The 71106-nt window shown below is 45.2% G+C and overlaps 1 protein-coding gene, 2 long non-coding RNA genes and 1 pseudogene across 5 annotated transcripts; 2 read left to right on the forward strand and 2 right to left on the reverse strand.

Moving 5' to 3' along the window:
- Nucleotides 1-2355: 2355 nt before the first annotated feature.
- LOC140623988 (uncharacterized) lies at nucleotides 2356-7156 on the reverse strand. The gene is made up of 4 exons (XR_012023556.1): nucleotides 6688-7156; nucleotides 6436-6572; nucleotides 6060-6200; nucleotides 2356-2596 (listed from the first exon to the last, which is right to left on the reverse strand). It is a non-coding gene; the product is annotated as an uncharacterized lncRNA (long non-coding RNA).
- Nucleotides 5812-12717, forward strand: LOC140623989 (uncharacterized). Its single transcript, XR_012023557.1, has 3 exons — nucleotides 5812-6217; nucleotides 6478-10593; nucleotides 10732-12717. It is a non-coding gene; the product is annotated as an uncharacterized lncRNA (long non-coding RNA).
- Nucleotides 8226-28250, reverse strand: PITX2 (paired like homeodomain 2). Of its 3 annotated transcripts, XM_072810765.1 has the most exons (5): nucleotides 27981-28250; nucleotides 24062-24117; nucleotides 23455-23592; nucleotides 11959-12164; nucleotides 8226-9475 (listed from the first exon to the last, which is right to left on the reverse strand). In XM_072810765.1, exons 2-5 carry the CDS (start codon nucleotides 24105-24107, stop codon nucleotides 8912-8914), a joined length of 954 nt encoding a protein of 317 aa, XP_072666866.1. In that variant the 5' UTR covers nucleotides 24108-24117; nucleotides 27981-28250; the 3' UTR covers nucleotides 8226-8911. The 3 variants fall into 3 exon arrangements, with proteins under 3 accessions (XP_072666866.1, XP_072666867.1, XP_072666865.1); XM_072810766.1 differs by lacking the exon at nucleotides 23455-23592; XM_072810764.1 differs by lacking the exons at nucleotides 23455-23592; nucleotides 24062-24117; nucleotides 27981-28250 and adding an exon at nucleotides 13080-13615.
- Nucleotides 28251-39568: 11318 nt separating this feature from the next.
- On the forward strand, nucleotides 39569-52005 carry LOC140623577 (NADH dehydrogenase [ubiquinone] 1 alpha subcomplex subunit 3 pseudogene; annotated as a pseudogene).
- The last annotated feature ends 19101 nt before the right edge of the window (nucleotides 52006-71106 follow it).

Consider the following 71106-nt stretch of genomic DNA (forward strand, 5'->3'; position numbering starts at 1 on the left):
CCATGTGGCCTCATCTTCTTTCCACCTCCACGGTGGCACCTCACCCAGATTCCTTTCTTGTCAAACTTGTTTCCAATCACCCAAGCTCTCTAGTCTATGACCTCTTGGTCAAACTGTCTGTTACCCAGGACACAAATAGATTGAGAGTGTCAGATAACACAGTAATTTGGTGGGGGAGAAGACCGTTTGAGCGAGCACTGCAATACCCTTTATCTTACCCCTTTCCCTAGCTACCTGCACCTTTAAAAGTAAATGCCCTTTCCCTACCTATGTTTCTCTGGTGTCTCTAAGTCACTGCGGGGCAACTGAGTGTGACTCATATCTTTTAATTTATTTGATGTGTTCATTCCCTCTGGGGAGCTAACTGGTAGAACATTTGAGTCAATTCTATTTTTCTTGGGGACGTCGGGTAACATGAAGTTGGGTGATGACAAACGTGGGTTGTGTTGCTTTATGAGAATCACATGAATATTGTATGCTCTGAAGTTAGAGCATTGAAACTACTGCAAGTGATGAATATCCTGTAACCACATCTTACACTCAAAGTTATTTCTCCTGGAACTGATTAATAGTCAACTAATACAAATACATGGTATTCACCACACACTTGATGCCTGCTGAGGCTCTGAAACCTTGTTCCCTGAACGTCCCTGTTGCCATCCTCTACCTCCTGCCAGAAATTCTCTCAATCGCTGTACAGGCTGTAAACACACCAGAGAAGTGGTTTTTAAAGAAGCTAAGACATGACATATGCCACCACAGCCACTTTCTCACACCCCTAAGAACAAAGGTTTGAGTGAATGTTCTCAGTAAAAATTATGCTGCTTCAATAAACAAATCAGAGATATAGTTCAAGGTGGAGGTGGGGAACGGGGGTGTTATCTGTTTAAGAAATCTTTGCTAAGAGGATATTATGGGCTAGGCACTGTGTTTTGAGTAAAGCAGATATTTTGGGTAGAAATAAACCAATCTTCTTAAGAAATACGACAATTATTCTGCAGGTTGGTTGGCAACTCCTGAAAGCTTTATAGAACATTACATCTTTCTCTGGCTGGCACCTACTTTATCCCTTTTCTTGAATGGAGTAGGGGAGGGGAAGGAAGAGGTTAGACAAGAGGGAGTGAGAGATTCAGAAACCGAATCACTTTTCTATTCAGGGATCTGCTGAGCACCACGATTTGCTAATGTTTTCAGGTGAGGGCATAAGAACTCAGGAGGTGCACTATCTTGAATTCTTTCCCAGTTGTTACCTTTTCATAAGTTCTGTATATTTGACTGGCCAGTGTGGTCTAGTCAGTACTTATGTTTGAAGAAACAAGTCAGAGTGGGAAACAGGCTGGGCCCAGGCGAGGGGAGTGGAGGTGCGATCTGAGCCTCGGATTTCGGCCGGATCTCTGGCCGGGGCGTGCCCAGCGGCTCAGCCCGGAGGCCAGGCACCCCCAACCCCCGCCCCTGGCACCGCCCACCTTGCGCCTCCCCTCAGGCTCCCGCCCGGCTTGCAGGGCTCCGGCTCCACTCTCTGCACACCCAGCCCTGCCTCCCAGGGTCCATCCGGAGCGCCAGGGCTCGCGGCCGATCCCCGGAGTCCACGGATCAGCTTGGGTTCTCGAGCATGTGGGCAGCCTCTCCTCCAACAACTTCAGCTACTCTAACTTTGTTAAGATACAAAAGGCTGTTCCAGACCTCTGTGTGTACCTCGAGTGAGAAAGGAAAGGAAATGCACTTGCGTTAGAAAGCCTAAACATCAGGCTCCTCGAGGAGAACGTCTGGGTCGAAAACCTCCATCTCCCCCGCCTCCACCCAACTTCAGCCGCCAGCGGCCGAAAGGTCCCTAGGAAGTGGATGCCAGAAGGGTCTGTGCATTGGGCCGGGGACATTGCCGGGGCAGCTCTAGGCGCAGAGCTCGCTATAGGTCCTCTCTCCCAGGATCGGATAGATGATTCATTTTTATATGTAACGTTTTACCCCACTCTATAGCTCCGGCTGGTTAATGTTCAACCCCAGGGCTTCGAGAGGCAGCTCTAGGGCGGCAGGCAGGGATGACCCATTCAAGGTATATGGCCGCTCGGGAATGAAGGCGCGGAAGCCCGAGAGAGGGTGAGGACGGATGTGGCGGGGGTGGGTGCGGGCACTGGGCGCTCCTCCGGCCTGGGCCTCCCCAGGCCACCTCTGAGACCGCGGAGAAGCCAGCGGGTCCGCGGCCCGGGCCCGGCAGGCGACCCTGAGGCGCAGCCAAGAGGCAGTGCTCGGGCCGGAGCGGCGACCGCCCACGACGCCGCAGCCGCGGCCCGGGAGCGGCGCGTGCGGGGGCGACGGGAGCGCGGGGGCGGGCGCTGCGCCCCAGAACGACCCCGGGGCGGGTCTTCGACGCTAGCGAGGAGCAGCGGGGTGGGGATGCCAGAGGGAGGTGGGCGCGTGGCGGCAGCTGAGGATCAGATTCCGGGTTGGTTGTCCCAAGGGACGTGCAGACAACAGTGCGGGGACACGAAGGGGTCCCCTTTCGGAGGTGCGTAGGTTGCCGTCTGAGCCACCACTTCTCCGGGAGCCTCTGAAAATATCCTCAGGGTAACGCGAGGCTGCACCATCTTCTCCTTTGCTGCCGGGCCAAAAAAAAAAAAAAAAAAAAAGAACATTAAGATAAAGCAGCTGTTCCGGTCAGTAGAAGGCGGTAGGCACGGCGGTGGCCCAGCTACAGTGTCAGGCGTTTCAGTGAGGCCCAAGGCGAACCTGCGCCGGGGGCAAGTTCAGGTGGAGCAGCGGCACCTCGGCTCCTTCCAGGAGCTGGACTCCCGCGGAATCGATGGGTCCAGAAGGTCCTGGCCACAAGTCCAGACTGTCAGGCCCCGGAGCTGCGCAGCTGACCCGGCGGGGGTGGAGGGGGCTGCTGCACGGGAAAAGGAGGTTCCGGGCTGGGGAGGAGAGCTTCGTGCCCTGAGCAAGCAGCCTAGAATTCGCAGGCGGGATTTTTTTTTTTTTTTTTTCTGTCAAAGAAACAAACAAGACCCTGCCTCATCAGATAAGAGTGGCTCCTACGATTTCACGGATTTTTAAGCGAGGGCTGGAGGCGCTGAGATTAGTAGAATACTGTGAATGAACATTGCCCGAGGCCCCCAGAAGAAGGGTTTTATTTTACTTTCTTTTGCTTGATATTATATTATTTTCTAACAAAGCGACCTGTCGTCTGTCGCCTTGGGCTCTGGCAGGTAAAGCCCCTTCCTGGGCACCGGGGATGGCCCGCAGGGTCTCTACTTCTGTCCCCATCAGCGTCCCCCAACCCATGCCCGCACACTGCCGCGTGAAATCAGACACACTCGTTAGCCAAACGCAAGTAGCCGCGTTAAGTGACGCTGGAGAAGGCCCCGCTAGTCCGTTCCGTAGGACAGAGATAGAGACCATGGAGCTTCAACTGGGTGCAGCAATCCCACCCAGATACTCAGAGCAGCAGAGTTGAGGGGGCTGCTAACACAAGCAGAATGGGGAAAGAGCCCAAGAACTGGGTTGCCGCTAGTTCGGGAACCAAGTCACATTCGGTATGCTGCCCCGCTTGCCTTCTCAGGAGCAGCTGAGACTGTTCTAGGTCTCATCTCGCCAGAGCTACAAAGATAAGGGTTCCTGCCCAGGACTGCGTGCCAGGGGGTCCAGCGCTGCTGCAAACTGTTGTCAAAGACAGAAAAGCTTTGCTACTTCTGGACGGAGGACGCATTGGTAGAAGAGTGTCCTGGGGCTCTAAGGGCTAACTCTGCTAACTAAGCCTTAGCCCTGGTATATGAGGTCCCAGCATAAGAGGACCATTTTCTAAGTTGATAGAACATGTAAAAAAAAAAAAGAAAAAGAAAAAAAAAAAAAAAGAAAAAAGGAAAAGAAAGAAAAAGAAAAAGAAAAAAAGAACAGAAAACTTTGGAGTGGGTAAAGAAAACAGAAGAGGGAGAAGATGAGGGGCAGGGAGGAAGACAGGGCAAGGATGGGGGGAGCATCTTAAACTAGGTCTGGAAAGATCCATCAAAGTCAGAGGGTGCAGACACACACCCTGCTCAGCCAGGACCCAATGATTCTCCACTTCTTTTAGCCCTTCAGAGAGAAGGAAAAAAAAAAAAAAAAAAAAAAGCAATCCCTCACACAACCCTCCAAAAATAAACACCTTTACCGTACATTTATTAAATATTTTTAAAGGTTTTAGAAAGGAATTTATATAGTTTTTTGTCTTTTTTTTTACTGAGTTATTTAAGCTTCAACTATCTCCTGTTTTCCACAGTTGCCACTGAACTATTAATACACTGTTACAACAGAAGTAGCAATGATTTTTTCTAAAGGCAATTAAGTAGAATTAAATACATCTTCAATGGCATATTTTATGTTTTCCAAGCCTTCTCTAATCTTCAAACAAAATCTATAACATTACATTTACATAAGATGCATAAGATGCATAAAATACTCAGCAAGAAGTGAATGAAAGTTATACATCTCAAACACAACAAATGCTGAATTCTATCTTTTCAGATAGAATGTCAACAATGAGAAGGCCCCCCCCCTTCGTGGGGGGCGGGGAAGGGAGGGTTGGGAAGCAGGGTGATAAATAAACTTTTAAGATTAGAGTAAAAATCTTCCTGGTGTCATCTGCTAAAATCTGAAAGAGAAAATTAGTTATGTCTCTAAAATCAGATTTCTACGGAACCATATTCTTATTTTTAAAGACTCTCTTCTTCAATTATCACTTTCTCAAATTCAGTTAAAATGGAATTGTCAGATTAGGGACGCTGGGCCAGGAAGGGTAGTTTTTAAAAAAATTCCTTCTGAAAATCTGCTATAAGAAACTTCTCGTGTTTACTTCTCCTACCTCAATCAGCTGCGTATCTTGCTTCCCCATGTGCTTAAATTAACTGCTGCTTGCCGGGAGTGGGGGTGGGTGGGGGTGTTAATAAATCAATCAATACGGACTCTATATTCAGAAAGGCATCAGATCTGATTACACCCTCTTTTCTTTTTTTCCTCTTTCCTTCTTTTCTTTTTTTGTTTTGTTTTTGGTCCCTCTCTCTAAAAAAAAAAAAAAAAAAAAAAATGTAGCTCGGCGAGTCAGGGACTCCCAGAGTAGCCCGCGTCGACGGACAGCAGCGGGCGGGAGGCGGGGAGCCCCGGCGACGGCGGCGAAGGCGCCCGTGGATTAGGATGTGGATTGCAGGACGGACCTTTGTTTGGTCACATTCGCGACGCGGGTGGAGGGAGCTGGGGGGGGGGGGGGCGGGTGGTATCTTTCGACAACGCGCCGCCAGGTCTCTCTAGACTCGCCTTAAAAGGGTCCGCTGCTCCTCACAGGGTTAATTTGTGGGGCTTTCGAGGAATACTGGGACTTTTAAGATGCCCTTCATTTTTCTCCCATTCTTTCTGTTGTTGTTACGCTCCTAGAGGCACTCCCGGGGTTCAGCACCTCCCGGGACCCGAGGGTGGGCGGTGGAAGAAAGAGCAGGGCCGGGAGGCCAAGGGGAGGATCTGCCTCCTAATCAAACCGCCCACGCGGCTCAGGTTGCCTAACAGAGTTTTTAAAATTAAATTTCTAACCAACTTAGGGGCAGTAAAAACTCAAGATTCAGGAACTGGGAGGCAATGGAGACAAACGTGGGCCACAGGCACCTTTTCCCAGGTCCCCCCCGCCCCCCATCTGAATTCGCTGTTAGGGGAATGAGGAGTTGGAGGCCTCGGGCATTTGGAAAGTGTAAAAAGCCCAGGACGGGCGGGAGGGTGGGTTCGAGTAACAGGTGAGGGGCGGCCGCTGGGGGGGGAGCGGAAAGCCCGGCGAGGGCAGGGCGAACTGCGGTGTGGGGCCTCTGCGCTCGGCGCCGGGTCCCCAGCCTCCCGGGGCGCAGAGCAGGGCGGCGGGGGGCTGGGGCCTGCGAGCCCGGGCTCCTGGGGGCCCGACCTCCCGCTCGCCATCTTTATCCCCAGCGGAGGAGGCTGCCGTTCATGCTATAGATTACCTTAAAGGTTCCTTTAAGCACTTTAATACACAACTAGCTCAGAAATCATTAAGAGACCTGGAGAAGGAGGAAAAATACCCTCACACTCACCGGTAATAAGTGTTGACATGCAGCAAAAATCGATTGAGTGGAACCGAGGTGGTGGCAGGAGCGATGCTGGAGGGGGGCCCGCGTGGGAGCGGGAGGGGCGAGAGGAACGACTCCGCCGGCTCGGGAGCTAGGCTGGTCTCACTTGAAGGGAAAAAGAGGTGCGGGAAAGGGTCAGCGGGCCAGCGGGGATGGGTGTGAGGAGCAAGGCGGGGGGGGGGGCGGGGGTGGTTGTGGGGTGAAGAGGGCAATTCTTCCTTCTGGAAGTCCAGGGAGAGGAGCTGAGGTGGGAGACAGGGCTTCGGAGCAGTCCTGAGTCTCCGCCCCCCAGCGCGCACCACTCAAGTTGGGGATGGGGATGAGACAACCCTTCCCAAACCTCGACTTCCATTTTTGTTTTGTTTTGTTTTGTTTTCTGCAGATTGATCGATTTCCTCGAAATCGAGTCCTATTTCAGCCCGCGAACTAGGCCGAGGTCCGCCTTCAGCATCCAGCTCTCCCAAGACGCTCTGGGACCTGCTGGAGACGCAGATCCTCCCAGCAGGTCTCGTTAGCCTCGCCAGCCCCGATCCCCAAATCCCCTCTCCCCGTCCCCTCCCTCCCTGCCCCCCGCCTCCCCTCCCCCCCATACCAGGCGGAGCTCCGGGCGGCCCGGCCCGCTGGGCTGCGCGGCTCCAGAAGCCAAAGTCCGCCCGTGGGGACCGTTTTCCTCTCCACTGCTCTCAAGTGAACAACAAGGACGGAGGTGACCCTCGGCCAAAGGGCTTTTATCTGCCCCCCACTGCCGCGTGATCCCTCCGTAGGTTAGAGGCAGAGCTTAAAAAAGAAAGAAAAAAAAAGTTAATGTGCATTGCGCACTGATCTCACATCGGGGACGTTATCTGCGATCTCTTTAAGTGGCAGCAGCAGTCCCATGCAGAACAAAGACTCCGCGTCTGAGCCTCAAAAGCTCCTAGGTAAAGTTTCAGCCAGATAAAAGTAACCTAAGCGCAAAAACACAGGTTTTCTCGGCTCCAGAAAACTGCTGGCTACTTTTCGCTCCTTATTCCCCAGGGTTGTGTTTGTCCTCGCCCACTGGGGGGAGGAGGTGACCAGAATTGCAAAGGACCTCAGGATTTACCCTTCACCCCCCTCTCCCCCAGAGCCTCAGTAATGAATTCCTTCGGACTAAGTCGTATTTGCTACGATTTGTTACGAAATCAAATTTCACATTAAAAAAAAAAAAAGCTGAAAACCACCAACAAAGGAAGAGCGGGTGCTTAAAGTTCCTTTAAACACTCACACCGATCTCTTTCCCCGTTTAGATGTCAGAGGATGGGAGGGAGGGCCAGGGCTGTAATTCATCTTGATTTGCTTCATTGTCCCGCAGTTTGCAAACCATAATCCTGTATAATTTCAGGAACAAGCAGGTTTAGAATTAATGGGTCAATATTATTTAAAACAAAACACGGGGAGCATGACCTTTGCCTCAACTACATATTGCTCGACAAGACTCAGGAAACTCCACTCTAACCTCTCAACCCCTGGGCTCTTTGGGAAACTAAAAGGGCTGTAGTTATTAGAAATGGCCTTTGTTTCTTTTAATGTCTCGAAAGGATTTGGAAATAGAATGCAATATAACATGAAGAATCTCTCTACTTAAGCCTGAAAGATAAACGTGGAGGCCTAAATATTTTGAACTGGAGGTGTTTCCTTGTAAACTTATTATAGATGTATTCGTCTTGAGAGGAATGTATATAAACTGTACATGTATACATACACACATAATTCTCCAGAACAATTTACTGGATGTGGAGACCTTCCCCCCCAAAAAAAGTGTATTTGAGAGTCATTCCAAGCTGACATACTTTCTAAATTTCTTTCTCCTTTCTTCTTTTTCTCTTATATTATTTGCTAGCAACAATGGAATACTCTGGGTTTAAGCCAAAGAAAAATCAGGGAGACAAGACCAGACTTTGCAGCCCCCCCCCCTTTTTTTTCCCTGGGAGTGGCTTTTTTTTTTCTTTTTAGTTTCTGATGAATGACTATAATTTATTTCTACCAAATTTAAATAAGTCCTGCTGCCTTGTGTGTTTAACTAGGCAGGCAGAGGGTACTGGTTTGTTTAGGAAGCAGTGACTGAGAAACCCTGGCCAGGCGACAGAGGAGGGCAGAAAGAATCCAGACTGATTTGTATGTAGTATATTTTACTCCCATGAAATAAAACACATTTTTCATATTTGCTGAAAAGTAAAACAATAATATTGTACGAAATGTTATACACAGGGTAGGTTGTACATAGCAGTTTCAGAAACATCATTGCATCCACCAGAGAAACTATTCTAAAACTGATATTCACACATTTTTATAATAATAATATGTTAGAAACATACAGTGTGGCATTTAGTATATACATTCCTTTGCTCACAAGCGAAAAACCCTAATCGCTTCTGTATAACATGCTTTATTTTAAAGCCTAACCTTTAAAAACACTGTTGTGATAGTACTAACAACTGCTTTTTATAAAATTAATTTGACATTTCGATATATATACATCCTTTCAGTCATTTTAATGTTAACAATGCTAAACTTAAAAAATAACAAGCTTATAGTAATGTTAAAATGTCATATCCAGTCAAACATTTGTGTGTGTCCTTGCAACTGTTGGAAATACTTTTAGTGAAAGATGTCAGACATTGAGGAAATTCCTTTGAAATCAAAGGAGCTCTCTTTATTCAGTGGTTTCCTTTTCTCTTTATATCTTCTTTCTCTTCCTTTCCTTAGTGCCCACGACCTTCTAGCGTAATTCCCAGTCTTTCAAGGGCAGAGTTGCCCCATCCGGCACGGTCCTAGGATCCGGGTGCTGTGGGCGAGGCTCACACCGGCCGGTCCACGGCGTACTGGCAAGCACTCAGGTTGGACGCCGGGTTCTGCACGCTGGCGTAGCCAAAGCTGGAATGCTGCTTTGCTTTCAGTCTCAGGCTGGCCAGGCTCGAGTTACACGTGTCCCTGTAAACGTACGGAGGAGTCGGCGGCGCGTAAGGACAGGCAGGCGTGGGCACCGCGGAATTCAGCGACGGGCTGCTCAGGTTGTTCAAGTTATTCAGGCTGTTGAGGCTGGAGCCCGGGACGCCGGTCACAGCTGAGGGCACCATGCTGGACGACATGCTCATGGAGGAGATGGAGTTGGGTGGGGAGAACATGCTCTGCGACGATAGGGGGTTGACATTCATAGAGTTGAAGAAAGGGAAGCTCTTGGTGGACAGGGAGGCTGACGTGAGACCCTTGGCGGCCCAGTTGTTGTAGGAATAGCCGGGGTACATGTCGTCGTACGGCTGCATAAGGCCATTGAACTGCGGCCCAAAGCCATTCTTGCACAGCTCGGCCTGCTGGTTGCGCTCCCGCTTTCTCCATTTGGCCCTGCGATTCTTGAACCAAACCTGGGGGTGGAAGGCAAGGGAGCAAACAGATGCCACAGAACAGATTAGTAAAATCTTGATCCCAGAAAACACCAGAGGCCTTTGGCCACCAAGACACACATACACACGTATGTGGGGGGCAGGGGGAGACACGCACTCACTCAGGCTTCCACATTTTCCCCAACCCCCTACCGCCCCGCTGGCCGGGCTGCCTGAGTCCCGTCCAAAAGAGGGCGGCCTGGCCAGGTGAGGCCTGCGAGCCCAGGCTCTGAACTGTGCCACAAACCCCAGTCTAACACCTGGCGGCCTGTGGGCAGCTTGTTCACTAACCCAGGCCCTCCTCAAGATCCAAAAACACTTACTGTAAAATAAACGCGGTTCAGTGGGTTTTCTGCCCAACCCTTTACCAGGCCACCTTGCAAACTTGTTTCCCATAGACACAGTGATGAGAACAAGGGAGCTGAGAGGGCACCGGAGGCCGGGGCTCTCTGTCACACAGCTCCTCCCTCCCGTCTCAGACCTCCCCCGCCGCCCCCCACTCCACACTACATGCTCTGGCAACTGGCGCTGGGCTGCGACCCCCATCCTCGCCTAGCAAAGTAACGAATTAAAAAGCAAAAGCCAAAAGCCGCCTTTCCTTCAGCCTCCTAACTCCTCGAGCTTGGCTGGGAAATCTCTGGGAACCCAGGTCGCTCGGCAGCCTCCTCCTCCCTCCGCCCATTCCAGGCCAGGCCCCTCACCCTGCGCGCACCAGCCGGGCCCAGACAGTTTGCTGGGCTTTTCAAGCAGCCGCCTAACCCGGTCAGCCCCCACCCGCGTCCGGTGGCCCCGACGCAACCCTTCTCTCAATCCACATCGGCCCGCCCGCCGCCGCAGACTGCGGCTTTTGTGTATTGGAGCGAGGCCTGGCCCCAGATTTCAGAGCTGACATCGGTGATGTTTCACATTACACGTCTCAGCCGGGCCCAGCCGCCTAATCCGCTTTTTTTCCTTTTCCCTTTCATTCTTGATTTCCTTTTTATCCCCCTTCCTCTTTGCGCCGGACTGTTATAAATAAGCACGCTCCACTCCCACTTGGCTGGACATGCGGCGGGCCTGGAAGGAGGCAGCCTGAGGGAGCCACAGGACAGCCCAGCACGGTAGTAGCGGGGGGAACTTGGGAGGGCTTGCAGAAAAGCCGCAGGGCGGGAGGCAGGGGATAGGAAGAAATCTTTTCCGAAGGAGTCCAGAGAACCCACTGATTGTGTTATTTTAATTACTTGCTATTTCCACCCTAGGCCGCTGTCTAAACTTCTGCCCAGGCAAGAAGAGTACGTGCAAGTCCTGTTCCCTGATGCGCAGGATTGCTAATGAAAGACTGACCTTGCCTAAAACCACGCGGCCTGAGAGCAAGAGTTCTAACTCTGAGCAGTTAAACTAAAACCATTTTCAGCTTCATCCGGGCTGTTATCCACCGGCCTCGCCTCATATCCTACACAAATGCCACCCAGAGAGTGCCTTCATTCCCTCTGCTTTGGGAAAGCATTTTGGTCTTTATTTTTTCATCGTTATTGTTGTATATAGTATTTTCTTCTTTCTTCTCTGCTGTAACTGGGGGCTCTATTTTTCTATCCAGAGCTTTTTTTTTTTTTTTTTTTCTTTTTTAACAGCAAAGCCCCTGGATCCTGCTATGTATGTTTCTGCTTCCAGAATCCTAACGTGTTTGGAGTTTCCACTGACCAGCATAAACCAGGATGTTGCTACTGGGTAATTCATTTAAGTTCACTTTTGCCAATCCATAAAGTACCGATTTGCTACAAAGGTAAGCCACCCCTCCCCCTTAAAAAAAACTATTATTGGGAAGAAGGATATGAGTAACAATCTCCTGAGAAAAGATAAATAAACCAAACCGAAAAGCCTTTCTCTTTTTTTTTTTTCCTTTTCTTTCTAAGAGAACTAACAGGATAGTAGGTGTGTATCAAAACTGCTTCCGTAGATAACAAAACCGAGGGACAGGGTGTGGGAGAGACCGGAATGGCCGAAAAACCTCAAAGACTATGTAAGGAGGATGAGCCGGGTGGAGAGAAAAGGCCGGGCTAGGCTGGGCGCGAAAGTTTCCCAAGGAGGACCAAACCTTGCATGTCTCCGGCGGGTATTCCTTGTTAAAAGCGCACAGGTTGGAGCCTGCTCTCGCCTCCTGGCCTGGGAGGGATTTTATGAGCGCTCGTCTGGCGACTGCAAGCCCCGAACACAATACCCTGTGCAGGGGGATGCCACGCGGCCCAGTTCGGCAGGGCTCGGGGCGACGGGGCGCCCCAGCCGAGCGGGGCCTACCGCCGGTCTCGTAAGGGGGAGCTGTAACCTCGCAGCCCGGGCCGCCGAGAGAGGCCCTCCTGCCTTTGCAAAGGCACAGCACCCGCGCCCTCCGGGGGACGCCGCCTTCCTCACTCCCTCCGGGTCTACGTGGCCTGCGCGTCTGCAGCGCCCTCCTTCCCAGCCTTCCCAGGCTCCGCCAGGGGTCCTACCCGAACTCGGGCTTCCGTAAGGTTGGTCCACACGGCGATTTCCTCGCGCGTGGACATGTCCGGGTAGCGGTTCCTCTGGAAAGTGGCCTCCAGTTCCTGCAACTGCTGGCTGGTGAAGTGAGTGCGCTGCCGCCGTTGCCGCTTCTTCTTGGACGGGTCTTCGGTGCCCACGTCCTCATTCTTTCCCTGCTGGCTCTTATCTTTCTCTGAAAGCGAAACGCACAAAGGTTCCCGTCAGCACGTCCACCTGCTGCCCGCGAACTCCAGCTGGGCCCGGGCGGCGGAGGCCGGGGAGAGAGCTGGGCCGCCAGCGGGGTGGGGAGCAGGGAGGGGAGCAGGGTGTGAGCGGCCCCTCCGGGCCGCGGGGAGCGCTGCGACTGTAGGGTGTGCAGGCGTGAGTGTGGGTGTGAGCGCCCCATCTGCTCCCCTCCCCCAGCGCCGCACGTTTTATTTACATGTTTATCTCAGAGCGAAGGCACATTCATTTTTATAGCCTCTGCTTTCAAGCATATTTATACGCCTCCGCGCAGACACACCAAATCTCCCCGGACACCCGCACCGGCGCGTTTTACGGAGGCCCCTCAGGTCTCGATGCGGTTTCGGAAGGCGGCTTAAAGGTAGACTCTGGGACTCGGCCACCCACCCCGAGTTCCTCTACCCTTTTAGAAATACCGCTGCTTCTGCGGCGTAGTAGTTTCAGAAATACTTTTCTAACAAGCGCAGCTTCTCGGGATCTGAAAGCCGAGAGAACGGGGACCCGGGCGGGGGCGGGGGTGGGGGTGGGGGTGGGGGTGGGGGTGGGGGGTGGGGGATGGCCTCCGAACGTCCTCGGAAGGAGATGCTGGGGCTTTTTTGTGACCCAGGAGACGCAGGGAGGCCAGGATAGGAACCGAGAAGAGTAGGCTGGCTCGCGTCGTTCGCGCCACCTAAGGCGGTCGAGGTGGGGCGAAAGGAACGCGGGGCCAAACGACGCTGGCTCCGGAAGCTCTGCCGGGAGCAAACGAAACGACCACTCCCACCACGCCTCCCCCAGGAGGGGCCGACTTCCTTGGGGGCGAGGGGGGCCGAGCGGCCGGGGGCGGCTTGCCCCGGGGTACCTGCGGGGCCGCGCGGCGCCTTACCTGCGGCCTCGGGGCTGGAGGTGTCAGAGATGGTGTGCACCTCCAGCCTGTGCTTAGCCGAGTCCAGGGAGCGGGTCTGACCGGGAGCCAGGACTGAAGCCATGGCCAGTGGCTGGGGATGGTGACAGGAGGAAGGCGAGGCGGTGGCCAACAGCTTGGTCCCTACTGCTCGGTGCTCCAAATGCAGCGGGCCTTTCATGCAGTTCATGGACGAAGGAGCGCGCCGCCCTCCAAGTCCGGGGCTGCCTCCCGGCCGAAGCCCCGTGGCCGCCGCCGCCTGCTCCGCGGTGCGCTCTGGGCGCGGAGTTTCCCCGCCGTGGCCGCCGCGGGCAAACCCTGCTGAGTCTCTGAACCGAGCCGCCCCCGTCTCCTGCGGCAGGCTCCAGCGAAAGGGTCCAGCGGCGGAAAGTCAGCGGGCGAACGGAGACATGGGGATGTGGGCAGGAGGGCACAGCGCGGAGCGTCTTTGGGCAGCAGGCTTCCGAGCTCCAAAGCGAAACCAGAGTGGCAAAGACCCCCTTTCTTCCCTCCCTCCCTCCCCCAAGTACCCCTCCAATAAGGAAAGCTAACGGCGTCCGCGGTCTGCCCGCCCCCCGCGCGGCAGCCCTGACAGCGAAGTGTCAAGAGTGACAGGGACAGGTAGCTGATATCGGATCCCCCGCGGCGGCGGCGGCGGCGGCGGCGGCGGCTGCGGCGCGGGCCTCCGGGCGCCCCCTCCGCGGCGCGCACTCGCACACCCCCTCGGGCCGTGCAGCCCGAGCACCGCCTCGCAGCAGCTCAACTCCCCGCACGCAGGCGAGCGACGGACCAGCTCTGCGGCTCCGAGCTTCCCTGTTGGCCCAACATCTTAAAACCAGAGGCGGGCTTCCTGGTGCCCAGACGTCACTTTGCCGCGGCCCTCCCCGCCCTCCCCGCCTCCGCCCCCTCCCAGACCCTTCGCCAGCGGGAGTGACGTGGCTCCGCACCAATCAGGAGACCCCGAGCCGCGGCGGAGGGACAGCCTTGCCTGCGCCTATCAGCTGTGCGGGGCCGGGCTAATACCTCCCCGCGCCCCCCAGGTCTACACCGCCCGGCTCCCGGGACTCGTGCGCTGCCCCGGCCGAGGACCGTCCGGCCTTCAGTTCAGCTGGGAGGTAGAGAGGTGAGGCTGCGAGTAAGAGGCTCGGGAGAAAGGAGCGGAGAGGTCGAGGGCTGAAAGGTACGAGGAGCCACAAGCCTCCCCACCCCTTCCTTTTGTATCTCACTACATCCATTTCCAATCGAGAGATGTTTTTCTCTTCTTGGATGGAAAGAAGAAGACATGCTACTTAAAACCAGAAAAAAAAAAATTTAAGAAACAGCAACAAATCACCTCTCCGAGCTTAAATTTTCCAAACAGCCTGTCAAGCGAACGCTGTGCTAATCTGAAGAAGCTTTACTTTAATTGCAAAGGAGACAAAGCCCTGAGAGGGCAGGCTAATAAATTAGAAATCGAGAAGCAAATGGACCCGTCAGAAGAAAATTACCTTGACTTTAAACGAACAACTGTTTGGTGGTTCACTCTGGATTTATACAAGAATAAAAGTCGCCTCAGATCACGTTCGCTGTAATGCTTATTAGTCCCCAGACAGAAAATACACAATAGAATAGAAACCCTAACCCAGCATTTTCAAAATGCTGAAAGCTTATCCATTCTACTTAGCGTTGATTAAGACACATATCCTAGATCTTTCAAATTCCTTGTACACTGTATTAAGCTTGTCCTAACCCTAGAGAGAGCCCGCTTTAAATTCGACTCTCTTGTTTACTTTACTATCAATCAGATTCAAATCCATAAAGCCTGCAGAATCAACAACCTTGAGCTAATTATATATAAAATATGCTTTAATGAATTTCCATACAATTATGAGTGTTGCCAAATAACCAATTTCAAGGATAATTTTTAAGTCATTTTCTTTTCCTAGGAAGCTCAAGGCTGTTGAATCTTCAAAGTCCAAGCAGGCAGAGGCAGTAGGGTGGGGGCGAAGGGCAAAAGCCTAGGAGAACACTCAGCTAGGAAAAGCTAAGCCTTATTCATTTACTTTATTAAAAAGAAAGAAAAAACACCTTGGGGACATCCAAGTCTATAACACTATTTCCAAAAAAATATTAATTTTCAAATAAAGAAATACAAACATATCATTCAAAATTATTTTTGAAAGTCCTTTTGTCCTCTGCTTAGGTCATCGGGAGAGCACAAACTAATCCTCTTTGGGTTTCTGCATTGGTGATTGCTTTATTGTGGAGTTAGCGTTATCATCCCTGAATGTGTATTTGTTTGACATTACAGTCAATGATTTGTAACACCAGTATGAGGTATCTTCAGAAAACTCCCTCCTTGTCCTTGTTCACAAGATTGGGAAACTTATGTAGTCTGGGGCAGTGTTGATGAAGCAGACTACAAATATGTTTGTAACCCATGTGTCTCTCCTTTGCCTGGCTCTCCCTGCCAAACCCTATCTGCAGCTCCTCCCCCATTTTAAACATGCTTGAGAGCCATCCAAAGAACCAGATGAGAATTGTTCTTCAATCTCTCCCCCCAGAAGTATCATCACACTTTAAGAAAAATACAGCTGCAAGGAGGAAATTTCTTTATACTAAGGTTTAAATCAGCCATTTCTGGTTTTAACCTTTTATTCCAGTTCACCCCATTTCAAGCATACACACACCTGCTCAGAGCAGAATACATCCCCATGTGACAGGTTTGCATTAGCTAAGGCTCATACATCCAGCTATATTAGGTCCTGCAATCTTATCACTAAATTATACATATTACACCAGCAGCCTGTTGGTAAAGAAGGTTAAATTAATTTACATTCTGCTCATTATCTGGTGCTTAAATGACGCATTTTATCCCTGAGATTTGGCAGAGAATCTCCTCAGACCCCACAGCGTTTCACCGAAGACAATGCTCTTACATTTGTAGTGGTTTTTAATCTGATAAGACTCTAATTTGCTTAAGTCTTTTAAATAAGGGTTTTAAATGTTTCTAGCCGTTTTCTTATTGAATTTCCTCTAATTCCCCCAAGATCATAAAGTATATGTGTAAAGTAAATATTTCCTCCCATTGCACTGCCAGCTGATGACCTATAACTAAGTCAATATGAATCCGGAGTTTTTCCGCCCAATGTGTTTACTAATCATATTCCAGTTTCTTCTTCTTAAACCTCGGCATAGTCGTGATCCCCAAAATAACACACCCATAAAGCTTCATTTCATGAAGAAACTCCATCACATGAAAGAATGAAAAACTCCCCACCATAGTGAGCATACTTTCTTAGTGTTAGTTTCTTCTAGATTCAAACCCCTAAGCTGCAATTTTTGGTGGAGGCTCTGGGTGTTTCTCAAAACTCCCTACTTAGGAGAGCTGAGAAGCTCCACAGAACCATATAGATATGGAAGCCCATCTCTCACGATAGCCACAGAATTTTTATTTAAACTCCTTGACTCTGTTGATTAACAACCCTCATCATGGCAATTGCACATATGAAAGATCTAATCTCTGAATTGCTTGCAAAGTGGTTGAAACCCCCAAGGGTAAGTGACAGCTCCTCATAGTGCCAAAACTGTGGGAGACGTTGAAAGCACTGGTGATCTCCAGGAAGCCTAAAAGCCTAAAAAGATAAGGAATCTTAAATTGTATCTATCCACTGCAAAGTCAAGTGGGGAATAAAGACAATTATCTGGAGATCTCTGATTAAAGTAAAAATATAACCATATCTATCTATCTATCTATCTATCTATCTATCTATCTATCATCTATCATCCTTCTAGACACACACATACATACATAATATATAATGCCCCACCCCATCATCAACTGAGCCAGTTAGGCAATTCTTTGCATTTTTCCAACCAGAGTTTCAACCTCTCCTGATCACTTTACCCGTGGTGAGCTTGGCTGACCCCCTTCTCAGGCCCAATTGAATTCACTCCATGGATGGTAGGAGTACACCAACATGAAAAGTCTAGATGGAGAAAGGCAAGTGAGTGCTGGGCAATGAAGAAACACTTTTCAGTGAAAACAGTGGTGGTGGTGGTGGTGGTGGTGGTGGTGGTGGTGGTGGTGGTGGGCAGCTCTGGAAACAATCTACAAAAAACTTGTGGGACACAGATATTGGTAGTATAGCTAAGGAAGGAGTTGAAAGTAATCCTACGTATTTTGCAGATTGAGCACTCCTCTTGTGTTCTCCATGCTTCACACACTCTTCTTTGACTGGCTCTAGGAATTTCAGGGACTTCCTAGCCTCTGTCATAGAAATTTCCAGTCCAGAAAAAAATTAAGGTGGTCAGTTTAGGGAAACTGGAAGTGTGTAAGGCCTCCATGGAAGTAAACCCAGTGCAGGTTTGGGTTTTCGAATCCGAAGACATTCAAGAATTCTCATTTGGGTTTTCTTGTTTTTTTTTTGTTTGTTTGTTTTTCTTTTCTTTTCTTTTCTTTTCTTTTCTTTTCTTTTCTTTTCTTTCTTTCAAAGCAAGACCCTTGAGGAGGGAAATGTGTGACACCGGGTCAGGCAGGTTTTGAGCTGCTGGTATTTGCCACCGATTACCAGTCTTAAGGTCTTATTTAATTTCACACTCTTTAGTGTTAGTTGTGCAAAGCCCCTCTGGCCCCCGTGGAGAGATTGGTTGGACTGCGCAGCCAAACTCTCGGGTGCGGTGGCCCAAGTATGAACTGCTATCCAACCAAGTGATCCACAACTTTTGGGGAAAAAAATCTGTCCTCAAAGCTCATCTGAAAGATGGCTCAATTAGATGTCTCCCTGCACTGTCAACATCACAGAGGGGAGAGAAGCTGCTCTGGTCCCAGCTCAAGGCCACGGCCGCCCAGACTCAGCTCAGAACCCCGTGACGGGCGTGAGTGTGTGTGTCTGTGCGTATGGTGTAAAGCGCAGAGGTCAGCTGGAGACCTTGCACCCTGCCCAAGGAGTGGCCTTTCCTCCCCTTCTTCTGCCTGCCCTTTCTTCACACACGCAGCTAGCTGTAAAGGCCCCTTTCGTTGTTCCTCCGTATCCCTGCCGCTCCAGTCATGAATTGAAAGCACCCAGAAATTAAAAACTTTATTGCGGCTGATACTCCTCTGATCCCCATTCTCTAAATGGATTTAAAAAGTGCTAGTTTGTAAAAAGGGGCAGATTCTTCTCTGAATCGAAAATCTGTGCATATACTGAGCAACACTCACATTCTCTGGGTCCCTGCAAATGGCATCCAGATTTTAGTCCCACACACTCAACCACCTGAGGTTTGTAGTAACTGGCCGGGGGTGCTGGGGTGGTAGGAGGAAGTACCCCCACACTGGCGCCTGAAGAGAAAATCAGGGATTAGAGGAGGCAGGAGGGTTGAAGGGGGGATGTCAATGAAACCCACGTGCTATATGCTTTTTCACAGTAGTTTGTTAACACTACAGGTTTATTAGGCCATAGTTGAATCTTGGAAAACAATGAGCTGTGGAAAAGTCATATAAAGAGAATGGTATAAATTTGTGTCAGCCAAAGGGGAGAGATAGAGATAGATGGGGGGCAGAGAGAGACAGAGAGAGAAAGAGATAAAAGAGAATGAGATTCATTAATATCCGGGTCCAGAGAGGAGAACTGGCAAGAGACTGACTAAAGTCACATTTAAAAATTGGATTAAAATGCGCCTCTTTTTCTCTTTTCTGTATTTCTCCCCTCTAGCTCTTGTCCGTTTCCCTTTACTATTTCTCTTGCTCTCCCTTCTTTCTGTCTTCACTCTCCCAGACATGCTGGTAGCTAACATTCAGCATTAGTTGTCATGGTGACCATAAATCACATAAATCCAAAAATACCCACCTATAATCTGAGATGAAGCTTTTATTTCCCTAGCGAAATAATATTTTAAAAGCTGTCAGCTGACAAAAAAAAAGAAAGAAAGAAAAAAAAAGGAACCCACCTCATCGTAGTAACCCAAGTAATATATTACTTCTAAAGGTTTAAATTAAAATGTCAGCCTGTTAAAAACACGCTGGGAGAATTTGGGCACTCCCCATGTCAGATCCTTACAATGAAGTTGACTCCATCGCTCCCGATCACTCTTTAACACATATACACAATTTTGCTGCTCATTCTCCTGATATTAATTTCTTTCCTCCCCTCCCAACCATCTTAGTCCGCTCAGACACTGCCTTATGTTGTAAAAGAAAGGATTCTCCAGCTGGATCAGAAAGGGGGTTCCATCCTTGCCTGAGGTTTTTGAGGATCTTGTGTGTTGGTCCTCTGTTATCAATCACTTCCCTGAAGGAAAGATGGGAGCTTAGGGGGGAAGACAAGGTTCTGGTCAGGATCCAAATGGGGGTGACGCTCTAGAGGAACGGAGAAGAAAGAAATGCAGAGACAAGGACTCGGGGGTGGCGTGGGCACACGGAGCAGTGAACTGACCTGAGCCACCAGTTTCTGCCATTAAGTCTAGCCTAGGAAAGGTAGGAAAGGTACCTATAGTCTCCCACTCCTGTTTGCTTTTTTTTTTTTTCCCCTGGGGGGAAACTTTCCTCTTTGGAGACCCTGGTGGGGGAGGGGGGTGCCGGCCACAGTTGGGCCTTTTGTCTTTTACCTTGGGCTTGTTGTCTTTTGCCTATCTTTGGATTACAGGGTATTCGCCTAGATGAAGAGCCATTAATTACCCATTCAGTCAATATTAGGAAGACGACAAAGCTTTTTACATAGGATTAAGAAGACATCAGATTGTTCCATTAGTATATTCCTGCTCACGAATAAGCTTTCGTTATACATTTCCTTTTCCCTCCCGAGTCGCTCTAACAACTGCTGCATATATTAACAGCGGGCGGTGCGGAATAACAGCCCAACCAGCCAGACGAAAAACTTGGAGCGCGCTTTGGTGTCAGTAGCGAGGAACACGACGACCTGTAAAGACCATCTCTGCGGGCGGGGATCCGCAGGGACTGGCTACTTATTGCACAACTGGTACGACTTCCCCCGACGGGGGAAAAAGCCCCCACACATCTCAGAGGCAGCTTCTGCCAATAAGCTACAGAGTTGGCGGGGCGGGGCGGGGGTGGGGTGCAGTAGAAAAGAAAATTGCCATCTCCTCTCGGTAATCCCGGTTGCTTCTCCCTCCAACTTCATGCCCCTTCTGCTTGCCCCTGTCCCTTGTCCCGGGCCTCACCACTAAGAGTCCTCTACCCTCTAAACACCCACCCACCCCCCTTCTTGCTGAAAACGCCCAGGCCCCAAGCCCTGGCCGCACGTACCCCCACTCCGCATTTGGCTGGAGATGGCCTGGACTGCTCTCGCTGGTGTCCCTGTTAGCATTAAGGCTGCTTCACGACGGCGAAGGGAAACCGGCTTATTTGCTTTCAGGGGGTACATTAGGAATCCACGTAGTATGTGCTCGGCAAACATTTGCTGATTGAATGAATGAAGGGTTTGCTGCTGCCGAGGCGGCGGGGGTTGCCCGGGTCCTCGAACTAGATGGGGGCGAGCGACTGCTTGGGGCGGTGTGTGTCGCGGCTGGGGGCGCCACCAGGGCCCTGGGGTCCCCGTCCCAAGGGAGGGAAGTCAGAGCGCACCGGAGACCGGGGTGAGACTCTTTCAGCTCATCCACTCGCCGACGCTATTTAAAAATTAATGGCGTGTCTGGGGAAGGCCGCGAAGGTACCTGCCCAAGCACGGTCGGTCGCGGAAGCTGGGCGCCCCGACCTGGGCCGTGGGGCGGCAGCTCGGTCTGACTGCAACCCGCAAACCAGAGCCACCGCCCCGAAACTTTAAGGGTTACTGACAGGGGAGGATCAGTCCCTCCCCTTCCTGAAAGTCAGGAGCACTTTTTGATTTGGGCAAAGAGGCTACTTTTGGGAAACCTAAAGGGAGAAGTCAAGGACCTCTGGTCTAGGGGGCCGTTCTCAGCAGACCACTGCCCCTTCTTTCTGGGGGGTACAGTTGAACTTGCCAACTCTTCCTCCCTCCACTTGGATACCTAGCCATTCCTCTTTCAATCCTCTCTCAAACCCCTGGCCTTAAGAGTCTCCAGTCGACCTCTAGGCCCCTCAAGTTTCAGGGTTCCAGACAGGCTGTGGGGTTGGCCCAATGGATATCAAAGGGATGAGGGTTCCTTTGGAAGGAATGCAGAGTTGGAGGTTTCCAGAAGTTAACCTTGTCTACTTAGAGACCAGTTTCGATCTTCAACAGAGGACACAGTGTTGGGGGGGGGGGGCGTTGCTGAGGAGACGGTAGTGCCAATAATAAAGCATCATGATCTCTTCTGAAAACTGCATGTCATTGTAAACATTTTTTCTTTTTGAAAGTAAAAAAAAAGGTCATAAAAAAAGAGGAGAAAAATCTCTTTTAAAAGCAGGGTATGCCAGGAGTTTGCATAGCACATAAGTTAAATTTACTTATATTCATCAGAGGGGGCTCTGGCAACCTCCCTTCCCAGGCACTGTAGTTTTGCCTACTGGTGTGTGGCTTTTTTTTTTTTCCTTAATCTACCGCATCCCTAGAAGCCAATAAAATCAAGATTTTCAGCATTTCTCCCTATCACATGCCTCTTCTTAATTAATGGCATCAAACATGTTTAGGCAGCAATTTTCTTCTTCCCTCCAAAAGGTAGAAAACAGATTGTTGCCAGAATAGAGGAAGAGCCTTTCACACGCACTAAAATAATCCTGGCTTGAAAGTAATGGTTAAGAAAACAATCATTCGTTATTTCTAGTTCTTCATTTACCTGCTAATTACCAAAACTGGATGCCCGGTGGCCCGAGTGGGGACTGTGACAGGAGCAGAAAAGGCCCTGCTCTCCCGAACTGGGATGGAGACCACCTGTCCTCAGAAAGGTCTAGGTGCTCTGGGTTGGGGTGGTGGGGACAGAAGACATTCTGTAGGGCTCCTGCTCCCGGGCAGCGGGAACCCTCTGCGCCTCAGCTCCCAGGCTCCAGCCCAACCCGTGGGAAGTGAGACTGGGGAGCTCCCCTCGACTGGCCAGGGCCACCGCTGAACCCGCACAAAATATTTCCCGGGGAGTCATCGCTGTTCTTGATTTTTAACCATATCCCAAACATTCTCCGGTCTAATAATTTATTTTTACGACCGATTATCAAACAGAGGAAGAATTTAACACAATCTTAATGACAGAAATCATCCAACGTTATCTCTGCATGGCCCCATTTAACCCCATGGGGTTAATCCCGGACAAGTGAGCGTTTAACTGGCCCAGCAGGAGGATTCGCGATATTGTGGTGTCGAGACTGCTCCGCTCCAGACCACTTTAGAAGTTTTATTTAGACAAATGATAATTTTCTCAGATTCGCTAGGAAGCTCGAATGCAGAGCCTTTGTTTTCTTCTTAGTAATATGGTTTGTTTACTTGGTGGGGGTCCCAATTCGCCCCCCTCTGGCACACATTACATTTGTGTCCTTACACTTTAATCCGGAAAGAGGGGGTTAGGGGCTGAGGGCGGTGGGGGGCTTTATCTCCTCACACTATCAAAGGTCAACAACTTCCTAAGGCTAAGCACTTATTATTATAGCAACCTGGAAAACCCGGAGAATATTAAAACAATTAAGTTTGAGTTTTGCATGTATTCCAAGGGAAAGCTTGTCCCTTCATCCCTACACACACACACACACGCACACACAAACCCAAAGGGTAATTTTCAGTTCAGCAAAGCCCTGTGCAGTGGGTTGGAGACATTTCACTTTTACACAAGTCTGCAGACTTTGAGCAGCAGTGTCCCTGGACTCTTCCACAATGAAACCAGCTAATTAAGCAACGACACCTCCAAGACCCGAGGCCTTGCAACCTGCACAACAGGTAGGTTCGCGTCGACAGGGGCACATACACTTCATTACACCCTCGGCTGCGGCGCACCGTCGCTGCCCTCAGGCTCTGCGGGGCTCTAGTCAGCTCTTTCCCCTCCCGGCCAGGCGAATCTCTGCCAACACCAGCGTCCCCTGCTCGCCTTCCGCGGTAAACCCCGCGCCCACAAGCCTGGGCGGGGCGCGGCTGAGAGCTGCAGGGGCGGGGTGGACCCTTGGCGGAGCTGCGCGCAGTGGGACGTGGCGGGCGACAGAGGTCGCTGTTGGACTACTTTTCCGCGCCAGCTAGAGGCACAGAGGTAGGTTGGGGTGTGCGTAGGGGATCAGGCCACACGGAGAGAGCGAGAAAGAGCTAGAGGGAGAGGTGTCGGGTCTCAGGAGTGCAGTATAATTTGGAGAAAGGAATTAAGGTCCCTGGGACGGCGGCTTCCCGTCCCACCCAGAGGCCAAGTGTCTAAGTCAAGGAGCAGGCACGTCGCCCCTGGCGGCCTGGCCTGCCCGCGCCTTACCCGAAGGCCAGAGGCCCGGAGGCGGGTGCCCTGCGCGCGGCCTGCACTTCGCTCCCGGCCTTACCAGTGGCGCCGGGATGCTGCCGCGGGAAGAGCTTGCTGCTGGCCGCCTCTTTCCGGCTCTCGGGAGAGTCTGTGAACTCGACCTTTTTGATTTCGGAGTCTTTGGAGAAGAGGCATTCAACGGCCGCCGGCTGCACGCCTGGGCCACGCGCGCCCGCCCCACCAGCGGGGAGAGAGACGCCCGGGACCGCGGCGGAAAGAAGCGGGGGTGTTGGGGAGGCGGGGGCAGGAGGCAAGACGGGAGGAGAAAGAGGGACAAAGAGCAAAGACCCAGTTAGAGGAAAGGGCGGAGGGCACTCCAGTCCCCCGGACCCTCTGGCAACCCGGCGAGGGGCGGCTGTCAGCGGCCCCCCCCACCCCCGGGGGGAGGAGGAGGAGGCCGGGGCGTCGGGACGCGGCGAGCCGCTCGCTCCGCATCCAGAGCCCCCGCCCCCACCTCCCCCCGGGGGAGGCCACCAGCGTCCTGGCTCCGATTCCCTTTCCGTCCCGGCCGGCCCCTCCTGGAGGAGCCCCTCGCCGCCGCCCCGCCGAGGGGCCGGTGCCCTCCTGCCGCCCTCGCGTGGTGCGGGCTCCCGTCGGGTGACCCGGGCTGGAGAAGCGAGTCTTACCTAATTGCACACACGCCGACACTAGTTTGCGGCAGTTGGTCTCCATTCCCCGTAACCTGCAAAATAAAAGACAAGGAGGGCTGTGAGTGGCGGCGGTCCCGAGCGTGCGCAGGGCTCGACCGAGGCCACCAGTGGGGCGGACAGCTTCAAAGTCGCTATTAAGCGCCTACTCTGTGCTGGGTTTCGGGCCCGTTTCTCTGCCCTGACCGCCTCGGGCTGCCCAGCCTCGTCCGCAGCCAAGCCCCTGGTCCAGCACGTCTGGATGGGCCCGAGGGGGACCTCTCCTCTGGGGTGGCGGTGAATGGGCCCTGGCGCTCTCTACGGATAAAAGCATCGTGGTGGGGTGGGGGTGGGGGTGGGGGCGGATTTAGGGCTGTGGAGTCTACTCACAAGATGCTTGTGTCAAGGGTTAAGAGGCCGTCGGAACACGAGGCCAAACTTAAGCAGATGCAACATTTTGGGGGTGAATGAGGAGGGCTTTTCCCCCCTGTTTAGGGGGTTGTGTGGAAGGCCACCGTCAAGCACGGTGCTTTCCTTTAGTAGGAGCTCAGTAAACCTTTATAGAATATCAGAGTCAACTTGTAACTGTCCTAGACAGCAGTTGCCCTAGATTTTCGGTAATTCTGAAATGAACGGGACTCTAAGGGTCTTGGCCTAGGGTGCCCCGGGAGCGAGCTGGCTTCGGGCCTCTCATCCATCAGGAGCCGCTTATCCATATTTAGCCACACTTTCCCTGGACGTACTCACCCGGCCATTTATTTACCCTAAGGTGAAGATTTAAGATCGCAGAGGAGGTAAACGGGGTGACTTGGGTGAGACGAGGGAGGACGGGGGCAAACGTCCGGAGGGTTTTCTTCCCACCAAGGACGTAGAAAGAACTCTCCGAGGACGGCTCCCCCGATTCTCCCCGGCAAACCAAATCTTTTTCAAATTTCCAACCACAGCGCAGCGAGCCAAGCGTTTAACGCGCGCCCCCTTTTCCGCCACAGGCAAACCGGGAGAGGTGGGTGGCGAGAGACCTTGTCGGGGTGGGTTAGAAGAGCCGCGGCTGCTTTAAAGACGGAAGAAAAGAAAGGCGGTCTCGGGCTCCCCAGGCCCTTGGATCGCGGCGCCTGGCACTCTCCACGCTAACCCGGGTACGCCGGCGGCGGGAGGGCCCGCGTCGCTGGGGTCCAGGGCTAAGGGTGGGAGCGGGCGTTGCCCCTTTGGCCCAAGAGCAGAGGCGGGGCAGGGAGCTGCGAGTCTGGCTCTAGTCTGGGTCCTATTTCCCGGCTCCTCGGCCTCTCCCAGAACGAGCTGCGCCTCGGGGGCCTCTGGCCAAGGTCGCTGCTTAGCGGAGGGGCTGCCCCGCGCGGCGGCGGGGGGACCCAGGGGTTCCCCTCACGGGCTAGCTGGGACGTGGGCGGGGGCTCTGCGGATCCTTGCAGGCCCGGGGGCCCAGTAGTAGCAGTTTGGCGGCTCCAGATTTAGTGATTCTGCAGTAAAATCACAGGATTAGTCCCTGATTGAGATGTCTGTTCGTGAGATATTACAAAATTCATTATCACAGCTTTCTACTAACTCGATATGAAGTAACACAGATGGGATTTTATTAGTCCAGACTTCAAATGTTTACTTATGATAATTTCGGGGGAAATTTGCATGTCATCATCAACTCGATAATCTTTTTTTTTTTTCCTTTTTTTTTTTTTTTTTTTAAACATCTGAACCGGCTGCATTATTAGCGGGTAGCCGAAGCATTGCAGATGGTAACTGCAAATAGTTTTTATTTATTTATTTATTTTTTATTTATTTTTTGAGGAATGAAATATACAGAAGAAAAAGATGGGGTCGCTGAGTGTAAAGTCAGTCAATTATTACACATTCTCTCCCTACTCCCAAGCTTCAGTGCTGAAGACCAAACAAAGCAATACAAAACAAATCTTCAAGAACTCTGTTCTGAGGACTGAAAAGAAGGTCAAGGCGTGTTCCTTAGCTCACTTCTAAGTGTCCTTGTGACTTGGGGATTTATTTTGCAGTCAGAATGTGCCCTGAGACCTGCATTACTTATTTATTTTTTGCTTGATATAATTACTAGGCCTACTAGATGAAATGAATCTAAGTAACTAGGGAAGACAGTTTTTAAAAATAACCTCCAATTCCTGCCTGCTGATCCTTAAACTTGCCCTGTCAAGGGAGACAAGTCTTACTAGACAAATTTCGCTGTAGGATTTAGGGACTAGCTTCTCCCGCTAATCTCACAAATTAAGATGCACAACTTTTCTTGATGGGAAGTTGTTCTCACCCCAAAAGTTCAAGTCCCGGTTTGAATGTATATGCCAGGCAATCTTGTTTTGGCCAGCTTGAGTTTCCTATTGTGAATATGCTAAAAAGCACCACATAGTTAATGAAGCACACTGAACCACACTGGCCAAGGCAGGCAGTAAAGCAGTAAGAAAATAAAACAATTTTCTTAAAAATAATTTCTGATGATTGCCACATGAGGAAATTGCAGGATAAAATAGAGTTCTAATAATTCCAGCTCCTTTCTCATTTCTCCCCTTTCCATTTATTTTGTTACCCCATAACAAAATCTTTAATGGAAAGTTTAAAAATAAACAGCACAAGAACATATGTTTTAAATGAACTAAATTGGTGAGATTAGCCAGTAAATTAATTTGCAGTGGGTAATCATTTAAGGAAATTAAAATACTGCTTAACACAGTTCTGCATTTTACCAGTTTAAGCCTTCTTTTAAACCAATTAATATTGATGCTTTATGAACACTTGAAGACAAACATGCTCAACTTGAGGAACAAAGCACCTGAATAATTTAAGTGTAGTTTTGCTGAGGTAAAGTAAAACATTCGCAAATGAAGTAGCTGTTTAATTTTTAGAGAATGTTTGATTGTTGAAACCTTGTATGCTTATTTTATGTTACAACAATAAACATCCTCAATCTATTTTACTTACGTGCTTTGTTTCCTTGACATAATTGGTATTTGAATTTTAGATAAATTTCCTCCAAAATTATTTTAAATCCATGTTTAATTCTTATTGATGGCTCAGAAAATGCAAAGGAATCTCTTTAAATCAGATTTTTTTTCATACAAATACTTAAGAATGTATGCATGCCTGTATTATTTTAATTCATAATAGTAAGGTTTTTTTCATTTAGCTTTACTTTAGTTTTACTATATCTTTATAGTACTCACACAAAAAAAGAGTAAAAATCATACCACTCTATGATTTCTAATTACTTGGGAAAGTAAAGTCATTGAATTGGAATGAAAGGAGACCGGTAAGTCCCAGATTTAGAATCCTAATTTTTTCTTACTCGACACTTGGAAAACAGTCCTCTCTTCTTTACCATTTAAAAACGTATCTCTTCAAGTGCAAGATTGGAGTTGACTGGTGATCAATTTAAAGGATTTATAATCCAAAGTAATTGTGTGAGCCTGGCATCCAGGCCTGGCTCCCAGGTAATTCGCTTGGGCCTGAGAGGTCACTAACTGCCAGTTAAGATGGAATCTTTTTTTTTTTTTTTTTTTTCCAATTGGTAACAATGGGAAGGGGGCTAATCTTCCAGTAGCTGAAACTTTGTACCCGGCCCTTTATCTTGAGAATGCTAATCCTCAGCCTGAGGATTTGTCCCTGCAGTGTTGGCACCGAGATTTAAGGGAAGATACCTCGTTTTAAATGCCAGCCGTGGTCTCCCTTCCCACTCGACTTCAGCAAACCCATAGATTGTTAGTGTCAGCGACTGGGGACTAGAGGAACAGGGCTTTGCAAGGTCTGTTTGCCAACTGAGTTTACCTCGGTGAGGGGAGAGGCAGCCCCAAGAACCACAAATCACCCTCGGTGAAGAGTCTCCAAAGTGGAACAAATTTCCAAACTCGCATGATCTCACATCCCTGCGGAAGAGACGGCCTCCACTTACCGGCTACCGGGAGCGAGCTGCGGTCTCCGCGTCCCACCGCTTCCCGGGGAGGTTTCCAGAGAGCCGAGGCGCAGGCTGCACCGCGAGCGCCCGAACGCCGAGCCCGAGAGCACCGCGGGGCTCCCGAGGGTGCCAAGTTCCGAGGGGGTCCAGGGGTGCGCGGCGGCCGCGGGAACCTAGCCGTCGCTGGCAGTTTCTCTCTGCTCCGCTCCAGCTTTCTCGCTCCGTCTCGCACTCTCTCTCCCCTCCCTCGCTCTCATCCCTCTCTCTTCCCTCGGCTCGGTCTCCGAGTGGGGAGTGACGTGACGTCAGCAGAGATTCCACCAAACTCCGCTGCACAGTGGCGGGCGGGCGGGCGGGCGGGCGGCCGAGCCCGGCTGCGCGGCGGGCGTTCAGGGAGCGAGCGGGGCGTTCGGGCGGGCGCGGGGGGGAGCGGCCGGGGGCGACGCGGAGCGGGGCAGGGCCGGGCCGGGCCGGGCCGGGCAGGGCAGGGCAGGGCGCGCCGGCCGGCGGGCGGGAGACTTGGGCGCGGGACGGAGAGCGAGCCCGGCGAGCGACGAGGGGCAGGGAGCCGGGCCGGGAGCAGGAGCCGGAGCCGGAGCCGGAGCCGACGCGCAGCGGGCGCAAAGGAGGACAGGAGGGGAGGCGGGGATGGAGGAGAAGGAAAAGGAATCGGTGCCGAACCGGGAGCGCTAGTAAATCAGAGGGGTGGGGTGGGGGGACCCGCGCGTCCGGGAGGCAGGAACGTACTCCCGGGGAGCAAGCCAGGACGGAGGAGGAGGAAGGGACGGGGCAAGTGGCCCAAGGAATGGAACAAAGGACAGAGTGCCTGGGCTGGTTTGGGGCGAGGCAGTGGCGTGTGAGTCTGAGAGAGCCTGTACGTGACCTTTCAGGCCTGCGGGGTTGTAGGAAGAGGTCGCAGAGGCGAGGGATTGCGGAGTGGGGGTGGTGGGCAAGTGAGGGGCGCGCGGGAGGCTGGGGTGAAAGTAGGTGGAGTGGGGGTGAGAGGATGACTAAAGGGAAATCTAGAAAAGTGGGGCGAGCGGGGGTGGGTGGTGGTGGTGGTGGTGGGAGGGTGGGGAAGAGAACTGGGAGGGCGACAGCCCCGAGCGAGCGAGACTAGTCGGCCGGGGAAGGCCCAGATGCGGGGCCCGTCGCTGCCGGCGGGGACCCGGCTCCCGAGGTCAAGGCGGGTGCCCCGGGCAGGCCGCGCGCGGTGTCCGTGCGCAGGTGGGCACGGTCGCGCACTGACCAGTGTACGCGAAACCACTGCGCTGGGCAAGGCTCGGGCGTTCATAGAGTCTAGAATTTCCTCTGCTGTACCTACACTCAACAAGTTCACCCCGGGTCACGGATATCTCATTTTTTAAAATGACGAGGTTAAGGTTCCTGGCGAGCATGGTATTGAATTGCAAGGGATGGCGGTGGGGGTGGGAAGGGAAGCCACCCTCAAATCCACATTTGCTCCTGAAAATCGAAAAACACGTGAAGTTATAGGAGTCATTTTCACTCGAAAAGTGTGCCTTACTTCTAAACCCTGATTTTCCGATTTCTTGACTGGAAGCAAGGGCGTGTTGTATTTGGGTAGCAAACAGGATATTTTTGCTCTGTCCTGCCTTGGGCGTAAGAACTATAAATACGATTCGTCTGCAAGACCAGGTGTGAAGGCTTCTGCCGGGCACACTAGACAAAGTTTTTTTGAATTTCAAGGGCATCCTGTTAATGTTTTTGGAAAGCCTAGGAAAGCAATCATATCCCCCCCCCACCACCACCACCACCGTTTGGTTTTCCCATCAGTATTAATTCCTGCATAGGAACAACACTTTCCCAGGCCCTCCATTAAAGAGCCCTCCCCCTTGGTCCTCAATAGAGAATAAAGTTCCATCTAAAAGTTGTATTGCTCTTCCTAAATCAGTATACCAATTCTCTCAATTTTAGGAAATTATAATAACTTGTTGGGAGAACATGTGTGAAATGTATACATTACAAAAAGCCTGGCGTTTAAAATAACCCAGGTCACCACATAGGTGCTGGGCTTTCCCTACATTTGGGGACTGTCTGGAACATGTTATGTGTTTTCTTGAATTACTCCGTGTTTTGAATTCATTTGAGTTAGCAGTAAAAACAGGCAAACAAACTTGCTCAATTTGTTTTGAGTGCTAAATCCCTTCACTTTGAAATAGCTAACAGTCGACAGATGGACTCATTTTATGGAAAGGGTTAGCCTCTTCAGCCACGAAGAAAACTGACTGAGAGATCTACATTTTTGAAGCCATTTCTAACCTCCACCTAACATCCATGAAAACTCAAACTTTTTCTCTTTACCCATTGGAAATTCAAGGCAGTGTTATTTAAGGGGGGAGAAATGAGAGAGAAATGCCCAAGCGCTGTTTTTATTTTTATTTCCCCTCCGTTTCTGAGAATTTTTATTTCTGGTTTTTGAAATCCTGCTGAATCAAGGAAATAAAATTTCTTCAACAAGTCCCACAACTGCAATCCAAAGTCGCAGCAAACCAGGGAGTGCGGTCAGAGAAGGACCTTTTCATCTCTATCCATCAACGATTTTTGCTTCTCCCCATCCCCTGAGTAATGGGTTAGTGTCCTCCCCCCCCCCCTTTTTTTCTTTTCATTTTACAGAGATTAAGAGACGCTCCTAGCAGAACGACCTCCTTTCGTCTGGTGGCGAGGATGAGGAATCTCTTGGAAAAGTGGGAAAAGAGTGAAAAAATCAGAGACAGGAAGATTCAGAGACTTGCGGAGAGACGAGGGAAAGAGAAAAGGGGCAGGCGCTGGAGAGACGCGCAGATAAGGGCGTGCAACCCCCTCCCCCTTTCAAGATTCGGAGGTTTGCAAACCCGGGCTGGGATGAGGGGGCTCCTGGAAGCTCATGTTCCCCTCACCCCACCTTCTGTCTGGAGTCTCGTCCGCCAGGGGCTGGTTAACCCCAGTCCGGGCCGCCTCAGACCTCGCGCTGAGCTTTTGGGTCTTCGCCTCGCCCAGCGCCAGTGCAGCTGAAGTGAGCAGCTGGTGGGAAATGCTAATGGCTCCTGGAGAAATAGAAGATACAGAATGATTCTCATTCCCTCCTCGAGTGTGTGGAAGGAGCTGGACATACGTTTCACGCTCCTAATCCTTCTTTTACATTTTTAGTCATACTCCTATTAAACAACTAATTAATGCCCAGAACCACTAGGGAATACATTAGGCATGCAGCGGAGAGGCAGGGTGCTGGGGGGGGGGGGGGGGAGCCTACGAACCACCGAGCTGACTTAAGACATGGATTTCAGGTTTTTCCCTCGTCAGAGCAGAAATGGAAGAGTGGGGCCGTGGCGATTGTATTTAGATTCCGATTACTTCAAATTAGAAGGGGGTAGAGGGAGCGTCCAAGCAAAGCAAGCAATTCCCTGCCCTGCAGATGTAAACAAGATTGTAGCATCAAAGGTACCAGCTCCTTAAGGGCCAGATCGCCTGGGCTGGGAGCCGGGGGGTGGGGAGACACTGACCTTATGTATCTGTGAATTTCAAGGATGTTACACTTATACGTAAACAACTCCGGTGGATCTTCTAGTAATCCCCAGTGAGACTCACTGTTCTAGAATATCTCAAATTTTTGTTTTCCCCGGAAGACTACATTCTTTTTCCTTTTCCAAAATTCTAAGCTATGTCTAAAGATAATAACCTCCGATAAGCCAAGGCACTGGATCATTTCCCACAGCCGTTTCTTCTGTCTTTTTAGTTATCTAATGTAATAATGTGGGAGGACACACGGAATTAGACAGACCCCCCTCCTCCCCATCAGAATAAGAAGAGGGGTGCTGGCTAAATGGGTCCAGATAATTTTTAGTGAGATTCTGAGTTATACCCCCACCCCCAATATTTTGAAGCAGGTGACAACTGTTAGAACAAGGATCAAGTTGTGAAGCTGGGGGAGGACATACAATTTTGTGATCAGAGGGGGGCAAAACCGAGAACAAATGTGCGCTGACCTCCACCAACCCACTCTCACCCAAGAGTCAGCATTTGGGAAAGGTACAGTATTATTTTAGAGCCCGCCGCGGCGGGGTGCGTGCTATCATTTACTTTCTTCACTCTGGATTATGATCTCAACCCTGGCAAGCAATTTCCCCAGCTCCTTATCTGACAACAAGCGAGTATGTAAATACCAATGGCTAGAGATGTTTAACTGCCTCAAACATTATTGATTTGTTGGCTGTTCTAAAATTTCTCCCTAGTCCAGGTCCGGTTTCCGAATTGTCCACTCGGGCGCTTTGATCCGTACCCCCATGCTACAATACAATAATTAAAAAAAAAAAAAAAAAAACAAAAAGGCATTAAGATGAACCAATTGATTTGCATATAAATTAAAATTATTATGCGTTGCCTATTCCGGTGTTTTATAATCATTTCGAAATTAGTACTTAACCACTCGAGCTAAAAGAATATATAAATGTCCGTATTGACTCACTAATGAATTACCTAATTAAAACGTCCCGGGGATGTTGGGTCTGGAAAGATTGTTAGATCGAGACATATTAGGGGAGGGATGAATATTGGAAGGGTAACGGAGCAGAGTATGGAACTCAGGACGGAGTTCCCGGTGATGCCGAGCGGTAATTTTGGAGCACTGGTTCTTGCCTATTCTTAATGATTTTTGTGCTTGCTTGTAAATAAGTGAAGTTCAAGGGGCGCTCTGGTGGCCGCGGTGGCTCCGGCCCTCTGCTCTGCCAGGCAGGGACCGTTGGGCTGTAACCCAGCAGTGCTAAAGCGTGGGAGACGCCGGGCCAGCCCCGGGGGGCTGCGGCCCCCCTGACGGCCTGGCCAGTCCGCCCCCCTCCTGCAGCCCGGCCGGCCGGCGGGCGAGCTGCGGCCGCGCTCTCGGCGCGCTCGCAGAGCTGGAACTAGAACCGACATTTAATAGATATGCTAACTGAGCACTTACCTTCGTCCTGAGAATAGGAATAAAAGGTAGCTCTTCTTAAGAGAGGCGGTGCAAAGGCACGCTAGGAGTTCAGAAAAGGCTGGCGGCGGGAAATCTGTAGCCTGGGGGCTCGCCAACAACCCCTTTCATTTCAAGCACTTATTGATTTGCTGTTGTCATCTTTGGCGACGCAGAAGGACACTTGAAAGAATTTCTGATGGGGCTCTGATCTGAGGAAGGAGGTGACCTGCCCAGGCTCTCACCAAATTCTTAATTACCACATCAACTACTTTTTTTTTTTTTTTAATTTTTATCCCCCACCCCACCTCCTTCCCCCATGGCAACTGAGTTTGCTTATTCTTAACTTTTTAATTATTCAGAAACTTCCTTACCTCTCATTGGGTTCCCTTTTGTAGCGGTTTTCTATTCCTTTCCTCCACCCCCCCCCCCCCCAAGTAAGGCCTGTATATTGATCCTTCTGACCTTTGGCACATCTGGGCCTTCCGAAATCGCTCAATCTTTTTAGATTTGAAGATGGAAGACTCCACCCTCTCCACAATGTGCACAGACTCAAGAGATATGAAGACTTACACAGACTGTCCTCCAACCCAGGGGATCTAACAGATGTTCCCTTCTCAGTTATCTCTTGAAATCTGAAATGCCGGCCTGATTTTAACCTTGGATACTCACTCTCTTGCCCATTCCTTTTTCTAAGCAGTTTGAACATGTGTGCAAGTGTGCCCACACCATCTCCACCTGCATTCTTTACCAAACTGTGAATAAAGAGAAACTAGTGTAGTAGACTGGGAATATAGATTGCATCAGGAATCAGAATCCTCAATTTCAGGATTCTTCAATCAGCTCTCTGGCCGTCATCTGCACTGAGTCATGGCAAGTGGGAGGCCCAAAGGAACCTGTTCTGTGGAACAACAAGTAATGCCACAGGAAAAAGCAGAATAATTTCAGGATTATTTCATTCAAATGCAAATTATGTCTCAGGGTTTTATTTGTAACCACCTAGTTTCAGTACATGCAGAATTAGACAGGAAAGGATATGTCAACACGGTTATTGGCATTAGGGAGGATAATACCCCCGGATCATCAGTGAAAGGAAGACCCCCAAAGTCTACAGTGGTTTAACTTCGTTTATAATAGTGGGAATTAAGACACAAACTGCTCTATTTCATGTACTTTGACTAATCTGAGTTTCCATTAAATGTTGCTATACAGAATTTAATTTCTGATGGCAACCTCGGAAAATAAATCCGCAGAGGCACCCTGAACTGGGTAAACCCCTTAAGTTGACTGTTCCTGTGAGTTCAGGAGTATAGTATTGTTTCTGGTTTTGTGTCAGGTAAGCTGTGAGGGCTTGTGCACCTTTACCAGACTTGGTTATTGTCTGAGTCTATATTTGTTATTAGGAAAGTTCAACTTCTGGTCTGATTTTAAGCTGGCCTTTCTGCCAGCATAACCTTGGTTTTCAAATAACATAAAAAATTAGTTTAATCTACGCAGCTCCCAGTTTTCACCTCAGAACTTCCTTTTTGATTGTTACAAGTAATAATTTGTAGTATTCTATGTCTTCTCTTTACCTTTGGGGGAAGTGGGTTGGGTTTCATCATCATCACCACCACAAACAACAAAATCGAAAAGCTAAATTCTTTCTTGTCTAATAATTGGCACTTGAAATGCTGTACTTCACATCATCCTGTAAAAGGATCTAGTAAACTTTCTTGGAATTTCTCACAAAAGTTGGCAGCAACAGGAACAAGCTCTCTCACAGAATATACTCTCTTTGACAGGCTCTCATGTCTGGAGGAATGGCCTTCAGAGTGAGGGAGGAGGAAGGACACATTGGAAATTGTAGCTGAAAATACCCAGAGTCAGTGAAGTGACTGATGCAGTGGTCAGATCTCCCATCCAGCATTTCTCTTGAATTGGAGCCCACCTCCCCCAACTGTGGGATCCTGAAGCTCTTGATGTGCATGTCCATTCTCCCCTTGTGGTCTTCACTGTGTGGTTTTATGGAAAGTCTCTAGTTCAATGATGTTTTGTAGCTGCAGCTCTCTTATTATCATAATCTGTGTTTAGGTTTTGGTGTATTTAGGTGAAAGCTGCCCTGTTCATGAGCTGTAGCACACGGAAGAGGTGGAACAAGTGAGGACTCATCAAAACTCAAATTCAGATATGCTTAAATGGCTCTGACTATGTAAAAAGTCTGGGTGTGCTTGCAACTCCCCCAGCTTACTACTCCAAACTTCATGTGGACTGTTGAGGGAAATTCTCATGGCTAATGAGGTATGATGAAGCCTAGGTTTAAGAAATAATAGCATTTGTTTTGAGAACAAAGTGAAGACAGGAAACCCAGTATACATAGTATGGGTCTACATTAGTAATAATGGCAATAAGTAATATCTCTAGAGTGCTTCGTTTGTTTAGCAATCATGTTGAGCAGTTTTGTGTTGATCATCACATTTACTCCTTTCACCAACATTGTAAGGTAGGCACTGTCATTTTGTAAATAGTGGCAGTGAGGTTTGGAGTGATCATGTCATTGGCCCACGGTCACCTAGCTTTTAGCCACTGGTGTGCAGAGTCAGTGGGAGATTACCTTGGATCACATGGGTGTTAAGTGGCACAGTGGGAATTTGAGTCTGGATTTTCTAGCTCAAAAGTCCCAAATCTTTAGTAGTACAGCGAACTGATGGTGACCATAACAGGAGGGTTAGAATCCTCTGGAGGAGAGAAATATAGGCCTTCCATGTGGAACATCTGAAAAAACAGAAGGAAAACGCAGAGATAAGAAAAGCAAATATATTACCTGGGGGACAGAGAAAGTTAGAAATGTTTTACGTGCTGGAGAGGAGGAAAAGAGACATGATTAAATTAGAGAGGACAGAAAAACCAATGTCTACTATTTGTCCTGGGCAGGTCATTCTAGGAAAGAGAAAGATAATATTCTTTCAGGGATATTTCTAGGATATTTCTGAACGGTAGGAAAATTAGTGCTCAGATTGTCAGGTTTGGCCTAAGCCTGGTATAAGATCTCAGGAATCTAGTTTACAAGAACTCTTTCCTAGATATTCTGAGGGAGAATAAGATGTCAAAATTGAAATTTGAGTAGTTTTATCCTAAAACCAGAGAGAAATATAAACAAGGACTGAGTAATAGGGACATCCACATTGCAAGAACATACAAATGGAGTGGGACAATGAAATGTAGAAAAACCTGTTAGGAATCTGGTTATTGGTGCTACACTATGCCAAACTCAAAGGAGAAATGAGATTTTACTTATCATTACCTACCTGTCTAGTTTGTAGTCTAATGCCTTTATTACTGTAGTAAAGTCATTTGAGATTTTAAGGAAATTGACTTCCTGTACTGAAAAAGAAACCTTGAGTGGATGGGTGTTAAGAGACAAATAAAGGGGAAAGGTAATGATCCCACAGTCGTCTGTGGGTACCAATGCAGGACCATATACTGGTTGTTGGTGGTGGAATGTGAGCCAGGAGAGAATGCCAGTGAGTCATCTACAAGGTCCTTTTCATCATAGCAGACCACATGCTGGTCCAAAAGGTTGCTCCCAGTTCAAGTTTGTCCCATTGTCAAAAATGATTTAAAATGGACTCACTTTGACCTTTTCCAGAAGGGATAGATAAATATAAGTGCATGTGTGGCTTCCAATTTTAAGAAGCACAGGAGAAGAAGAAATGGAAGAAGAATATGGTTTCCTGTTTCCTGGCAAAAACGCTCTTATTCCTTTGTGCTGTGTGTAGAGAAAGGTACATGAGGAGTGGGTCATATAATGAAAACGGGTAGTTGAATTTATTTTAAAGGGGATCACCACCTATACTGTAATACAGACTATCTCTTGTGAAATTCTATGGTATTTTTGAAAGTAAAGTGTGAGGGCAAGCACAGTCTTATTTTCCATCTCTATATTGTGGGTCTCTTGTTAACATTTTTTTTTTTTTAATGGGCAGGAGAAATTAGGATCCATAGACGTCAGAATTGGAAAGGATCTAGAGGGCAACCCTTTCCCTTGGTTTATGTCGAAATTACTGCTAGAAAGATAGCCAGTCCCCTTTTCAGCAAAGAACCCCCTAAGGTCCCCTCATAGTGCATTCAGATGCTTCATCATTTCATATATACACTGCATTTCTGTCTATTGGCTGAACTCCAGTTACTAAAGAAAATAATGTCATGTCAAATAGCTCCAATTAGGGACGCCCGGGTGGCTCAGCGGTTGAGCACCTGCCTTTGGCCCAGGGCGTGATCCTGGAGCCCCGGGATTGAGTCCCGCATCGGGCTCCCTGTATGGAGTCTGCTTCTCCCTCTGCCTGTGTCTCTGCCTCTCTCTCGCTCTGTCTCTCTCATGAATAAATAAATAAAATCTTAAAAAAAAATAGCTCCAATTAATAGAGGGCATTTCTTCCAGAGTCTTTCTTTCTTTTTTTTTATTTTTTTATTTTTTTCCAGAGTCTTTCAAATATTTCATAAGTCTTTTACCCTCAAAAAACTATATGAAAATATCATTAGCCTCACTTAACAGATGGAAAACAGTGTCCTAGAGACTTTTAAGCATTATCCTCAGTTATGCAGTATGACACTGCGAGAACTAAATTAAAAACAAAGAAAATTCTATGTTCAAGGCTTTCCTAGCAGACCCGTCACTTCTTGGGGCTAGTTATTATCTTTTTGAGTAAAGTACATGTTTGATTGTAACTCTATCTGTCCTTCTGTTTGTCTGCCTGTGAGTAGCTTATCTTTTAATCCATCAATTTATCTCCTTGCTATTTTTCTAACACACCATAAGTTAACCAATGTTGATAAAATTTCACCCTTACCATGAGAGCTACTTGAGCAGATTGAGATGGTTGTCATATTTTTCAAATATTACATGTAACTAACACTGCTGCTACTGTTTAAGTGCCATGATTTCATTCTTATCTGGAAATTGTACACATACCACACCTTCTGTCATGAGGGCTCCGCCTCCACTTATTAGCACTTTGGATATTTACACTGTCTCTTGGGAGGGTATTGATCATTTTTGTCTGTGTCACTCTTGAGGTTATAAAAACTGCCTTTCTGTTCAGAAGCTTGTTTTCTCACAGGTGTGTTTAGTATGTTTCCCAAGTCTGACTTCAAGAAACTGAAATCACTGATTCACTGAAAGATATTTAAATGTCCTGAAGGAAAATGTTGGAGTAATCGTGGAACAAATATGATTTTTTTCATCATTATCTTTATCTGCATGTAAATGCTCTTTCTTCTTTCAAATCCACATATTCCAACATTTTTTGCTGGACTATGTGAAAAAGTTCTCTTTCCTGAATGTAATGTACAAATCAAAAGCAATAGGATTCTTACTTGTTTTCTTTTTTGAAGTTTGCTCTCTTCATTCTCCCCTGAAGTATGTTTTTTTTAATAGATTTTTAAAAGATTTTTATTTTTATTTATTCATCAGAGAGAGAGAGAGAGAGAGAGAGAGAGAGAGAGGCAGAGACACAGGCAGAGGGAGAAGCAGGCTCCACGCAGGGAACCTGACGTGGGACTCGATCCCAGGTCTCCAGGATCACGCCCTGGGCTGAAGGCAGCGCTGAACTGCTGAGCCATCCAGGATGCCCTCTCCCTGAAATATCTATTCTCTCAGGGATGTATTTATGGAGAATATTTAGTATTAGTTTCCTCTCCTATAAGAGAGCAGCTGAGAATTGCAGAAGTTAAAGCCATATCCTTATAGTTCTTTATTCTTTTTGCCACAGTTATCTTTTGGACAACTCATCCCTCTTTTCCCAAAGCATTAATATCATTCTATTGCTTCCTGATTTACAAAAATCAAGTAGGTTCTACAAATGTAGGTAAAAATGAAAATAATGCCTTTCATCTTGAAATATTTATTGTCTTCTTATGTCTTAAAAGGGTACACACAAATCATGTATGTTTTCCTCATTCTCCACTTTGCTAACTGCGCAAGAATGTGTTGAGTAGGGAGACAAAAATCAAGAAAGGAAAAGGAATGACAGAATAAAAATGAGGAAAAAAAGCAGAGTCACCATTTAGGATTGTGGTTCAGCCAGATGATACATTCAATTTAGTAGATTTAATTTGTGGTAATTTGTGAGGCTGAGTTCTGGATGATGGAAACAATATTTCTAGATTTTCAATGGGCATGAACTGAGTTTTAAAAAAAAGACTAACCAAATCTTTTAATTATATGCAAATGATCACAAAAAAAGGAAAGAAAAGAGGAATGGTTAGGTTGGTGTGGTAGGGTGCAGGGCTGGGGAAGATGAGAGAGTAGAGAGTAGGATGGTTTGCAAAATGACTTTAGGAGACTGTTTTTTTGAGGCTTTTGTTTCCCAGGTTGGATTTAAACAGTATTACATTTTTAGATGGAAAATTTACTTTATCCACAGGTGAAGTTAATTTCTCATGTCTGCAATCATTTTGTTATAATAATTTGTATCATAAGAGATGCTGTGATTTAGTTTAAATGTTGCTATCTTAGTTTTTACTTTTAAATATATCTTTTGGAGGTTTGGAAACACTGGGCAAGTACATTATTTCCAGATCCCTCTAAGGATTATTTCATTGGAAATCTGTAAGCCAATCAGTAAGCTTATTCTGACTATAGATGGCTCCCAGGATTTGAAGGAATGCAAAGATGAGGATTTCCATCAGGTTCAAGGCTGCTATCATTTTGCTTTGCCATCAAACCAGCAAACTCCTACAGGTAATGATATCTGTGACAGTTCCTCAAAAGAGTCTATACCCCAGAAGTTCCAGGTTTGGTGGTCATACAGCCCATGCAGAATGAGGAGTCTGCCAGGACAGAGGTATTTGAGCCATAATGCTGGGGTAGAAGCAATGGAGCCCTTGAATTATCCCTCTGTTACCATGTGCAAGAGTCCTGGCTGCCCCCTAGGATCCTACTTCTGTATTCTCTTTTTAAAAAATATTTTATTTATTTATTCATGAGAGACACACAGAAAAAGAGAGGCAGAAACAGGCAGAGGGAGGAGAAGCAGGCTCCATGCAAGGAGCCCGATGAGGGACTCGACCCTGGGAATCCGGGATCACGCCCTGAGCCAAAGGCAGACGCTCAACCATTGAGCTACGCAGGTGTCCCCTATGTCTGTATTCTATTTATTACTGGGTCATTGGCCCCTGCCAACCTGCTATGACCTATATAGATAGTGAAAGACAAAGATATGATATGTGGAGTTGAGGAATAGGGAGAAAACAACAAAAATCAACATTTTTTTTGTGAAATGAGAAAAACTTAATTCTCTCTAAAATACAGTGAATTGCTGATCTGGATAAAGTTTATTGATTTTAATTGATTTATTATGTCTGATTTCCTGCCAGACATCTGAAAACTATGAAATTGATGTGAATCTAGATCTTCAAAACAGCTAATAACCAAGCCGACTCTGATGTAATAGTCACTTTTTTTTTTAAATAACTATTAGGTGTTAGTTGATAAGTATTACTGTTGGGACACTGAGTGGCTCAGCAGTTGAGCTTCTGCCTTCGGCTCAGGGCATGATCCTGGAGTCCTGGAGTCCCAGGATCAAGTTCTGCATTGGGCTCTCTGCATGGAGCCTGCTTCTCTCTCTGCCTCTGTCTGTGTTTCTCAAGAATAAACAGATAAAATGTTTAAAAAAAAAAGGTAAATATTACTGCTGAGCTGAAAAATATCTCATTATTTTGTAAGTCATTGATTGTGGTTGTCATTATTATTTTGAACAATGGTTTTCTTTTTTTTTCTTTTTTTTTTTTTTAGGTTTTTGTTCTGGCCAGATTTTCATTCTTTATACTTGAATTCCAACTTATTTAAAAAAAAAAAAAAGCTTATACAAATAAGTCATCATAAGCTAAATCAGAGCTATCTAGTTAGAAGTAACATTAAACTTTATGATAGTGTTTTGTTTAATTTTTCACCCTTTTTAATTAAGAAACATGGTTTAAAAGAGTCACATAAATGTGAATATATTCTCTGTCAATATTCTGTTGTCCATATATAGAAAAATTAATATATATTTAAATATTCCCAATAGGAGGTCCATGTAAAGCATTATGATTTCAGATAGGTCATCCTTTATAAATGTGTGATAAACATTTATACACATATATACATATACAATATATCAACATTTCCTATAATTTCTATCTGCTTATAATTTTGACAACAAAAACAAATAAAGAATAGGATAAATAATAACTAGAATGGGAAAACTCTCCGACTCATATAGAGAACTGAAATATCAATCCTTTAAGTACTTCTAATTTATTTACCAAAGGTGTTTTCTCATTCCCTAGTGAACTCATGAAGTCCTTAAGCTCTAGCACAAAGTTTAACTGCACACTACATTCTATATAGGATAATACTTAAAATGTAAAAGTAATGCTTTATGTTTTTACGAAAGCATTCTCTGAGTGTTGATGAATTGTAAAGAACAAACAATTCAGTTCAGACTCTCCCTGCCTCTCCTACCCCTAATCTCCTCATTCATAGAGGTGATTTTCCCATAATAGTAATAGCTAGTTAGAATATATATATATATATATATATATATTTTTTAGTTAGAATATATTTAATAAAGGATTGACTCTTAATTTAAATAAGAGCAAAGTCCCCATGGTAAGATTCTTAGTAAGGGTTGTGAGGGAGCTTTTTATTTTTTTCTCCCCAAGAATATCTTGGCACAGTTACACATAATTAAAAAGTATATGGCTTTATCTGAAGCTAACTCTTCTTTGGAATAATGTTGGTAAGAGTTAATGAAAACCTCCTTGTCTCAGACCAATTAAAAAAAAAGTGACATGGTCTTATATAGCAGAAAATGACGAATTGGAATATTTTTAGATGACGTATCCTGTGCCAATTCTAATCAGTAGAATGTTTTGGCACTGGGAAGGTAAAAATAATCCCTTTTCATTCATCTTAATACTTGATGTCGAAAGGCCTGGCCAATTATGCTACTGTATTGAAACTACAACAAATTCAGAATTTATGAAGAATTTTTTTCTCCTTATAAACACAGTGTTCCATATAAACATTAACTGGCCTGGATTATATTCAGTATCTTTTGCCACTTGGTTTTTAAATGTATTTATATGAAAAGAAACAAGAAATCTAATTTGTTGTACTCTTGGATAAGAGCTGTGGGGAAGGATTGGCATTGAAAAACTTATCAAATATCCACACGACATAAATTTCTTTCAGAAAACATTCATCATACATCTTGATATCTTGGGGAAGGAGAAGTGTTCCCATTAAGTAAATTTGGGGAAGGCAAATGTGACAATGGGATAGGCTTCTTATTCTTATGAATATGTACTGTCATTATTTAAATCACAGCAGATTAGAATGAGTTTCTAGCTTTCAGCTTGACTTTGTAAGAAAGAGAGGAATCAACATGCTGTTGCATTCAGTCCTTGCATGCAATTCTAAAATACCTAATGAGAATCTTCCTTTGGGTCTGCCGAGGGGCTAGTTTCATTTCAGAGGACTTTAAAATCAGCTTCTCTGCTCCCACACCCTGATCTTCTGTCACCTGCTTGCTCACATTTAAATATTCTGTGACATACATTCCACAGTGAGAGACAAAATAATCAGAAGTCTGCTTCGGGTAACATTTTGGTATGAGTAATTTCCGTTTTTTAAATAAACATCTATAAATGACAAATTCCTTGCCTGGAAGGGTTACCATTAAGAGGGAAAAGACAAGTAGGGGAAAGCAGGTGAAAAGTGAACTTCAAACACTTTACAGCTTTGTCTAAGGTCAGATCTATTTACTCTCTCCTGGGCAGGGCAAACAGAAGGAAACAGCACATGCCAGGCAGCTGCCACTGAATGACTTCCATACCTTCTCCACTTGCGTTCTCACTATTTCCCCATGGCATTCTTGTGGTTTTCCCATTTTCCACAAAAGCAGAGAGATTTGGGAAGGTTAAATGACTTTTTCAAGATCTCATAGATTGGGATCAATTTCAGATCGAACTGAATCTCCAGAATGCATACTCTTTCTTTTGCAGCACAGTATCTCCCTAGCACAGAATAAAATCAGGTATGTTTAGTGGCAACCAGGCCACTTTGCTTCAGATTCGTTATGCCAGGTTTTTCTTCTTACCCTTTTCCCCCCCTTTTGGGTAGGGTAGACTTGTTTAAAACAGTTTAATTTTGTTGGGGAGGGGGGCTTGTTGATTTTAGCATCACTGAGAGATTCTGCTGATTGCTTGAGTTAGTGCGATAGCTTATGTATTGATGTGCAGAACCCTCTTCATTTTCCTGGCAAAAAGAAGGCATTCAGCAATGTTTGCTGGATAATAACATTACTTTTGTCTGTTTTCTAACAGTGTGCATACTGGGCTCTACAATATATGTGGAAATTTCTGTGGGATCATAAGATGTTGAGATTGGAAGATACTCAAGGAACATCCAAACAACCCTCTTTTACAGATTAGAAAACTGAGGCCCTGAAAGCCTTAAATGAATCATCTAAGATCACATGCCTGGTTGTCAAAATTGTTGGGACAGTTACTCAGTGCTCTTTTCTGGTACACTTTTTCAGGGCATTGCCATACAATCTCTCATTTTAGTATTTAACTTGATGAAGTGGCATGAGGTGAGGCTCTATTACTCCATTTATTTTCTCATTTTTTTTCGCTTGTTCTTCTGATGGAATATAGTAGGTTGAATGGTAGTGCCCCGAAATATATGGCTCCATTTTAGTCCCTAGAACTTGTGAATGCCAATTTATTTGGTAAAATTGCCTTTGCAAATATAATTAAGTTAAAAATCTTGAGATGATGAGGTTGTGCCTGGGTGGCTCAGTTGATTAAGCACTTGCCTTAGGCTCAGGTCATGATCCCAGGGTCCTGGGATCAAGCCCCATGTTGGGCTCCCTGCTCAGTGGTGAGTCTGCTTCTCCCCCTCCTCCTGTTCTTTCTCTTTCTCTCAAATAAATAAATAAAATACTTTAAAAAAATCTTGAGATGATGAAATCCTCCTGGATTATCTGGATAGATCTTTAATAAAGTGATTTTGACAGAAAGACAGAAAAAAATTTGAGACTGAATGACGAGGAGAAGATGTTGCAAAGAATTTGCTACATATTGAATTTGCTCATATATTGAAGACAATATGAGCATGGAGACAGAGATCAGAGTGGTGTGGCCAGAAGTCAAGGAAGCAAAGGAGTGTGGACAGCCACGGGAAGATGGAGGAGGAAAGGAAGATTTCTCCCCTAGAGCCTCTGGAGGGAATACAGTCCTGCCAACACTTTGATTTTTGACTTTTGGCTTCCAAAACTGTGAGAGAATAAATTTCTGTTGAAGCCACCCAGTTTGTGATAATTTGTTATAGGAGCCACAGGAAACTAATATATTGAAGGGGAGAACTGATATTATAGAACTGATGTTTCATATGTAAAGTATATATATAGCCTATATATAGCCTGTATATATAAATATACTGATATGTAAATATATAGTTATATATAAAATTATATACAGATTATATAAAAACATATATTTATGTATAACCTATATTTATTTTATTTTTATTTTATTTTTAAAAAGATTTTATTTATTTACTCATGACAGACACAGAGAGAGAGGCAGAGACACACACAGGCAGAGGGAGAAGCAGGCTCCATGCAGGGAGCCCAATGTGGGACTTGATCCCGGGTCTCCAGGATCAGGCCCTGAGCTTAAGGCAGACCACTGAGCGACCCAGGTATCCTTATAATCTATATTTATATATCACATCCTGGAACTGATGTCTTTTGTATCATTGCTGACTTTACAGACTCTCAGGGCATGTATTGGTGGCAATGGATAGTTGAAGAGATTCAGGGACAGAAGAGTGTTCTTGTTCTAATATAGACAGGCAATAATGACCTTTTGGCAAATGAGAGGGATTTTATAAGAAAACTTCTCTCTTGGGATGCCTCAGTGGCTCAGCGGTTAAGTGTCTGCCTTTGGCCCAGGGCGTGATCCTGGAGACCTCGGATCAAGTCCCACATCAGGCTCCCTGCATGGAGCCTGCTTCTCCCTCTGCCTACATCTCTGCCTCTCTCTGTGTGTCTCTCATGAATAAATAAATAATTTTTTTTTTTTAAAGAAAACTTCCCCCTCAAAGGGCTTGGGAACATCAAGTCGAATAAAGTGAAGGCATGAGAGAGGGGCAGACTATCCCCTGTTCTGTATTTACACTTTTAGTCGTGGGGCCCTCACATTGCTTCCTGGACATCTGTGAGCCCTTCTCACCAAGCTCTCCAGCTTGAGAATGCTCTTTCCTTCTTCTCACCTTTCTTCAATCGGTCTCATTTCCTTAGGGCTCTTTTCCTGGAGCTAACCCCCACCTTTACATTCACATGTTGCAAGGAGATAAATCCTGTTTATAATCATCGTTTTTTTAAATAAAGATTTTATTTATTTATTCATGAGAGACACAAAGGGAAGCCCAGAGACATAGGCAGAAAGAGAAGCAGGCTCCCTGCGGGGAGACCAATGTGGGACTCCATCCCAGGACCCCGGGATCTGAGCCAAAGGTAGACGCTCAACGGCTGAGCCACCCAGGCGTCCCTGTTTATAACTCATCTTTACCCCATTTTAATCACACTTATGTTTTACAGCTGATTTTGGTTGCAATAATGCCAGCAGAGAAGTCAGTGGGGACTTCCTGCAGGTTCCACCCCAGCCAAAGGGGGAGATATTTTGAAGAGAGAACATTCCTCCTGTCCTTCCTGTCATACCCATCAAGGCCAGCCCAGTTCGTGAGCAGCACTGTGTGTTGGGATTTTCTTACAGCCTTGGCTGTATTGGGAAGAGAAACCCTAAATATAGAAGAAAAGAAACTCTTCCATCTGGGCTGGACTTTCCAGGAATTCCTATAAGTGATACAATGTTGCTTTGCCTTCTGGTGAGTCTTCTGCTTGGACATGATTTTCTTTTCTCTCCTGTTACTTAACTTTTCTGTGCCTCAGTTTCCTCATCGGTAGAATGGAGATAACAATGGATAACAATGGTACTTTATGGGAAAAGCTTCTTATGAGGATCAAATGAGTTAATCTAGGTAAAGCTTCTAGAGCAGTATCTAGCACATAGTGAGAACTCAATAAGTGTTAGCTATTAGTATTTATTAGAGAGAAATCTCTCCCTTGAGTCCTGGTTTCTGTGAGGAGTGATGGTCTCTATGTACTCCCAACCTTTGGACCAATTCCTTCTTCCTCTTGGTGACGTGTTTGTCTAGTGATAGCCATTACTCAAATTTCCTTGCTTGTGGGGAACTATTCTATTAAAAGTCCTGTGTGTGAGGGGAGTTGGTGTGCTTCTTTCCACTCTCTGCTTAGAGAAGTGGAGGCAGTGACCTGGGTAAGAGTGTGTGCCTCATGGTCTCACACTTTTCTTTAGGTAGGCTGTTCTGACAATGAGAGTAAATATTGGGAATGAACAAACTCATTTCAGTTCTCATGATAAGCTAAGTCTTCTAACCCAGTCTGCATCAGGAGTAAAGTTGGTATTTTTGTTCAGTAGGTGACTCTTTTTGTCTTACTCTTTGGTTCAGTTGAGGTTCCTCAAAAAGCTACTGTGATTATTATTGTCAGAAAAATTGGAGGCCAGGGTGGATGGAGTCTGGTGTGAAGGAAAAACATCCTTGTCTCAGTATGTGTTTCAAAGGCTTCCCGGGGTTGGAAGGCAGAGTGCATGGCTGAGGATCCCTGCTCCCCTCTTCCACCAAATCATCCACTGAACTAACTTGTTCTCTTGTCTAAGATTTGCTAAGTTAATCAGCAATGAGAGAACAACTGAAGTCACTCCTTGTTTAAGCCTGTGTGGTCCCCTGAATGAAGCCTTTAAAGACACACCAACAATTCCATGCTGCGGAATGAGAAAACTGTGCAGTGGAGGGATCACAAACAGAAGATTTTTATTCCTGAGCAAGCAAAATGAAAATTCAGCAAACAAATCAAAGAATCAAGATAAAGACCTAAAAGATGAAATGGGAACACGAACTATATAACAATGAACATAAAACAAAATCCTCTCAACACTCTGGCAATTACACTGGTCCTGTGGTGAGTCAAAGTGAGCAAAATACTGAGCAAAATACTCCTAGAGGGAAGTGTTCATTCTTGTAGAAATACGAACATCTTGCATCTATATATTTCATTGTACTGCACCAAATGCCCTCACATCTGTTTCCTTATATTATTTTTATGTGAACTCTGTAGTGTTTGTAGGGGATTTGCTCCCCTTATTATAGATGTGAAAGAAAAAAAAGAACATTCGGGAAGGAAAAAATCATCTGAGCTACAGCTGGTCAGATGATGGGTGTCTGATCCAACAATAGACGAAAGTTCTTTTTAATCACACAACCATTTCACCACTTTTGGTAATGGTTGGTATGTTACTTAAGCTACTTCTTCTTTTTTAATATTTTGGGGACTATGAAATCTGTGCTCCAAATTATGAGAGTGAAAGAAATCTTTCGTTCTCTACCATTTTGGATACACATGAATTCTTCTGCCAGGGCCTGAATTCAGAGGATTTCCCTTCATAGGTTTATAAATGGGAGATATGGACTTGCCCCTTTTAATAGTGATTCAGAATAAGAGGATTTGTCTCCCTAATTAGACTTAAGGGAATAATAAAACATGGATTTATTGATAAGTGTAGAAGTTGTATGCCTAGGAACAGAAAAACTGAAGACCTGAAATTAGTTGGCTGTTGGTTTTATTACAAAAACAATCTTATTTTTAGGATTAACACTAGAGCCCACAGAAATGGGGGTCAATGAAGAAATGGACTTGGTACTTTAAGTACAAAAGTACATGTATTTGAGAAAGTAGTAGTCAATTTTTACCTCGCTGGACTTGTCCTCACAATTAGTAAATGGGATATCACTAGCAGGTTGTGGTGGAACTTCCACCTATCAAGGTATCAAGACATGTTTTCCTCACTCACTACTTGGCAAATATCCTCTGCTTGCTTGTTCCTTGGGGCACAGTTCCAGAGGATACTGTATTCTGTGGTTGTGGTTAGCAATATCTGACAAGTATTTTCTGAATCTATCTTCGGTAGAGGCTTCTGACAGTTTTTCTCCCCACTTCCCAGCACTTTTTTCATTTCTGGATTTCTTTGTCTTTGCTTTTTTGTCTCTAGTAGGGAATAAGGGTGACCCACTACCCTGGCTGGCCTACTGGGGCTTGTTTCCTGATCTCATTCCAATGAATTCTATTTCATAGAGCAGATTTTCCTCCTCCATCTCCTTTCTGCTACACTAAGCTAACTCCCCCAGTTAATGCCATGGTCTGTAATTGACTCTGAATGTTACCATTATGGGAGCTCCTGAGGCATGTCTTTCTTCCATCAGCTCAGATGAGATGCCCGGTTACTACTCAGCCTTAAGTTTCTTTTTTTTTTTTTTTTTTTAAATTTTTATTTATTTATGATAGTCACAGAGAGAGAGAGAGAGAGGCAGAGACACAGGCAGAGGGAGAAGCAGGCTCCATGCACCGGGAGCCTGATGTGGGATTCGATCCCGGGTCTCCAGGATCGCGCCCTGGGCCAAAGGCAGGCGCCAAACCGCTGCGCCACCCAGGGATCCCCCAGCCTTAAGTTTCAATTGTCAAACAGTTGTTCTTCAGTCACATTTGGAGGTAAAACGAACTGCTCATTTCCTGCTGGGACGGAAGCTGCTGCTGCTTCTGTTATCTCCCAAGTCCACTTAGTTCCTTCCTTCTTTAGGATGCAATCCCCCTGTTACTTGAATCATGCTCCTTTGCTTTCCATTCATGTCCTTACCCCAATGAGATACAGGGGGATAGTACCTCAAGAAAGGATTAGCAGTCAAGGGAATTGGAATGACTGTTATACTGGCCAATAAATGTAATAGTTTTTTAACTGGTACATTTGGTGGAGACATCACAGTATTCTATGGAGATCAAACAAGCAAATTAGGTAATAATTAGGGAAAAGAAATCCAAAGGGAAACAAGTGTAAAAATATGCTCACTTCAGAGATTAGAGTAAATTCAGGCCTGTGCAGGCATTGTTTTTTTTTTTTTTTTTAATAGAACATAGCAACTCAGGATGTTTAGTTCTTCAAGAACAATCCTGGGCGGTTATTTCGCCATTGGAGCAGAGATGTTTTTGTGTTCTTCAATACCACTTTCCGATTCTTCTTCAGTAATGGAATCCTTAAATTTTAGGGGGGCAAATGCCCACCCAGAATAGAAACTAGAATTCCTAGCTTCCCTTGCAGCTAGGTTTGCCATATGACTAAATTCTGGCAATGAGATGTAAATGGTAGTGATATGAACAGTTTTCAATAAGTTTTGTTAAAAGAAAAAGCTATATTCTTCTGTTTATCTTTTTACTTTCCAGGTATTTGGGATGCAGAAATGGTGGTTGGAGATAGAGTAGTTATTTTGCTTCATGAGGCAAATTTAAGAATAGAGGCCATTCTCTTATATAAACAAGATAGAAAGAGTTTGAGTCCTTGATACCCTGGCCTATATATGAGCTATATTGACATTGTCCTCCTACTTGAGCTTTATCTTGAGAGAAAAATAAATTATTCTTGGTTACGCTGCTATTATTTTGAGAGCTTTTTCATTTATAGCCAATCATAATATTAACTACTTAGCTTATGAGAGTATAGTGCATTGAATTTTGTGCTCTAGAGAGATATATTCAAGTCCTACCCCCAGTACTCATGAATGTGACCTTTTTTGAAAACAATCTTTCTAGATGCAATTAAGGATATTGAGATGAGATCATTTTAGATTTTGGATGGGCTCTACATCCAGTGATGTGTCCTTGTAAGATGGAGACTGGAGACAGAGAGAGACTCAGGGAAGAAGACCATGTAAAGACAGAGACTGGAGTTATGTCGCTGCAAGCCAGAGTGTCAGAAGCTAGAAGAGGCAAGGAAGGATTTTCCTCTAAAGTGGAAAATTTGGCAATTTTGGACTTTGGCCTCCAGAACCATGAGAAAATATATTCCTGTTGCTGTAAGCCACCAAGTTTGTAGAATTTGTTATGACAGTCCTCATAAATTAATATAAAGGATCACACTTATTTGTTTAAACGAACACATAGATGATTCATTTAAGTCATTAAATTATAATTTAAACACACTACTGGTGATTTGTTTTGGGGCACCATATTTGCCGAAGGAAGGCTTGGAAGAAGTCATTAAAACCAATGAATCTGTCATTTAGCAAAAAAGCCATTTGTTCCCAGAGTATATTTATCTTCCTGGGATTCTTCATAGGACCGATCTTATTAGCGTATCAGAAATCCATCATACTTGTATGTAGGTATAAGTTTCTCTTTGAAGATTTATCAACTGGCTAAAGATCATCAATGAAAATCAAAGCAACATTTTCCTTAAAATAATACTGCCTTTCCTGGGCAAATGGATGAGTGTTTCATCCTCTTCAGAAGGAACTCAGGTTCTACAATAACAAAGACAGCAATTAGGTTTGGCAATAAAAGAGAATGATTACAAACACTGCTTGTAATTTTGCAGAACAGCCAGCACTGTATTAAAAAATTAGTTATTAAAAGGAACAGTACAGCTGAGTATTTTTTTTTTTTTTGAGGGAGAGAGTGAGAGAGAATGTGTGTGGAGGGGGAGGAGCAGAGGGAGAGAGAGAATATAAGTAGGTTCCATGCATGGAGGGGAGCCCCAGATAGAGCTGAATCTCACAACTCTGAGATAATGGCCTGGGTCCAAATCAAGAGTCAGATGCTGAACCAACTGAGCCACCCAGGCACTCCAGTACCACTATTGACATGAACTGTTCTACTAGTTAGTATGAATAAACTTTAGGTGACAACGGGGTGTGTGTGTGTGTGTGTGTGTGTGTGTGTGTGTTTGTGATTTATAAATATATGCTTTATTTTCATAAACACTTTATTAAATGATTCCACTAATCATTTCATAGTTTCCGAGCATTTGACTCTTGAAATGTCTCCTGGTAGTTTAAGGAGGAGCACTCATTCCCTTTAATTGAGGTAAATTGGATTTTGTCACTCTCCCTCACCTCCTCTCCCCATTTCTAAATATCTGAAAGCTTCTTATTGTACTTAGAGCATACTATATAGTTCTTAACACAACCGGACCCCCTAACCATGTGGGCCCCTCAGCCTAGCCCCTTCTCCCACCTCACATTGTCCCAACCACAGCTCCTTTTTTTCAGTTCCCTGAACAAGCCTAACCCTTTGTCTCAGCATGTTTGCACGTGCTGTTCCTCTGTCTGGAAAACTCTTTCTCCAGCTCCTTGTCTAGTAAATTCCCATTTATCCCCCAAATCTCAGCTTATATGTAATGTCCTCAGGCAGGCTTTTACTTCATGCCACTTATAATTTATAATATTTTGGTTTACTTTTTAAATAGCCTTTGTTTACTTGTTAAATGTTTGCTTTTTGTTCCATAATCTCCCTAAAGAAAGGGACTATGGCTCCTGCTCAGTACTCTTTACCTCCCCTCTATATGTAGTAGCATGGGGGATGTAGCAGGCACTCAGCAAATATTTGTTGAATAAGTGAATTAAAACATTTTTACTGAGGATACTGGATATACCTTAACATCTCAAATAGCAACTTTATGCTAAGGAAAGAAATCAAGTTAAAATGGGGAAAATCTAGGTTTATGGTATAGAAGAACAGTGTTTCTCAGTCCTGGCTTGTCATTATAATCACCTAAGAAGCTTTTTAAAAATGATGATATCCAGGCCGCCGCCGCAGAGACCAAGGTGGCCGGGAGACTCGCTGCCTTCCTCAAGGACGCCTGGGCCAAAGAGCCGGTGCTGGTTGCGTCCTTCACCATGCGGGGCCTCGCTGTGATTCTGCCCATCTTCAGTCCCTTCACCAAATATGCCACCATGATCAACCAGGCCACACCCCACAACTATCCAGTGCCCCTCCGAGATGATGGGAACATGCCCGACGTGCCCAGACACCCCCAGGACCCCCAGGGCCCCAGCCTGGAGTGGCTGAAGAAATTGTGAGCACCTCTGGTGACATGGAGGTGGCCTCTTCCCTGTAGTCAATAAAATGCATAGAGTGACCCCAGAAAAAAAAAAAAGAGGATATCCAGACGACATCCAGAAATTCTGATTTATTTGCTCTATGTGGCCTGAACATTTTTTAAAAATGGATTCTAATTCTGATATGTAGCCAGGATAGAAAACCACTGGTACAAATTCTGGGTGGTAACTAATAATAGGACAAAGCCTTCTTTCCTCTGATACCTTCTTTCATTTCATTGCTATTAATAATTTCATTCTAAGTCTTTTGAATGAAGATGGTAATGATTGGAAGGAAGAAAGATAAAAATATAAATCATAATATTTTGCCAGTTAGCGTGACATAAACATATGCAGCATATTTTGTGTTGTGAGATGCAAAATGCCTTGCCATAAATTGAAATTATATTGAATAAACAGTATTGTACTTTGGGATTAAAAAAGTAATTTTTGGGACCCTTGGGTGGCTCAACATTGAGCATCTGCCTTTGACTCAGGTTGTGATCTCAGGGTCCTGGGATTGAGAACTGCATTGGGTGAGCCTGCTTCTCCCTCTGCCTATGTTTCTGCCTCTCTCTCTCTGTGTCTCTGGTGAATAAATAAATAAAATCTAAAAAAAAAAAAAAAAAAAAAAAGGAACTTTTGTGACTCTTAGCAGGAACAGGTATGTAAGCCTAAGTTCTGGGAAAACAATAAAATGTGTCCGGAAGATCTACCGTTTCTTTGATTACTTATGCAAGAAATTGATCTCATTTGGGGAAGGAATGTCTACATTTCTATCTTTCCATAAATAAAGCCTAGGGCATTCCTATGGAGTAAGATGTTACAGTGCTGGAATTTCTTAGCTTTATCTGTACAAATGTTCTTGAGATGGGTAGGAAACATGCTGTGTTGTGAAATGAGCAGCTTGCTGTGTGGAGAAATGTGAAAAATGAGGACATTCAGATTGTCGTGGGAGTTCTGGCTTAGATGCCCTGTCTCCCACGCTTGCCCACAGCTCCATTATAGCAATCACCTGATTATATCGTACTTATATGTCAGTATGTCTTTCCACTAGTCTTCAAGCTCTTGGAGGTCAGAATGATACTTTGGCATCCCCAATACTTTACACACTTCCTGGTGCAGAGTGGGCACTCACTTGCAATTTCTGAATAAATGGACTTTTGAGTCTGATGGACTTGACTTGTGTTAGGATCCTGGCTCAGTCAAACCAATTAACTTTGAGTAAGTTCCTTTGTTTCTTAGGATGGTTATTTCTTCATCTGTAAACTATAGATATCTTTTAAATTGTTACAAGACTGCTTGTCTTAGCCAGATCTGATAGATTGCATCATTGGCTCGGTTTCTTGACCTGTTGCCTATACCCAGGCCCTTTACCACATAACCCTGCAGTTTCTCACTAGGTGTGCCTCTTCCCCTCTTGGATTCAGTCATATGGCTTGCTTTGGTCTGCGAGATATTAGTTGACGTGACTCAAGCAGGGGCTGTGGTGCTTTTTACACTTATGCCAGCCCTGTAAGAAGAACTTCCCTCACTGATCCTACAGTCCGAGTTCCATGGTTACTACACAGTACACGTGGGGTTGACTTGAGCCCAGCCTGCAGCAAGGAGCTATGGCCAGTCGGACCCCCAGCTAGCAGCAGAGCCATCTCAGCAGTCACAGCTTGAAGCACAGCTGCCCAGCCCACTGGCAAAGAATGAAATGCTGTTTGTCACATGCCACTGAGGTGTGGTAGTTGTGTTATGCAGGAATAGTTAACCAGTGTACCGGTTTCCCAGCAAGCAGACAGACCAAAGCAGAGCCACGTGTCACTCCTCTTACCTAGAGCTGTGATAAGGGAGTGCAACCCTCGGGAAACAGGAGTGATGAGGGAGGTGGGGCAAATACGAGGGGATGCTACTAAGCCTGGGTCTACTTGGTGTACAGACACTCTTGTGACACTGCCTTCTGAAAGGACACGTGAACTGTTGTATCATGGGGATGGCAAAGGGAAAACAAAATTGTTTTTGTTTCGTACCCTCCATTTATCAAATGTTTACTTCATGGGTATTAATTCCTTTTCACTTCCAGTTGCTCCTGTGAGGGTGGTGAACAAGTCCTGGGCACCTGGTGCCCCGGGATGAGGGGTGAGGGTTAATGATCCTGAGGTTAGCAAGTCCTCTTGTGAAAATATCATAGTGATGCAGATGAAACCAGGCTCCTGTGCTCCCAGGCCCAGCAAGCAGGTCTGGGGGCTCTGCTCAGGCTGGGTTTCCAGGAACTTAGGCTGCGTGTGTAGTAGCAACTGTCCCAAGGTTGCAGAACATGAAGGTGTGGGACACAAGGGTCAAGGGTAGAACAGGAAGTAAAGGAACTGGTAAAGCCTCCAGACTGTGAGAGGTGAGGAGCTGTGAGTGATGCTGAGGCACAGGATACCCAGGTGTCTGGGAGGAGCCCTAGCGGACGTGGAGGGAACAGGCAGCTGAAGCCCAACAGGTGCTTTAGGATCCCAGAGACAGCTGACGCTCAGAGGCTCAGAGGTGACATACAAGAGGTGGCTGACACTGTGCTTTCATTCATGGTAGCTATTATGATTAATACACTTTGGCGGAACTGATTGAAATCAATTTCAGTTTTAAAGATAATCCGTGAAAAGCAGGTCTTTATGTTTTGCCGTTTTCAGAAGTGAAGTTTTGGTTGGAAACCAAGCAAGCACTGGCTGTTTCTTCTCTCCTTTTGTTTTTAGTACTCTAGTTATTTGCCTTGTAACATCTCTAACGTGTTATCTTATTTTGTAAATATATTTCTACATAAGGTCCTTGGAGGTTCTCCAAACGTTTCATATATGAACTAAACCCTTGAGGTTTTTTTTTTTAATATTATAACTCCAAGTGAAATACTCAACAAATAAAGAAAATAAGAATTTTGGGTGACATTGGAAATCGAATGCTTTACTAATACTTTTAGTAGAGGTGAGATTTAGGACAGTGGTTGCAGATAATGATTTTATAGGAAATTTCTTGAAAGCACTAATTTTGATGAATTTATAGCCAGATTTGTTCACAGAGTTCTAACAACAGGGAATGTGATAATAAAGTTTAGGAAGAAGCACAAAGAAAATATTCATGGTAAATACGTTGATAAGCAAGGTTTTTTTAAAAATTTTTTAAAAGATTTTATTTATTTATTCATGAGAGACAAACAGAGAGAGAGGCAGAGACATAGGCAGAGGGAGAAGCAGGCTCCACGCAGGCAGCCCGAGTGGGACTCGATCCCCGGACTCCAGGATCACTTCCTGAGCCAAAGGTAGCTGCTCAACCACTGAGCCACCCATAAGCAATGTTTTTTTAGACCCAATGTTCCTGCTGGTCAGGTGGAATTAATTTAGTGTTTCTCACTAGCAGGGATTTAGAAAGAGAAGGTACGTGAAATACTAAAATCTAGAGGACAAAGATGCCTACTTCTGAGAAACATGGATGATATCACTATGGGGCTGATTACTTAAATCTAAAACTTATATAAGCCTGGAGTAAATGGGAGACAATAAAAGAATTTAAGTGCCAGATGCATCTTAAACCTATTTTGCTGGTTCCACATCAATTTCTTAAAAAGCCCCACCCCACACCAAACTTGCCAACTGTTATTGGAAAACAAGTGTGGTATGGGAGTGTTACATTTTATATACTGAAGGAGAAAGATAATACTTATTTACCGACATTTATGGATAATATAATCCTAAGAGCACTTAAATTAAATGTTAAAGTTAATCCTCTTTACATAGTAAATCTCATCAGAATTTGGATGAGAGGACTTAAGGCTAAAGTAAAGTCTTGGGCACTAAATTAATATCATTTCCTAGAATTCCTCATAAATGAGTAACCGAAAAAAGAGAAAAAGAACTTTCCATAGGATACATGCCTTTGGGGGCAGCCCCGGTGGCGCAGTGGTTTGGCGCCGCCTGCAGCCTGGGGTGTGATCCTGGAGACCTGGGATCAAGTCCCACGTCGGGCTCCCTGCATGGAGCCTGCTTCTCCCTCTGCCTGTGTCTCTGCCTCTCTCTCTCTCTGAATAAATAAATAAATCTTTGTAAAAAAAAAAGGATACATGCCTTTGGGGCTTGTTTTAACTGGAAATTCTTCATTAGTAGCTATGTAAGGAAGAGGTATGTAATGTGGACTTTTTCCCTGCTGAAAACTATGGATATTTACATTTATTTAAATAGGTTTTTTTTTTTTTTTCCCCCTGCGTAGATCTTAAAATATCTCTTTTCTTTTATGTTTATTCTCACTCCCCACTACTGCCATGAATGATTCAGTCCCTGGTAAGGCACAGATTCCGTAGCTCTGAGAAGGTAACTTGTAAAGAGTTGGTGCTTAGAGGTGGTTAGCTGACTAGATGGCACTACAATGTAGAGGAGAGTGAATGATCCTGAGGTTAGCAAGTCCTCTTGTGAAAATATCATAGTGATGCAGATGAAACCAGGCTCCTGTGCTCCCAGGCCCAGCAAGCAGGTCTGGGGGCTCTGCTCAGGCTGGGTTTCCAGGAACTTAGGCTGCGTGTGTAGTAGCAACTGTCCCAAGGTTGCAGAACATGAAGGCGTGGGACACAAGGGTCAAGGTAGAACAGGAAGTAAAGGAACTGGTAAAGCCTCCAGCTAAGGGAGCTGGCAAAGAATGAAAACGGAGAGCTGGAGAGAATTGTTGGGTGTGGATCAGACAACAGGCAAAACTGAATGAGCAGGTTTGGGAGGTGGGGGCTTGAAAAAGTTTTTGAGGCTGCATGGCTGTGTCTGAGCCTGCTTCAGACAGTTAGGTCCTGTCAAGCAGGAGTTCATACACTGTGCTGGATGGCATAGTATCATGTGCTTTCTCGCACCTTCCCTTTTCTCTTGATTAGCCAAAAAGTATTGAAAGAGAAGGGTGGGGATGGTCTCTCAGGAGGGTCTGGGTTTATGACTGTGCAACACAGCTCATCCACAGCCCATTGGGACACTTCCATTGGGAGACCCTTTCTGAAAACACAGCAGAAATAAATGTCTTGAAATGAAAGGGGGAAAAACGTTTTCACGTTCAAACTCTAAAGGAGGAGATTTTTATGCATTTTTCCATTTCCCAAGCCATTATGTGCTCCTTTACATGCTTGATCTGATGGGAGAACTGCCTTCCTCTGAATTTGGTGACCCATGGTGCTCTCCGTTTAGAGGAAGTTGCAATGAGAGAAGCAACACAGGTGGAATGTCAGTACAACTGTGATCATGACTGTCACCACAATGACCACCATGAACACTGCTGAGGCCAATGGTACCATTAGGAATAAGGCCTCAAGTGCCAGAAACTACCCCCACTTTAAAAAATGTATATATGCTTAAGGGCATTTCATTCAAGTACAACAATACACGGTGTGAAGTTAAGTATATTAGTGACTTGTTAAATCACCCAAAACTCTTTTCATTCCTTTCCGAGAGTCATTTTTAGGCTTAGATGGGCACCGGGTGATATTCAAAACTTTCAACAGACTACATGGTGTGGGCACCGGCTATCGGAAGAGATCAGCTGCAGGGCTTCAGCAGGGGAACGCCCTGGTCTGTCTGGCCTTGCCTCTGCAGCTGCAGGATTGGAGTGGGGAGGGCAAGAGTGCCGGGGTAGGAGAGGGAGCATCAGGGGTGGCCATCGCAGTGAGAGGACACTGTGGGAGCTCAGAGCATCAATTCTTTACCTATCCATATGGAAGTATTTGCATCCTGTACCAACAGAGCTGGCCCTGCAAGCTGGGTAGCCTTAGCCCTGCCTCTGGAAATGGCTTGCTTGTTCTCATCCTATGTCACTTTAATGACATTCCTGGGCTCTTCAGAATTCCGCTTAACTGGACTATTTATGTCCTCATTTCCACAGCAGGGGCTGTTTTTGTTGGCTTCTGAATGAGAAGTTAACCACCCCCCCACTTTCCCCCAAAAGCATTCATATGGAGATGTTCATTCAAAGTGTGGCCTGAAGACTGTGAAATTTCTTACTTCACTCTCTGGTTTTGGATCAGTCATATTAATTCTTTGTATTTACAGAGATTTGAAAATCGGACATATCCAAAATGCTTTGAGATCTTCAGATGGTTGTTAGGAACCGAATATATATATAAAAAAGGACTTTTAAAATTCTCCTAACAAAGTCTAGCTCCCCACAGAATGGCTTGTGTGAGGAGCTGAGAGAGCGCTAACTGCCAACATGTGTTTTTGTTGAAATGTATTTGCTAATGTAAACAACTCATGCCTGCCTGTGGCACCCAACACTGTCACGTGAGGCTTGCATGATACTCAGAGAATGCTGCTTTCACAAAGATTAATACACATAAATCTGTAACTCATATTTCTGTGCTCACATGTGTCTCATGCAATTAAAGAGAGAGGGAACTCATTTACATTAGGCCAGCACTCTGAAAGCTTTAGCATTTGATCACTAGAAACAGAAGGAAAATAAAATCAATGAAAAATATAAGAAAAACTCAGAAAAAAAGAAATTTAATAAGTTTCCCCCACCCTACATCATTTAGCTTAAATTTATTTGCTATGGCCATCATTTTTTTTCAAATGCAAAATATGTTTTTTAAGTAGTTCCATGTTCATTGCTTCTAAGGTTTGGGAGGTGTTTTGGATGTTCACCTAGATTGATCATAGTTCGTAGACTAACAAAATATTTTAAGGCATTGATTCTCAAACTTGAGCTTTTGCCAGAATCACCTGGAAGCTTCTTAAACAGCAAGCCTGACCTCACCCTCAGAGTTTTGGCTTTTGGATCTAGGGTGGGGCCTGACAATTTGCATCTCTAACAGGACTCAGGTACTGCTGCTACTCCTGCTGCTCCTGCTCACCTCCAGGACCACACTTTGAGAACCACTGAAAGGTTACCAACTTTGCCTGTATAGTAGAATCATGTGGAAAGCTTTGACACGAAACTCATGCTGGGGCTCCAACCCCAAGACTTCCAGTTTGATTAGTCTGTAGAAGGTCCTAGGGATTTGGTAATGTTTAAAAACTTTCCATCCTAATGTTCAGCCTAAAGATGAATCACTACTACGGGATTTGTTATTGCATAGTTTCTGCCTGAATATTAAATTATTTTGAGTCTAGGAGTAACTTCTACATTCTGCATATAACCAGCTAAATGCTTTTTTGAGCAACTGTAAAATTTGGTGGAAGCCAAACTTATTTAAAAAATAAATGTGAACACATTAATATCACAATTGGTAGCTACTTTAGGAAAATCACAATTTTCCATTAATCCAGGCATGGAGCTGAGAGAAGGGTGGAGACTGGAGTGTTACCCCTCCTTTCTTTACATCACCTCCCCCCCCCCCCCATCTCTAGTTTCTGAGCCTTCTTCCGATCGTCCAGTCTTTTGTTCAAAGGTCAATTGGCTGACTGCTGGAGCTGTCCTCCAGACAAAAGGTGATATGAACAGAAAAAAGCTGAAGAATAGCCACAAGAGGGCTCGAGGGCACCCCCTGGAGGTGGAGTGATTTATTGTACAGGGCGTGGGTCTGGGAGTCAAATGACCAGTGTTTAGATTCTTACTACTTTCTCAGTCTGATGGCTCTGTGATCTTAGGAAAATCACTTAATCCTGTTAAATTTCGCTTTTCTTAACCATAAAATAGGGATAATGTCTACCTCTTGTGAGTTTGTTTCAAGGATTAAATAAGACAGCCGGGATAGGACTTTGATTTCCTTGTTGGCCACTGACACCAGAATGCCTAGAATAATGCCAGCACACAGAAGACACCTGATGGGTTTTGGCGAAATTGAAACAAACTTTGTGAACGGTAAAGTGTTATCTAAAGAGAAGAGGTCCCCTAAGTGAACCTGCTTTCTAACCTCCAGCTCTCTCTGTACTCTCCATGGCCTTAGGTCTATATTCAGCTCTCCAGGCAGTGTTTACCATCAGATGATGAAGGCAAAAGTTGCTATTAGTCCATTCTTCCTTGTAGGAGTGAGCATCTGATTGTTATCACATTTCATTTCTAAAATACTCTTTCAGTAAAGAATGCAAAATATAGGTCTTGCTGATATTCTCCCCATGATTCCTTTTCTAGAACTTTAGAGATAGTTCTCCCAGTTGAGAACATTGTTAGCTGAAGTCAAGGATTGAAGTCCTGGGTTCTATTTATTCCTAACAGTACTGTGCTACCTCATGCTTTATAAATAACCTTTATTGACTTAACTTTGGCACGCCTCAGGTTACTGATTATAATTATGCCAAAATAACATCTTTCTCTCTTCTGATGATAATTTCTCTGGTTCTTTATAAACCTGCACTGCTTTGGTAGAATAAGTCTGATGGAGTGGATTGGGGTGGGAGTAGGGATATCTCAGGTGTCAAATTACATGATTGTAGGAGTGGAAGTCAACCAGATTTGGCTCTAAAAGCAATAGCCTTCACATGCTTGGCAAAGGATCTTCATTAATTATTTTGGCTGAACCAGTGTTACCATGGCATGTAAAGTTTCTTGGTTAATGAATGCTTGTACAATGTTATCAGAACCAAGAGGATGGACATAGGCATCCTCTTGTGAAAAAGAGGGAAAATCTTACTTACAATCTTACTTAGAAACTATTTTATGAGGCAGGTTATGTGTTGATAACTTTGTGCAAAGTTGGCATGTTGATCCTACCTCTTTATTTTACTGTATAGTAGATATCCATGAGAAATAATTGCATTATCATTACTTAATTTTTTTACACATAGTATTTATTTTTGAAAAGAGTATTTCAATTATTACTTTGTAGATATTGCTATGACATGATATCTTCCTGTGTCATTACAAACAAAATTCTCCAAAAACATAACTTTGAAGGGAAATTCAAGATTTACGAAATAAGTAGAAAGTTCTAGCTTTCCCAAAGCAGGGAATCTCAGAGAAAACTCCTTCCCCTACCCTCACCCTCTGGCCTGAATTTCACAGGCAGCAGCTTTTTTCTAGTTGTAAAGTTAGTCTTCAAATATAAACCATGCTCCTGGGCTCCATTACTGTTGCTAGCCAGAAAACTAGAGTCAGTGTTATCTCTAAGTTTGTGAAATTCAGAAAAAAGAGCTCTGTGGTGGCAGGGCTAGAATTTTATAGCCTGGGTAAGGAATGCCATTGAAGTTGTCAGACTCATAAACTTAAAATGTTTAGATCTTCTGGAGGGAGGGAGCATGGTGTGATGGTGGAAATAAAGAACTCCATGTCTTCAGGACAGTGTTTTATTCCAAAGACTCTTGTGCATTTTTGCAACTGTATTTTGGTGTCCCCCGTGCCTCAGTTTCTCTACCCACATAATAGAATACTGATGTGAATTAACATACCTTTGCTTAAGGCTCAGCTTGGATGCCATTTTGTTGGGGAAGCTTTCTTTGAAACTCTGCTTTTTTAGTTTGATGTCTAATTATTTAGCCTCCCTGCCTTCCCTGCTTGAAACCCTACGCTTTATCACATGGCCTTATATTTGCTTATTTACTTCTCTTCGTGCTCCATCTTCTGTGTCCCTCATCCCTCCAGTTTATAAACTCTGGTCTAAAACGACTTTCCCTGTTATAATCATAATGCCTAGACCTGTGTCTAGGTAATGGACATTCAGTAAATGTTTATGGACAGAATAAGGGAGAGATAGAACAGATATTATTCTTCTTGCCCAAGGACAAATCTATATGACATAATTGTTGCAAGATTAAATTTTATTTTGGATGTGTATGTACGTGTGGGTGGTAAGTGATATATCCTTATTAGCATGGCTCAAGAAGAAAAGAGAAGGTCATGTTGGTGAATGATTCTTAACAGCCAAAATGATTCATGGAGGTATGTACGCTTGGCCCACATTCGCTGCTGGAGTGATGGGCAGGGCACAGCTGCTGTGGAAGCTTTCTCTCTGCTGGACTGACGACAGCCTATACCCACAAAAGGAGGGAAGCACTGTCTATTCTATGTTCAGATGGGGACACACCATGTGACTGTGAGGTAACTGGACAACCCAGATTACTTTAAGTTAGCTGTGTGAGCCAGTCAATAACACTAAACATATTGAATTTAAGTAAATTAAAAAAAAAAAAAAAGCCTGTCAGTTCATCCAAAATGAGACACTGGAAACCAAAAAAAAAAAAAAAAAAAAAAAAAAGCTAATATGTATCGAGCACTTATTATGCCGAGAAACCTTTCTACGTCCTTACATGATGAATCCAGTTAATCCTCAGAATAGAGACTCTTATGATTCCTATCTTAGAGCTTTTCAAGGCACAAAGAAGTGAGATAAATGACCTAAGTTCACCTAAACAGAAAATGGAGGAAGGTCTTAAAGCCAGGGAGTCAGGCTTTGGCAACAGGTAAGCCTCCCACAGTCCCGCATCTCCAGAGCAGGACTGTCTGCACTGGAAGCTGAGCAGCTAGAGGGGCCAGCTTCTGCATCAATTAGTCAACCAAACGATCAGTCAAAATCTTGGACTACAGCTGGGTGCTGCAGGAGTCATCAAGACAGTGGACGTCAAGGCCCTATCCTGAAAGACTTGCAGTCATGCAAGTCAGGCACGTTCTTAGAAAACATTTCAGGGCAGGGTATAATTATGGGCTTATTGACATGGTGTAGTGAGTACCATTCATGCCCGGGTACTGGGAATTATTCTTGTCTTCCTGGGGGTGAGTGCTGAGGAAAAAAGCAGTCTGTAATCTGTGTGTATTGCTCATCTGAAATGACTCAAATTACTGACCACCCTAGGCATCACTTCTGTTGCCTTGAGGAAAAAGATTTCAGGCGGGGCTGGCTTGATCACTGCTGAAGCAGAGGAGGATTGTGTGTGTGTGTGTGTGTGTGTGTGTGTCACTGAGAAAAGGATCAAAATGCCAATAATGCTATAATCCTAATAACAACTACTATGAAAGAATATTTAAGCGCCATGCACTGTTCTAATATGTATCTACTCATTTACTCTCTATACACATTACTCATTTCCTCTTCAAAACAACACTTCCAGGTCAGTACTGGTATTGTTCCTATTTGGGGAATGACAAGACTATGGCAGAGAAAAATAAAACAACTTTGGTAGTAAGAGGCAATGTCTGGGGTTTTACTGATTTTGCCTTAATTGTCACATGGTTCTTACTCTGTGTCAGAGACTGTTTCAAAAGCTTTACACATATTAACACATTTAATCCTCATAACGCACCCATTTCACATGTGGAGAAACTGAGGCAGAGCAAAATTGAGTAGTTTGTTGAGAGCACACCACCGGTGGTACTAACCAGTTGTCTGTGTGATGTGGAAAGCCTGATCTTGTGAACATTTTGTTCTATAGCCTCTGCTCGACTTTCTCTCATGACTTAGTCAACACTGCCTGGGTTTTGTTATCTTTCAAATTACTTCAAAAACAATAATGCCTCTTTACGGGGTTAAATGTGATGGTTTATGTGAATCATTAGCACAGGGCCCAGCACATTGTTAAGTATCAATGTATGTCCATTTTAGAATATTACCAGAGTTTATCAATTTTTATTTACTTAGGAATTAGAAACATTTATTTTTCACTCAGTAGCTGGGTTGGTTGCTTGGGCAACATCCTTAGCTTTTCTCTATCTCAGTGTCCTTCCTGTGAAATGGAGGAAATAATAGTATCTATCTCAGAGGATTGTTGTGACGATAAATGAGACAATCTATTTAAAGAGAAGAGCTCTGTGGCAAGTGCTCAATTAATGTTCGCATCTATTATTAGGAGAAGTAAGGGAATGGAGTCTGGAGGGACACAAAGAATGTTTACTATGGAGACTTCATGGTGTAATTAAATATGAGTGACTCAAATGGCATGCCTAGGAGTGGGGTCAGGGGAGCAGTTTGCCAGGACCACCTGACCTCCTGCAGTCATCTCTCCGCACAGTGCTGAAGAGCCAGTGCTCAGGAGCTGGGCAGCCCTGGGTTCTAGTCAACCCTCTGCATAGCTCAAGCAAATTATTTAATCGCCATAAGCCTCTGATTCCGCATCTATGCAATGGGGATAATATCAATGCCTTCATGAGATTGTCAGGAGGATTAAGTGAGATACTGTATGTAATTCACCTGGCACAGTGCCTGGCAAATAATAAACTCCCAGTAAAAAGTAACTATCTGTGTTACTAAAAGTTGTCATGGAGGGTGGACAACACAGCCTCATGACTTACACAATTGTGTAACCATCTCTGACTAATACATGGGCTACTCCCATGTTCCTAAGGATTTTTATTGTGGGGTGATGCCATTTGCCATCCCTGTGCAAGCTTGGCTTGTCATCTCAGGGTTGGGCGATCTTTAGAACTGGGAAAATAATTGGTAAAGTAGAGCAAGATGATAGAGATTGTTTAATCAGGGATCTGAGTTCTGGTAAGTAAAAACCAGAACCCATGTCTTCTGGTTCCCATACCTAAAACTCTCCACTGAAGTTAACAAGCAGATTTCAAAGTAATTTTCGAAGTCATTTTAATTTTATATTGTGGTGAGGGGTGCTAAATGCAGCCCTAATGACTTAAAAGGCTGAACACACTGACTGAGGCATTGAGGAAAATCTGATTGAATGTTTTATGAGGGGCTCATGATTCCCTCAAGTGCAAGTTTTATGTGTACATGTGCTTTTTTTTTTTGCAAAATATGAATAAATATATGTACCTCACTCTGATATTGTAAAAGCATAAAAGTGAATCTTAGTTTTTACATCAATATTATTAATATTTAGGCCACAGAGAAATCACATGGTGTATTGCAAAGTAAAAGGACAAGTAATATTAAGGAAGATAAGAAAAAGTTCCACTTAAAATGCTAACTCAAAATTGCAGCCATAATCTCCAATGTCTCATTAGAGTAATCCTTTATAGTTTTAAATTCCCATAATTGTTTAAGTGACCAATAAGTATTTTGTACTCATAAACCAAATGTTCCTATGTTGAAAGGTAAAATTTGATAATTTGTACCATTTAGGATTATGTTTGGCTGTAAAGAAGGGAGAAAACCTTTCAAAATAAAAGTAGCTTAACAACATAAACACTGATTTTTCTTTCAAGTAAAAGAAATGTCAATGTTGTCAGTATAGAGTTCAGTCCTATGGTGTCATCAGGGCCCAGACTCCTATCATTCCACCTTACTTTCTGTCTGGAGACTGATATCTGTTTATAAAAAATAATTTTTTCTCTTTTCCCATAGTAACAGAATTATAGCGGAGATATAACTCTCCAGTTAGGCTCACTGAATTTCCCAGTCTCCCTCCTAGCTGGATTTGGGCATGTGGTAAAGTTCTTGCCAATGGGATGTGAGGAGAGATTATGTAAGCAGCTTCCTCCTCATTTGCCTAAGAGGAGACCTCTGATCCGGGCTTTCCACTCTTTCCCCAGTTGACTTTGGCTGGATGGTAATAGCTAAAGTGGCCTTGGAAGCCACACAACAAAGATGGCAAAGTTACCATGAGCCTAAGTCCTTGAATGACTGGACCAAGTCTGCTCATTGCTGAGAACCCTCACTTTATATAAGAGAAAAATGATCTGTCTTCCAAGTCACCAAGTCTGGATTTTCTTTGTTACAGCAGCTTAGCCTACTTTATTTAAGATATCATCCTAGGTGTGGTTGACATTCTCAGACTCACCTCATGGTTCAAGATGCCACCTGAGCCATCTGGGTATGACAGTTCCAATTACCATATCCACGTTGCAAATCAGAAGAAGGGTAAGTAGAAGGACAAATAGCTCTCCCATCTGAGTCAGGCCCTTTCAACAGGCTTGTCAGAAATCATCCACAGAACATCACATTGGGCAGAATTTTGATCCATGGTCCATGGTCACACCTAGCTGAAAAGAGCCCAGGAAACATAGTCTTTTATTTGGGGGGATAATAAGCCCAAGTAAAATCAGAGTTCTCTTCCCAAGAAGGACATCAAGGTTAAGCAGCTGCCAGGCTCAGTCACAGATGCCTTGTTCTTTTTCCAGTAGAAAGCCAAATGGTGAAGAGTCTAAACACCCCAGTGATCAGATCACCTTAATTATTTGACTCCAAAAAGCATTAATGAGTAATATAATTGTCTTATTACAAATTATGCTTTCAAAAAAACAAAAATCTGCTCTTCATAGTGACTGTGTATGTGTGTGTTTGTGTGTATGTGTGTGTCAGTGTATGTATTTGGGGGAAGGGAGATGGTGGGGTTTGGCAGTCGTAATAAAGCTGACAGGGCCCACCCCTAGGATGATGCTTTTTGTTCTAAGGGGAAAACACAGTTCCTCCAGGATTCCGAGAACGTCATCTTTCTCCCAGAGTTGGAGATGTTACAGATGTTGCAGCTTACCCTGGGAGATGGCCTGCCAAGGGGATCTTACTCAGTTGATGAAATATGTTTCTGCATGGCTGTTTGTAGTGTTATATTATAGGGAAGTTTCTCTAGGAGATTCTCTCTTCTTCTGCAATTTATATTGTTAAGCTCTCAAATAAACTCGGTTTAGGGATTTTCTTACTGGCTTCCAGACCCATATTTAATGTTGCTATACAAGATGTTTGACAGCACCCTTACAATGTAACATAACTACTGGATGGTATGTATGCATGCTCTGGACACTGGTGAGAACCTCAAATTTCCTGTCACACAGTATTTTTGGTATCTTTGCTGTGAGTAATATTAATCCAAATAAATTCCATACATACATTCGATGCAATTTTGACTGGAACTGAGCATGATTCATTTTAACCTCAGTTTTGGTGTTCTCTCCCTTTTTTGATGTAGTGACCTATTGAGATAGTTAAATGGACAGAGAATTGAAGAAATGTGTTTTGACCATCACTTTAAAGCTATCATTGAAATAGATGCTAACACTTCCATCAATTTTTTCATATCTCAAGTATTAAAGTGATATAATATTCTTAACATGCCCCAAAGTACATGATTTCTTTAATAGGGAGCAGAGACCATTTGTCTCTCATAGACTGATATTCCTATTAAGCATTTTTTTTTTTTTAAGGCAGACTGCCACGTGCAATGCCTCATTTGGAAGTGTCTGCAGTCTTGGAAGCTTGACTATCCTACATTTTCCTACAAATGGACGTTGAGGGCTTGTTTGGAGGTTCTTGCAGGAGAGCACAGCTGCGCATATACCCTTCATGGAAGAATGATCCTCCTCTATCGGGGAAGGTCATCCTCTTCCACCAAGTGTGCAGCTTGGTGTGGAGGGACACACCTGGAGTGGTGAGGGAGGAAGTGGACACCTGCCTAGCCAGCCAGGTCTGCAGAATCAACTCTGGCAGTCAATGGGGTGACAGACGTCACAACCAGATGGCTCTCACATCCAAGCAGATAATATTTCTTTTGGTTAAAAATTAATTCTTAGCCTGCAAGGCTAAGAGCTAGCAGTAAAAAATATCAGTAATATATTTGTGAGGCTAATTAATCACTTTGGAGCAGAGGCCTTGTGAGCAACTTTTAAGCTTGTGGCTCCCACTCAAGGAGCCCCCAGTGACTTAATACCTCAGACAGGGGGTCACAGTTCAGATGGAACAGGAGCCTCATCATGACAGCAAAGTGCTAGAAAATAGTTGCTGTTGAACTGAAGGAAAAGAGGAAGCCTGGTTGGGAACGATTCTTCAGGTTTGTGTTTGTGGCAGAAACGACTGCCTCTCACATCTGCTCTCCCATGTTTTTAGAGTCACAAGAGTTTTTAGCCAGGCCTCCCATGCAACCAGATATGCACAAGGGATGGCATTTTAGCCAATGAGATAGTAACAAGAGCTCTGTGTGCAACTTGTAGACTGCATCCTCGTGCCCTTCCTCTCCACTGCCTACAGTGTGGTGCGCTGGGAGGACTGGAGCTGGAGCGGGCACAGGATTGAGCAACCAGTTGAAGGAGCTTGGTTCCTGGCACCAGGGAACCACCACACCCGCTGGATGGCTTGGACTGACACTTGGGAAAGAAACTTCCATCTTGTTTAAGACACTGTCATTTTAGGTCTGCCGATTACCAGAGCCAAACCAACATGTGGAATCAGGAGATCATGTGTGTATGTGTGTGTGTGGAATCCTTCCTTTGATGCAGTCCCCAAGCTTCGTATGGTCCAGTCCTGGATTCGACAACCTTCACCATGGCTGAGCTTACTCACTTCCGCATCATCAGCACTACAGACCTTCCCTGGGAAGGCATCTCTCCCCCAGTCAGCCATGGGTCAAGCTGAATCCTGGTCTACACCAAATTTTTCTCCTGCTAATCAGGGAAAAACCCTCCCCGGTGTTTTGAAAGAGTGAGTAGACTTACAAGGTCAAAATCCTTGGTACTGAGTGGATTTCACAGTCACTTCCTAGGTTGACTTTTTCCTCCCTGTGATCCCCTGAGCTTCCTTTAGTCCACAGAAGAAAATACTGATCTCCAAAATCTCCAAGGTCTTTAAAGAAGATGCCCTGCTCCCACTCCTGCTCTTCTAAGTTTATTCTTTCTCAGCATGAGATCTAGCATGGGGATGAACCTACTCCAGCTATTTAGTGGAGAACCGGGGGTCATTAGGAATCAGATTTATTTGCAACGTATCTATGTGATACAATCATATCTATTTTGCTGACCTGACCGAAAGCTTGATTTTGTATTTAGATTTTAATCTCCCTGCTCTTTTTCTTCATACAATGAAGTGTAAAGTTGTCGTATTGGTAGAGGAGCACTGGGCAGGACTCAGAAGAACAGAGAGCTCATCCTGGATATGCTATTTGCAAGCATGGCTCTCTGATCCTCAATTCTCCCAGTCAGATTGGGAATTTATTACTTTCCCTGAGTGCCTCAGTATATATACCCTTAGGTGCATGGAGATAATGAGGATGAAAGTGCTTTAAAACCCATTAAGTCCTATATCACTGTAAGTTAGGACTAGTCTCCATGAATTTGCTCTGGCAGGCCTCTGGTAAAGGCATTTTGTTAATTCTCAACCACATATGTGAACTTGGATCACATTTCCACAGGCACTCTAAGCAAATCTCTCAATAATTTATACATGTTGACACTCTTCCCTAGGTAATCCCCTCCCTCCTGTCCCCCTCCAAACAGGTATCTAGATGATTTCTCTAAGTTACATCTTAGTTTTTTCTATAGAAGATGATCTTACAGACCTAGGTCTTAAGAAGTGTAAATGCTAATCCAATGGCACATGAGAATATTCTGATAATTTCTGGAGTGAAATGTTAAAAGTTTGCCTTTGAAGGCAAACTTCTTTTTTGGAAAAAGGAATTAATGTTGATTGCTGCTTCCTCTCTGCATCCTTACTTTCTGTTTTCCTTTTGTTACCCAGTATTGTCACTGTGGTTCACACTGAGGAATAGCCCTTGTTAACCTTTGCCCATCAGTACTTAGCACTGTGCCAGGTATATACTAGTTTCTCATGATGGATATGTGGAATGAATGAATGAACGAACAAATGAATGAAGGTATATGGCTTACTTGGGGTGATCAGTGATAAAATACAGATGAGCATTTGGATTGACTGGTGATTAAACAACATGGGGTCAGTGTCACCAACATCACTGAAATGGAGACCTCAGAGATTAGTGTCATAGGATAGGCATATGGGTCAGAGAAAGAAGTAAATGAAATAAGGTACTGACCTTGGAGCAGGAAATATAGCAGGAGAACAGAGGCAAATGGCTGTGGAAAAGTAGTTTGCGAGATTGAAACGGGTCTGGTGCTGTGTCAGGCTTGCCGCTGCAGCTCTGGGAAATATCTTGTTCAGAACCATACACTTCAGGCTCTGTAAATAAATCACTGTGGATTATTTATTCCTGCTGTGTCTTTAGGCCTTTTTTTTTTTTTTTTTTTTTTTTTTATGCCACCATATAGGAAGAACAGACTCCTTTAGAATTAGATGTTCTTAGCTTTCTCAAATATTTTAACAACTGGTCATCTCAGAAGTTTTTTTTTAAACAAACATAACTTTGGGTGCCTTATCTATTATAGATTGCTTTGGGGACAGTAATGTTTTTCTGTAACTTCCTTTATTTGATGACTTTTCACAGTAAGAGACAAAATGTTTTGGTGCCAAATCATAAAAGAAAAACCCCTCTCAATTCAGGCCTCTCACTGGGTACATAAAAGTGAATAATCAAGGGGAACTTGCATTAAGGATAATGTTCTAGGAGAGTCAGAGAGAACCTACGTTTGGCTAGCTTAGTTCTTCTCTCCCCTGCCCCAAGTCTAACAATGTCACCGGGTTGAAAAACACATACACGGAGAGATTAATCATTCGTAAAAACACACCCTTTGGCCCCTCCCCTAGTCTTCTGAAATTTGAGTGAATAAAAAATGTGTAACATTTAATCAGAGTGGTTGATTTTTTCCATTAAAGTACAATCCTCCCCTTCCTTTCTCTGATGCCTTTCAAAGGGAGGAAAAGGTGATTTTTTTTGGCTCCTCTCAGGTCTAGTTGACCTTGACCCTCTCCCTTTCCAATCTCTAGGGTGTATTTCAGAGAAAGATCCACCCCTATATGCCATTCTGACATTCATGATTTTCCTTACTTTTAGATACCATTGGTTTCAGAAACCAAGCTCAGCATGTGACTCAGTTCTGTTAGAAAGGACTGTACTCTTATCTTTGCAGACCTCTTTCAGGACTCACACACAAGCTTCCCATGTAAGCAAAGGGTGTGTTTCTTTTTTTGCATGTTTTACTGAGCCAGTTTTTCAGTAGTTGGTTGTCTCACTCAGCTAAAAGTATTTATTCCAACAGGGGTATGAAAGTGGTTCTGTTCCCCTCCTGGACTCCTTCCTTTCTTCCTCTTTTCCTTTCCTTTTTCCTTACTTCCCTTTCTTTTCTCTTCTTCTTCCCTCCTGGGCTGCCCTCCCTTCTTCAGATTCTCAAGATTAGATTAGGTGCTAGGAATACAAAAATGGGTCAGAAAAAGATCCCGGCTCCCAGGGAACTCACAACCATCTGTAAACCGATAATTCCCTAGCAGCAGGTATGTGTCCTAAGGGAGTGTGGAATGGTACTTGAGAAGGAAGACCAGGGAAAGCCCTACTGCTGGGTAGAGGGGTGGAGTGGGTATGTGTGTATTGGGAGGTTGCCCACAGGAGGTAGGAGAACCTGAGTCTGTAAGGAATTCTTTACACAGATTCTAGGGGATAGGATGGGACAGATATTCCATGCGGAGGAAGCAGCCAACTCAAAGATAAAAAGAAAATGAGATATTT

This window comes from Canis lupus, chromosome 33 (genome assembly GCF_048164855.1).
Source record: "Canis lupus baileyi chromosome 33, mCanLup2.hap1, whole genome shotgun sequence".
NCBI classification, from domain to species: Eukaryota; Metazoa; Chordata; class Mammalia; order Carnivora; family Canidae; genus Canis; species Canis lupus.

Coding starts and splice junctions, on each gene's coding strand:
- PITX2 (XM_072810764.1), bottom strand. CDS start 13,287: ATGAACTGCATGAAAGGCCCGCTGCATTTGGAGCACCGAGCAGTAGGG. Junction 12,165..13,079: donor CTCCAGCCCCGAGGCCGCAG/GTAAGGCGCCGC, acceptor TTTCGCTTTCAG/AGAAAGATAAGAGCCAGCAG. Junction 9,476..11,958: donor TTACGGAAGCCCGAGTTCGG/GTAGGACCCCTG, acceptor TTCCACCCCCAG/GTTTGGTTCAAGAATCGCAG.